This window comes from Brassica napus, chromosome C5, assembly GCF_020379485.1.
Source record: "Brassica napus cultivar Da-Ae chromosome C5, Da-Ae, whole genome shotgun sequence".
Lineage (NCBI taxonomy): Eukaryota > Viridiplantae > Streptophyta > Magnoliopsida > Brassicales > Brassicaceae > Brassica > Brassica napus.
The window spans coordinates 48,260,850-48,332,938 of NC_063448.1; the positions used below are offsets into that span (position 1 = coordinate 48,260,850).

General features: G+C 33.5%; 3 protein-coding genes, 2 long non-coding RNA genes and 2 pseudogenes across 9 annotated transcripts; 2 read left to right on the forward strand and 5 right to left on the reverse strand.

Moving 5' to 3' along the window:
* Positions 1-446: 446 nt before the first annotated feature.
* On the reverse strand, positions 447-2,833 carry LOC106398984 (annotated as a pseudogene).
* Positions 2,834-6,680: 3,847 nt separating this feature from the next.
* Positions 6,681-10,768, forward strand: LOC106400298 (annotated as a pseudogene).
* Positions 10,769-13,822: 3,054 nt separating this feature from the next.
* Positions 13,823-15,338, reverse strand: LOC106399276 (auxin-responsive protein IAA19-like). The gene is made up of 3 exons (XM_013839747.3): positions 14,850-15,338; positions 14,187-14,280; positions 13,823-14,085 (listed from the first exon to the last, which is right to left on the reverse strand). Exons 1-3 carry the CDS (start codon positions 15,247-15,249, stop codon positions 13,995-13,997), a joined length of 585 nt encoding a protein of 194 aa, XP_013695201.1. The 5' UTR covers positions 15,250-15,338; the 3' UTR covers positions 13,823-13,994.
* A 6,384-nt stretch (positions 15,339-21,722) lies between these two features.
* On the forward strand, positions 21,723-37,536 carry LOC106397376. 5 transcript variants are annotated; one of them, XM_048757004.1, is made up of 4 exons: positions 23,170-23,819; positions 36,109-36,587; positions 36,706-36,789; positions 36,867-37,536. In XM_048757004.1, exons 2-4 carry the CDS (start codon positions 36,124-36,126, stop codon positions 36,886-36,888), a joined length of 570 nt encoding a protein of 189 aa, XP_048612961.1. In that variant the 5' UTR covers positions 23,170-23,819; positions 36,109-36,123; the 3' UTR covers positions 36,889-37,536. The 5 variants fall into 5 exon arrangements, 3 of the variants coding, with proteins under 3 accessions (XP_048612961.1, XP_022559498.1, XP_022559497.1); XM_022703777.2 differs by lacking the exon at positions 36,706-36,789 and having other exon boundaries at positions 23,173-23,819; XM_022703776.2 differs by having other exon boundaries at positions 23,188-23,819; positions 36,706-37,536.
* On the reverse strand, positions 25,037-26,970 carry LOC106397377. The gene is made up of 2 exons (XR_001279702.3): positions 25,664-26,970; positions 25,037-25,548 (listed from the first exon to the last, which is right to left on the reverse strand). It is a non-coding gene; the product is annotated as an uncharacterized LOC106397377 (long non-coding RNA).
* A 6,089-nt stretch (positions 37,537-43,625) lies between the features above and the next one.
* On the reverse strand, positions 43,626-45,802 carry LOC106400016. Its single transcript, XR_007323531.1, has 2 exons — positions 44,194-45,802; positions 43,626-44,007 (listed from the first exon to the last, which is right to left on the reverse strand). It is a non-coding gene; the product is annotated as an uncharacterized LOC106400016 (long non-coding RNA).
* Positions 45,803-50,687: 4,885 nt separating this feature from the next.
* On the reverse strand, positions 50,688-51,336 carry LOC106402133. Its single transcript, XM_013842806.3, has one exon. It carries the CDS (start codon positions 51,140-51,142, stop codon positions 50,936-50,938), a length of 207 nt encoding a protein of 68 aa, XP_013698260.1. The 5' UTR covers positions 51,143-51,336; the 3' UTR covers positions 50,688-50,935.
* Positions 51,337-72,089: the final 20,753 nt, after the last annotated feature.

The window sequence follows — 72,089 nt, forward strand, 5'->3', positions numbered from 1 at the left end:
AAATAAAGAATTACGACACATATACAATAAAATTCTAATTAATGATAATATAAAATCTGTTACTTCTAAAACTATACACTATTTATTCTATTTTTTGAATGAAAGTATTTTCTTAAATACACAAAATATTTTGTGACGTTGCAATTATACATGCACACAATATCTGTCTTTTCATACTGATATTACTTTGTTCCCTTTCGTCCATCTTAAATATTGACTACCAGCTTTTTTCCATGTCTGATGAATTCTCCCAAAGACGGTGGTATTATGTTGTAAAATTTATTTATTCCATATTTTGAATTTTCTTATGTCCGGACCGGTCACCTAGTACGTCACTAAAGGTTAAAATATTTTGATATTTTTGTACCCATTATAAAAAAAAGTTTTACCAGAAAAGGGGAAAATGTCACGGATTTATTATTATTTTGTTTATAACAATTTCAAAATCATACCAATTGTATTCTGAGTTAAACTTTGTTTCGTAAGTCTTACAATAAATTTGACCAATAATAATTATAAAACTGTATTTATTATTCATTGAGAAGTGAATACTAAAATAAGTCAATAAAAATATAACTAAAAAAAGGATAATAAAAAAACCACTAAAGACTGCAGTCGTCGTCTTCGTTCTTAATATTTAGGCCGCCAAGTTTTAGATTTTGGATCCCAAACAAAATAACTTATAGAACAGCAATCTGGATCTCTAGCCGTTTCTGGTTCACGATGGAATTTGTTATTCTTCGTCCATTCCAACAACTTGGATTTCTCTTCTTCAGCAAGGACATTGACATAACTTGGATTTTCTCTTCATCCATTCCAACAACCATCTAAACTATTAAAAGGGAAAGAATTTTAAAAAATCTAACTATCTATACTATTAAAAGGGAATGAATTTAAAAAAATCTACCTATGAAAAATTGTTGGACCATTTCAATAGACTTAACTATTTTTTTGGTCTTACCTTATATTTCTCTAACTATACAATAATCAATTACTTTATATTTCTCTAATTAACTATAAAATAATCAATGCTCTTATTTATTACTCAACTTACTATGATACACCAAAAATTTATACATAACTACATTATACTAAGAACACCATTATCCCTAGAAACCATTAGGGTCTCTTAATCAAATTTTTAGTAATAATTATGTGTTGACAACTTTACTCAGGAGACACTTAATTTTTTATCCTCCATTGCAGATAAGTATGAGTTCTTAAAAAAAAACTTTAGAAGTTGAACTTGTGAAGGAAAAAAAAACTAATGGCATGGATGAATGTCTCAGCAGCTCATTCACCTGATTCAGAGTTAAATAAAATCACCACTTCTTATTTCGATAGTTCATGTCTAAAACTCAGAAGAAATAACTTTCTTACTAACAAACCAATGAGGAGGGGAGCAGAGAAACCCAGAGAACATTCTAAGGCACCTTTGGTGTAAGAAGACCAGCAGATAAAAGAGTGGGAGTAGCATCAAGGTCAGTATTGATACAGCGAGGTAGAAGACACCCGATTTCTTCTACAAGCATTAGCATAGACTCATATTTTAAAAGAACAAGAAACTGATGATATATTGTCTTTCTATTGGTTTCAATGTGCTCAACAGATAAAGCATGTGAGAAGATTGCAAATCAAAACTAGCAGCCTCATTTGGCACACATAAGTAACTTTGATTGATCTTACCTTGCCTCCTCTAGGAAACGGTTTGTTTTTTTCCAGTACAGGTATGAGCATCACAGAATTGTCGTAAGAAGTGTTCTTCAATCATATAAAAAATCAAAAACCAAAGAGGATAATTTAGGAGCCATGTACTAATTTAATGAGCAAAGATTTAATATAGAAGACTTCTCAGTAAGGAGTCATATATACCATGAAGACGACTAGCTGCAGGACCTTGACTCACTGGGAAGCATGTATTAGCAAGACTCTGAATGAACAAGAGGCACTCAAAGTAAGTTTTCTTGGAGAATTACTAACGAAGTAGAAGAATAAACATACATGACAAAGAAAGAAACCTCTCAGAGATGACGGTTTTTGGCAGCAGCTGCAGGGTTACACTTGCTCTTAGCCTTCTTGGAACTCAACACAAAATCGCAATGCAATGCACCACACAGATCCGCTAAACACTTTGTACCAGTCTAAAACACATTCAAGTAAAAGTTTTCTAGTATCAGCTCAAGTGCACTCAAGTAAACTCTCATATCAACTCTATTGTATCCCCCATACCGTATTCAAGAGATTAAAATGTCTAGTGGCGAAGTGCTGGTCAAGAAACTTGTCCTCATTGAAACTCTTCCTGCAATAACCACACTTCCACTCGTATACATCCACGTGGACTTTATGCTGTTCTTGATCTCTGTACAGATCTTTATCAGGATGGAGCCTACGTACACTTGTCTGGAATCTGGTATCTCTCCCGTTCCACAAACGGCGTCAAGTACTGCGAAGAACAAAACCCAAACCTTTTACAAATAAGATAGTAATTCAGACATGCTTATCACTACTACTAGTCAACAGAAAATCTAACGGTTATGTTTTTTTTTTCTGAGTTAAAATCAAGAGATAGAGCTTTACCTAGTGGATTCAGATTCTCCTAACACCTATAGAGAACGAAGATTCATTGATGTTAGATCAGGAAAAATTGGAAAATCAGATGAAAGGTGGAACACGCGAGCTTCGTTACAGTACCTTCGTGAGTGATTGATGAAGAAGAAGAAGAGGAAAGAGTAGGAGGAGGAGAATCACGGGACTTGACTCCTTTAGTCTTCCCATCGAACACGAGAAGAGACGCAAGCGACGACGAAAACCATTCGGGGACTTCTTTCTCCATCGAGACGGAACATCGGAGGGAGTGATCATGCCGTCTCACCAAGTCTCGTTGCTGACGAGAGAGAAGAGAGAACAGGAGAAGGTCGAAAGACCAAACCTCTCCTCCACCCAATCTTGTTTCAACAGCTGTCCCATAAAAGACGTTCCTTGGGGAGCCAGACGTGTCTTCTGTGTTTTGTTTTTTTTTTTTTCTTTTTATTCACGATTAACCTAAGATACATGTTCAAAAGATAGCGATAATGATGCTCTAAAATATCATCTTACCAAAACGTGTCTCATGAATCCATAACCAAAATGTGACTGATAAATTTAAATACCAAAACTATATTGTTCTTTGGTGCCACTAACTTTGCAAGTTTCACACTATCATTTATTTTTTGACAAAAGACTTCACTCTATCATTTTTCGTTGATCTAAATGTGTTTTTTCAAATGAATATGTTGACATTTCTGAAATATTTATCTACAAATCTTATACATAATAGCTTCTCCTTGACTAACACTTCTAATAATTTTGACTATATTTTAAAGGAAGTTATTTTGCATACAATTTAACAATATATTCTAAATATATTGTTAGAGGTTATTTTGTAGTTTAACAATATATTCTAAATATATTGTTAGGATTTTTTGATAAGAATATATTATAGATGCGGTTTTGAAAATTTATATTATTAAAAGAAAACCTTTTTAAAAATATATGATAAAAAAATTTGTTGCATCTATATATAACTCTTTATTTTTTTATCCTACCATTAACTACAATAACTATAAATAAAATAAATATTTTACATAAATCCTATTATTATTTCTCATTTTGTATGATACACTTCTCTAATTATTTTTCTTCTTATCATCCAATGTTATTGTTGTTATTCAATAACATCATATATTATGCTCAAAGATGGATATATAATATTTAGATATCAATAATTAAAATGAAAGCATATATCATACATCATATTATACCATGTCATCTAACATTATATAATTCTAAATATTTACAAAATCAAATTTGATAAAAAAACACTTTAGCAAATCATTTGTTAAAACAAAATTATATATATTTAAGTTAAATTAATTGTTATAAAAAAATATCTATAATAAAAATTGTTATTCAATATAATTTTAAAAACTATAAAAAAAATATGCAAATATCTATACTATTGAAAGGGAATCATTCTGAAAAAATCTAATTAAACAAAGTTGTTGCACCTATTCATTACCTATTTATTATTTTTGGTCGTGCCCTTATTTTTCTTTAACTATACAATATTTTAAATAAAATCATTTATTGCTTCTCATTGTTTAGGAAACTGAATATAAATGATATTTTGAATATAAAAATAGACTCTATGAATTCGGTAATAGATCTTTTTTATTTTATCAAATTAACTTTTCGCAGAATTTTTTTATCGTATTCTTTGAATATGAAAATTTCACAAACCAATATTGCATTCTAATATAGTACTACATAATAATAGAAATGTCATTATTGAATTCTATGTTGGTGTATAAAACATAGGTTTCTAAGACAACCTTTATCATAACATATATATTCGTAAAAGTTTGTAAACAAGTGTTTGAGCACGATTTATAACATCTGAAATATTCTTTTTATACAAACTTACATCAATATATAGTCATTCTTTTTTACATATAGATTCAGTAATATTCTAAAAAAATGCATTATTGATAAGTGCTAACCTATTTTACCAGCTACAAACTCATATCATGTAAACCCAATTATTAATAATGAAAATTGATAATGAAATTTAAATAATGTATATACAATGTATATATAATCTTAACTTACTTTTATACAATTTATATATAATCTTACTAGAATTGTAAAATATCCTATATTTATATCAAACCAAATATTTCATATAAAACAACTAATTAAATATAAATTTTAAACACATTAAGTAAATAAAAATCATTAATTTAAAAATATATTAGAAGTTTCATTCATCTCTTAAAATATTATTGAAGATTATTTATTTTTTTCTACCAGGTCAACCAAATGTCCGGTCACACTTGAATGCGGGTTTTTTCAAAGTGTGCATGCTTTAAATTAACGAGTTTTCATTAAATCTAAACTAGCTTATGCACAATTCATCGTGTTTACCGGTTCGAACACGGGTCCAAACTTGATATAAAAGTATTGTTCTCATCTAATTTAAAATAATTTATTTAAAAATAATAAACGCGTTGAGTCTGATCAAACCATATAATTTTTTTTTAAAAAATAATCAAACGATTAAAAATATAATTACATTAACTAACTAAATAAAAATAATAATTTTATTTTTTTGATATAGTACAATTTTGTAACATAATAATGTATAACAAGACTAAAATACTAATTCATATTATATATTTTTACTAACTGAAAAATAACTCGCGCTTTTAAACGCATGTCAAAATCTAGTATTTATGTTAAAAAGAGAAAGAAAATGTCTTGCTGTGTAATATGGTTATCAAGTGGAAAGGGTGACAGCAAAACATTTTATTTAAATAAGTTAAGCAATTGCCATTTATCTAATTTGATTTTTTTTTCACTTGTTTCTGTTTAAAAAACTCTTAATTGTTATTTAATAGGACCTGTTGACGGCGCTTGTGATAATTATAAACAATGGAGCTGTACGTGTAGACCATTAATTAAGGGGGAGCTAGTTAGCACTTAGGGAGTTAATGGGAATATAATTTATGGAGAGTTGATTGATTTTATAAGTAAAAAATTGTTAAATTTGTAAAGAGTTCTAAATAGCCAGAGGCTTCTATATCTCCGATATCGACTTGCTTGATTCGCTTTACTTTTTTTTTTTGATTTGTTTTACTTTCTATTCTTAGTTTGTTTGATTTTCAATTTATTTTAAATCTGACAAAGTTTTTTATTGTTCTTTTGTATGTGTTTAGAAAAGGTAATTGACAGATCTACTTCGGATGGTGGCGACGGGTCTTACCGACTTCAAACGTTGATGGTACTTCATTTGATGGTGATGGAGTTCTTGCTGCAAACTATGGTTATTTCGAAAGGCAGCACGAAATTCTATGGAATGGTAATCTCTTTGATTCTATTATTTCCAATAGAGCAATATAAAGAGTTGTCTCGTTTCGGTGACTCCTACTGGAGTATTAAAAAAGAGAGTGGCAATCGTTCCCAATTCAGTTTGAAACGTGGTGGTTTTGGATTAATATGAAGATTATCTCCCTTGAGATTCAACTATTCCAAAAGCAAATATGGAGCTTTTATATGAAAAATCTTTGGTCATCCACACGCAAAGATAAATTTTTCTGTTAGTTTACTTTGGATCTTTACTGGTGTATCCTTTTTCTATATTTGTTTTGTTAGTTCTCATTGTTTATAATTTTTTGTCTAGAAGGCTTAATAATACAATCAACAAAAAAATATATAAAAATTTCATAAAAATATGAAGATCTCTTTATTATAATTTCTCTCGATACAATACCGAAGGAATCCCTTTACACAACAGAAACAACACTCTTAGGGTCTAACTTAGGCCTGGGCGTTCGGTGGACTGTTCGGTTTCGGTCCGGGTGATTCGGATTTTCGGTGTTATGCTCAGAAGTACCATTCGGGTTTTACTAATTATCGGAACAGATTCGGTTCGGTTCCTTCCGGGTTCGGTTCGGATCGGATGTAACCAGTGTTTAAAATCATCCAAAAATATATGTTTTAAACCTCAAAAGTTGACAATTTTTTTTCAAAATATATAAATTGTTTACAAATCTAATTAAAAATTAGTTAAACTATCTAAATTAACTATAAGGTATTCAAAATAACAATTAAAACAAACTAAAAAATATTTTGAATATTCTAAAATATCTAAATCATCTTAAAATATATAAAAATATTAACATATTTAACTAATTTCGGATATCTTCGGATCCTAGTTCGGATTTCGGTTCGGTTCGGGTTATAACCAAACACCAAAGTACTAAGCTCATAAGTCTTGTTCGGATATTTTTGTAAAACAGTTCGGATTCGGTTTCGGTTTTTCTGGTTCGGGTTTAGGTAGGTACTTCGGGTTGAGGTAAAAACACTCAGGCCTAGTCTAACTGGTAGGGAAAAAATGCAAAGGAATAAAATTAGGAAAATGAAGAGGAAAATTATTTCTTATCAATTTAAGTGAGGAACAAATTTGTTCTATATTCCTCTAGAATAAAAAAAATGAGAAGGAATGAAAAGGAAAACATATTACTTATAAATGGTAAAAAAAATTAGGAATAACAAAGAATGTATTATTCTCATTCATTCTTAGGTCACCGCGAATTTGACCCTTAATTATTTTATAGTAAGGAAAAAGTCCCTTTAGTTAGATAGTTTGCCTGAATATTAATTAATGCTAATATTAAAAGGTCTTTCGGATATTGAAAAATCAGATTATACAAATTAATGGGGAAATGTCTTATAGAAGACCTTCATTATGGTGAAAGTAGAATTGTCAAAAGTGGACTTCATCTCGTCTCGTTCATGTTTTACATATTGAAAAAGCATACAAACAAATATTTTGATACAGTTTACTAAGATTCATTTTAAAATAATACCTAAATACGAATAAACCAAGAATATTAGAAAAAAAAATTGGTATAAAAGAAAAATTTGGATAGTGGCCACGTTTATGCACTGGATGACACTGAAGTATAATACATGGTTCATCGTCGTATCTTCAGCAGTTCGGCTGCACAAGAGGCCATTGGATCGAACCGGATAACTTTGTCAACCCCTAAAGAACAATGTGATTGTACTCCATTGACTTGACTTTTAAATCTCTATATAACACGAAGCGAGTCTTTAAACCTGGACAGAACACAAAAGACAGCCTAAACTCTTAAGATAATGACGATAAGTTCAAAACCCCAATATCTTCCCCTTTCTCTCCCGGTCATTGACTTCTCGGTTCCAAACCTCAAACCGGAAACTCCCGAGTGGGACTCGGTTAGAGCCCAAGTCCGAAAAGCCCTAGAAGACTTCGGATGTTTCGAGGCCTTGTTCGATGGAGCTTCAGTGGAGCTACGTAAGGCTTCGAGGCCTCGCAGGAAGTTTTCGATTTGCCATTGGAGACCAAACTGAGTGCAAAGTCAGAGATTAATCGTAACACTGGATACTCTGGTCAGGCTCTGGGTATGCCTTTATACGAAGGCATGGGCATTGACGGTGTAGAAAATCCTGACGTTGTCAATGACTTGACTCACAAGGTTTGGCCTCGAGGGAACATCACCTTCAGGTTCACTTCTTATATAGTTTAGTATGTTTCCTAAGTTTTGTCACAATTTAACATTTATTTATGGAATTTTTGAAATGGTAAGCATAAATTAATATATAGAGTATGTACATCAAATATATAGAAAACTAAAAGTAAGTGGTTTCCTACGTCGTACTTTAAAACTAAATTGTTTTAATTTTTTATTAGTATAAATTTAAATTTTAAAACCGATTAATCGTCTATGCTGATATATGAATCTAATTCTATTTTAAAATATAACTATACATAAAGTTTTGAATTTTAACCAAAATTATCTAGTTTATGTTTTTATATAAGATAATAAACGATGACAAAAAAATAAATGTACAATTAATTTTGAAAATACTGATATTTATACAAAATTTGTTAACTTTTATTGTAAGTTAAAATAGAAATTTTCTTATACACAAAGATATGAGATTTTCAAGATAATAAATGTGGTGGCAATATATAAGCACTTTTTATAATTTGAATTTAAATAAATTTACAAATTTGGAAACTCAATTAATCTTCTTTGATTATATGATGATTAATGATCTAACTATAATTTTTAATATTTAATTATACATAAATTGAATTTTAATCAAAAGTATCACACTTTATGTTTGTTAAAATTAAATTCTAATTAATTTTGATAAAAGATAAATATTTATAAAATTGTTAACTTTTATACTAAGTTAAAATTTAAATTTTCTTATACTTGTAATTTTATTAATTTTACTATTGTAACATAATTATGTATTTCGATTTAAACTTTTCGGTATGTAACCAGATTATCTATTATCTTATTTTAGGAAGCTTACCAAAAATATATATACATCAAATTTAGCTATTATCTTATTTTAGGAATTTTACCAAAAACAAACAAAAGTTATCACTAAAACTTGTTCATGTCATATCATCTTTTTTGAAAATAAATGCTGTGAGGACATATAAGCAATTTTTTAAAATTACTTCACAAATAATGTTTAGGAAATGTGAATGGCATATTGGCATATAATACAATATTTGTTTAGAAACTAAATAATGTTTTCAGTTTATACTTGTAAGTTAATACATATTTTATATATATATATGTGTGTGTGTGTGTGTGATTTTCTTAAATAATTTAAAACTTGTCAAAAATAGTTGTATCTAATCGATCATAAAAATACTAAAATTTGCGATATATTTCAGCAATACTGTTCATTCGTTTGCGGAGAAGTTAATAGAACTAAACGTGAAGGTGAGGACAATGGTCTTGGAAAGTTTCGGGCTCGAGAAACACGTAGAGAAGCATTTAAACTCCGCGAAGAATCGCTTTCAATTATTTAAATACAAAGGACTTGCCGATAATACAGACGAGTATATAGGTATTGACTCTCATATCGATAGACATTTCCTCACCATACTTTGCCAAAATGACGTAGTAGATGGCTTGGAGATAAAAACCAAAGACGGTGAAGATTGGATCAAAGCTAAGCCATCTCAAGACTCCTCTTTCCTTGTTTTGGTTGGAGCTTCTCTTCATGTAAAACAATGTTTCCTTGAATCTCAAGTTTCATCCGTTATTGTCTTAATTATGTGATCAACATGTATATAACGTATATGAATTGCAGGTACTGTTGAATGGTATGGTACATCCTCCGCTTCACCATGTGGTTATAACCGGGAAAAAAGATCGGTATGTGGCTGGACTGTTCTTGCGTCCTATAGAAGGACTTATCATAAATGCGCCTGAGGAGATTGTCGATGATGAACATCCTCGTCTCTATAAGCCTTTTAATTTTGAGGATTACTTTACGTTTGCCTACAAAGACACCACAAAGAGAGATCTGTCTGCTCTCAAGGCTTACTGTACCCTCTAAAAATTCATTTGATCATTGTGCACTTGTTGATTTACTCTTGAGTGTGTCTGTTGTTACCTTTACTTTGTCATGTTGACTCTTGTGCTTGTAATAAACCCTAATTTTCAAAAATCTATTATTATTTTTTCCATCGGTTACATGAGAAGAAGAAGAAACTTTAACATGATCTCGACCAAAGATTACGAAAAATTGGTATCACCTACTCTAAAAATTAGTCAAGATTTACAAAGTGGTATGGTCTAGTCGTATTTGGGACTCACTAGTTTAACCTTGTTTTTTGAGGATCGATTTACATTTTTAAATTTATTGTCTAGCTCTGAGCACCGATAAAGATGTTGGTCTCGTTGTATTTGGGCTTTAGGGATTTTGAGCATTAGGACTTCCATTGAGGTGTTTGCTCATATTCCCCAAACTTGGAGTGAGACACACCAAATTTAAATATGAGATCACAAGACGCTAGTGGCCGCTAGTGGATGTAATGATTTGGTGAAAATGTATGCGAGCTGTAGGTGAGTTGGAATGTGTTTTGGTCTCAATGAGTCCTAATGCAACTTGTTCTCTTATGTAGAGAGGTATTATGCATAAAAAATTTAAAATGTATGGATCGATTGTAGAAAGCCGGATTAACAATGGGATGATACGTATATAGCTGAGAGATTGTCACATTGCCGTAGAGTGGCTTGTTTCTGAAATATATCAAGGTCACGGAGGAGAAATGAAATCCACTTGATTTTTAGACTCTTATAACTGACCAAGAAATCAGATTGGATCCAAGTAGCAAGTATAAATCAGTGGTAAAATAACGCATTTCCTTACAGTGAGTTAAATCATTGTCGCAGTACGCTTCAAATAATCAGATGGACATACTAGTTTGGCCCCAAACAAAAGATAAAATTGGGAGGGATGGGCTGATTTTTTGCTGTTTCTGGTATGCAGTGCACATGGCATTACCAATCAAAAACACAGATAGGTCATAGTTGTAACAAACCATATGGGTTCGTCTCAGAATTTAAATATCATAAGTTCCTATAAGTCTTGAGTATTTAGTTACGTTCTACAGAAAGACAAGAAAGAAAGAAAGGGAAAAGGTCGACATGTCGGTGTTGGTATAAGACCATCCACGATGGGGGCGTTGAAACTTGTTTTCAACAGTTGAAATCTTTGCAACGAGAGTGTTGATAAATTGAGTTAATCTACGTGGTTTCAACATCTGTTCCGTTGCAAAGTTTCAATAGCTGAAAAAAAAAATTGTGGGCCGACGCTGTCATATGTCGCGTTGTGAGTGGATTGATTGGCTGTACAGATTGTTTTGATTTTTATCCTCACCCAATAATTCAAACGTATTTTTTAATATAATGAAACTTTTTTTCTTATCTATAAATAGAGATCACTCTCATTTCATTTGGATACAGAAAAATGTCATTTTTCCTTATAATCAAATATTTTAGTTTTTTAAACCTTTTTTGTTAATAAAATTTTTATTAATATTGATTTGGTATTATTTAGAAATAAGCTAAGTATAATAATTTAAAATAAATATTATTAAAATTTATTTTGTTTTAGTTTTTAAATTAATTATTAATATGTAATTGGTATGTTTTAAGAAATAAAAATACGAATTAAAAGTTGTAGGGTATGGTGTTGAATTTTTAAAACAAAATCATTAGACTAGATACAATGGTGTGTTGAATTTATAAATTCAACAGTTGATATATTGCAATGGGATGTTTAATGAAGTGTTGAAAGTGAGTTGGCATTCAACTCGTTTAAAAAATTAAACGGTGTTGAATTTTGCTGGAGAGGAGAGAGATTGTAACATGAGCTTCTCCTATTAGTCGAGAGACAAAAGTGTGGGTCATGACTTTTTTTTTAATTGGTTGTGTTAAACATTTTTTCTCCTTCTATATTTATTTGATTCAATTATTATATATTAAATTATGTATTTAAAAAAAATTATATCAAAATTTATCATTTTTCATACTCTATAAATAGAGACTTGTTTCATTAGATTTGGACACAGAAAAAAAAATCATCTTTAACCTCTCATAACTCTCGTTTCTATATTTTTTTATCTTCTTTGAAAAAATGGATCTCAACCAAAACATTTCTAATAATATCCAAAATCCTTCGAACAACACTTTTAACTATTTTAATTTAATTTAAACTAATAATTATTATTAATATGTAATTACAAAATAAAAGATGTAAAACAAAACAAAAAAAATGGAAAATAAAAATTGTAGGGTAGGGTGTTGAATTTTATTTTAAACAAACCATTGTAGAGTATAAAAAATGAATGGGTGTTGAATTATTAGTTGGAAGAGAGAGAAACTGATGTAGAAGAAATAGAAGATGATGTGGAGTGTGTTGTATGTTGAATCTATTGTATATAGTCTTATAGAGGTTTAAAATGAACTGTGTGTTTGATAAATGACGTGGAAGAGAGATAAGATGATGTGAAATATTAAAAGAAGAAAATGAAGGTGTTGAAAATGAAGAGGATGTTGAAACCATCTATAATATTATTTGAAAAATATCTTTCCTATGTGGCGGCGCCCTCACGTTAACTCTCACGGTGGTTTATTACATTGATACCCTTAATGAATTAAGTTTATTACATAATTGCCATTATTTATATTTTATATTTATTTTGTTTCTATTAATGCATTCCTATTATAACCAAATTGTTACCAAAAAGGAATTTCATATAAAAGGTAATATCTATAAATATTTCTATTTTATTTTCATTTTTATTAATAAAACCATATTGTGATGGTTTATTACTAATTGAGTTTATTATTATAACTGTCGTTATTAATATTTTATTTTATATTCTTTTTAGTAATGTATTCCTTTTATAACTAAATTGTTATCAAAAAAGGAATTTCATATAAAAGATAATATATATAAATATTTTCGTTTTTTATTTTATTTTTTATTAATAAAACCATATTTTTTATGGAAAATGCAATATTTTTACTATTAAAATGCAAAATTTTAATATATTTCAAATATATTCTTTCTTAATAAAAAGGAAACTATGTGATATACATTTCATAATTATACATTTTTTATTTCTACAAAAATATCAGCACAATTTTATGCAATTTGTTTTACATCATAAAGTCTTAATCCTAATACTATTTAAATGCTTCAAAAATCATAAATAAGCAACTGATCCTCATATATCTACATAAAATATTTCTTATTCATAAAAAAATGTGGTTCCTTGGTAAGAAAACAATTTCTATGACTTCCATCTAAAATTTTTGTTCGTCTTTAGATATATGCATCTAAAATAAAAATATACATGATGACGTGTTTGAAAAACAAAATCTTAAAGAAAGTGTGTCTATTAAGATGGTTTTGATCGCTGATGAGATAATTTAAAAAAAAAACTCATATCTTTCAACTTCTACTAATCCTACAATTATAAAAATCAAAATTGAAGAAGAGTACCGTAAAAACTAATGAATTGGTTAAGAAATTCGAGAAATAATTGGTAAACTTTTAATCCAAAATAATTAACACATTTAAAATCAATTTTTACACTAGATTTTAGAAATAAATATTATAGCCAAATTGAATCTATTGCACAAAAACTCATAACACTGCAACTAAATAATTTATAAATAAACTGTAATTAAAATAACATGAAAATACACAAACAAATACAACTAAAACTAATAAAAATTACCCAAAATTATCACACTTTGGTTTATTAAAAAAGTTTATGCCCGCACGTAGGCGCGGATGAGTCACCTGGTATATATATCAAGAAAACCGAAATAATGGAAACTGAAACGTAACATAAGTTTCCTACATATATATATGGATCTGAATAACAGTGAATTTTAAACAGAATAGTGTCTTAACTCCACAATCAAGAAACTTGTATATATATATATATAGCTGTCTTTCTGAATATAATTATACAAACCATAACATATATAACATGAATAGGAAAAATGTTCTAGAGAATCTTGATACTTATTAAGGATAAATAATTAATCAGGTACTTGCTTCTTGTTCAAGTCATCAGATCACTCGTCTACTCCTCTAGGCTGCAGACCAAACCCGGTAGCATCCGATCTTTTCATAATCCTCAACCTCTTGCATGACTCTATGAACATTCTGCAAAAATCAAAATACCCGAAGTCATGTAATTTTAAACTGTGACATATAAAAGTTTATAATGAGATATAATTTAAGTCAAAAGATATGAACATATATACCCCCATGGTACATCTCCAGCGAGCATCCAATCCCCATCTTTATCTTCGTATATGGTAACGTATTCGCAGTTATCACCATCTTTCAAGGCCACTCCTGCACACACACACACACACACACACACACACACACATATTTATATGTAAATTTCAATTGCGTGTCCAATTTTCTGGTGTAAGATCTCTAGTTTGAGATTGCTTTTAAGTTTTAACCCAAAACTTAAGTAAAATGTAAATGAATAGTAGATTCTAGTTTTCTGCAAGGTTTTCAGATGATATATATGTAACGGGTTTGGAGTTAAAATGACTCAGATCATCAAAAGCTGAAAATTCACCAATCAGAGATTTCTAGGACCATTTTTTCTAGGACCATTCTCAGCTTAATATGAAACTCTCGTGATATAGTCGTATAGAAGAGTTCAACAACATTGGTAACACAACGTATTAATTAACCTAGTTATTATAGTTTTTTGGTTAAAAAGGATTTAACCTAGTTAAAAGATGAAATTAACCTAGTTATAAGAGTTTCATTCCCACATTACGTATGAAAACACTTTAGTTCCTAATCCGATCTCTCATAATAAAATTTTGTTTCCTTCCAGTTCGACATAATCTAACCACTCTACTTTAAGTCTTTAAGTGAAAAAGAGATATTAATTTACTAACCAATGCCACGGACACCAAAGAGCTTATCGAGAGCAAATGCTAAATCATCATAGCCTTGGCTCGAACCAAGATCTATCTTCCTTAAGTAAGGCACACCATCCATGCTCACTTTCACGTACCCTAACCCCACTTTTGTCGTCCAAGCTTCCTTACAGCTGTTCTTCCTCCGGTAAGAACAAACCGGCGGCCATCCCACCACCTCACTTTTCGCCGCGGGTGACTCATTAATTTTTTCCACGTCACCACCTGAAACGACACCACTTTCATCACTGTTACTTCCAGAAGACGTCATGATCATCTCCGTGAAGCCTCTCTTCTTCATCATCTTCTCCGTCACATCTCTCCCCGGAAGACCCAATCTCAGCTCAGTTATCTCATGCTCAACTCCACCTTTCTCCATGTTTTACCTTTTCTTTAATTATTTGTCAAAATATAACTATGATATACGAGAACTTTCTTCTCATACACACTTCTCTTGTTGTAGTAATGGCATACTACCGAGTCGTGCTTTATATGTTGCTTCGTTGGTTCACACGATCAAACCGATAGAAACCAATCAGAGATCAACAGGTGGTGTCCTTTGATATCTAAAGTCTTCTTTTTCAGTTTGTGTGGGGAGACAAAGTGGGGCAAAGACAGGTCAACTGAGGATGCGGTGGTCGGTCACATGAGAGACATAAGCTTGGTGTTGTTTTCTAATTTTCTACAAAATTAATTAAGACCGGCATTACAAAGTGGTTAAAGGGAACAGATCCTACGGTTGTGAAATTTTCTTGTGATTTTTCTCTGACCGTTGGATGATTGGAATACGAATCTCCTTCTGCTAAGTGCTAACATCCCATGTGTGTTCCTTTTGTAAAGATTCTCGTTCTAACTAGTAAATCACAACTACAGTATAGTTTTAAAAATAAGTTAGTTTAGTTTATATTGGAATCATAAAGTTTAGTCTATTTGTCCACATTTCTAATAAAAGCATAGAAATATTAAATTTAATCCTACCATTTTGGGATATGTTCGTAATACTTATAACTATAATTAAGGTATTTCAGCAATGATTTTTATTGGGTCACCGCGCGCATAAATCTCACATGGGGAGAGCATATACACCAAATATACTTTCTATGGACAGTAGCAAATATAGTACGCGTTTAGTATGTGTTTTCAGACTAAACTTGAGTAAAACTGAATCTATTGAATCACATCAGTTCATTTTAGTGTTGGATAAGCTTCAAAATTGTTACTTAGGAAACAAGTTATTCAAAAAGGAAATTTGAATAACTAAAGCCTAATAGGTTTAGGATTAAGTTAAGATTCTTAGATCATATTGTAATAGGATAAAGCTAAGTTTTCTATTGCATATATAAATAGATCCAATGTAAGAGAGATCTTAAAAGAGTTAAGAGAAGAAAGATTAATAAAACAAAGCAACTGTTTTATTATACAAAGAGACTTACACAAACACATACGTTTTTTTTTTCTGTTTGACTTTATTTGGTATCAGAGCAACTAGGTTAGTTAAAGAATCCAAAGTCAAGACACAGCTACAATGGGTGACGTTAAAATTCCGACGAAATCAAACGTTCCATCCACTATTGTTTGTCCGATGCTGTCTTCATCAAATTATACTGTATGGGTGAAGAGGATGAAAGTATTGCTAAAGGTTCATAAAGTTTGGGAGACAATCGATCCTGGATCAACCAATGAAGAGAAGAATGATCTCGCAACAGCACTTTTGTTTCAGTCAGTACCTGAAAGTTTCATTCTGCAGGCTGGAGAAGATGACTCCCCTAAAGAAATTTGGGAAGCTATTGCATCCAGAAACGTTGGAGCTGAACGCGTAAAAGAAGCACGCCTGCAAACTCTAATGAACGATTTTGAACGCTTAAGAATGCAAGATTCTGAATCTGTTGATAGCTTCTCCGGGAAGTTAACTGAGATCGCCGCAAAGTCAGCCGCACTAGGTCAAGTATTTGACCAACCTAAACTTGTGAAGAAGTTCTTGAATTGCTTACCAAGATCAAAGTTTATTCACATGACAGCATCTATTGAGCAAATTCTTGACTTAAATAAGACAAGTTATGAAGATATAGTTGGTAGACTTAAAGCTTTCGAAGAAAGGATTCAAGATGAAGTTACACATGAGCCTCAAAACAATCTCCTCTACGCAAGTTCTGAAGGAAAAGCAGGAAACAGAGGGAGAGGCAGAGGTCGTGGACAAGGAAACAGAGGAAGAGGCAGAGGAAGAAGTAACACACACGAAAAAGGAAAAGATAAGCGAGATTACTCGCAGATCGTGTGTTTTAGTTGCAAAAGGAAAGGTCACTTTGCGTCTGTATGTCCTGAGAAGAAACAAGATGATCACGAGCTCAACAAAGCCGATACAGAGGAAGCTGATGCTGCTTTATATCTTCATGAAACTGTCTTCCTTAATGAAGAAAATGTGATGCCAAAGAAGTACGAAGCCAACAAGAAAGAAGAAGGGGTTTGGTACTTAGATAATGGTGCTAGTAATCACATGACAGGAGAGGTCTCGTACTTTGCGGAGCTGAATCAAAACATCAAAGGAAAGGTTAAGTTTGGCGATGGATCATATGTAGATATTAATGGGAAGGGTACAATTTTGTTTGAAGCAAAGACAGGAGAACAAAAGCTTCTAAATGATATCTACTATATTCCAGAGTTAAAGAGCAATATACTCAGTCTAGGGCAAGCCACCGAGCAAGGTTGCGACGTCAGAATGAAAGACAATTATCTGACGTTAAGAGATCCTAATGGGAAGTTACTGATAAAAGTCTTAAGAGCTCCTAACCGATTATATAAAATCTCTCTTAAGATAGGCAAGCCGGCCTGTTTTCTTGCAAAAGTTGATGAAGAAGCTTGGAGATGGCACGCAAGGCTTGGGCATATTAGCTTCAGAACCATAGGATCAATGGCTACACAAGATATGGTTCGTGGACTTCCAGAAATTCAAGAAGAAAAAGAGATTTGTGAGTCTTGCTTGGTCGGAAAGCAAACCCGACATATGTTTCCAAAGGCAACGACCTACAGATCATCACAAGCTTTGGAACTCCTACATGCTGATCTTTGTGGTCCTATCTCACCATCAACACCTTCACTTAACAAATATATTTTTGTTATAATCGATGACTGTACCAGATACATGTGGTCGATCTTGTTAAAGGATAAAAGTGAGGCGTTTGAGAAGTTTAAAGAATTTAAGAAACTTGTTGAGAAGGACGTTAACAAAGAGATTCAGACACTTCGAACGGACAGAGGTGGAGAGTTCACATCAAGAGAGTTTCAGGATTTCTGTAATAAAAGTGGCATTAAACGTCATCTTACCGCTCCATACACACCACAGCAGAACGGTGTGGTTGGAAGGAGGAATCGCACATTAATGGAGATGTCTCGTAGTCTTCTAAAAGCTATGAATGTTCCAAATTATATGTGGGGTGAGGCTGTACGTCACGCTACTTATCTGATCAACCGTGTTCCTACAAGGGCACTAAAGAATCAGACACCATATGAGAGTCTAAAGAAAAGAAAGCCGAGCATCGGTCACCTAAAGGTATTTGGTTGCATTGCTCACGCAAAGATAGACGCTACTCTCGTGAGAAAACTTGACGATAGATCACAGACCCTAGTTCATCTCGGAACTGAACCAGGATCCAAGGCTTATAGACTGTATAATCCTACAACAAGACGTGTAGTTGTAAGCCGCGACGTGATCTTTAACGAGAAGGCTTGCTGGAAGTGGAAGGGAGATGAAAAAGAAAAGACTCACGAGCCTGGTATGTTCCAACTATCGTGGGGAACAACAATGGATGTTGGTCATGGTCCTTTCAGCATCACACCGCAGCAAGAAGAAGTTACTGAAGTGGCTACGGATGGAGTTGCAGACACAAGTAATTCAGCAACTATAGATGATCATGATCAAGTAGAAGTAAACGCAGGGTCCGAAGAAACAGAGATCCCTGAACCTAGAAGATCAACACGGCTAACTTCTCGTCCAAGCTATCTAGATGATTATCTTCTTATGGCTAATCTAGAGTGTGAGATGCTCCTTCTATCACTCTGCGATGAACCTCGAAGCTACCAAGAAGCTAGAAAAAACAAGCGATGGAGAGTAGCATGCTCAGATGAGATTGAGTCAATCAACAAGAATGAAACATGGGTTTTGATTGATAAGCCACCTGGAGTAAAAGTTATTGGTCTTCGTTGGGTCTTTAAGATTAAACGTGATGCAGATGGCAAGATAATCAAGTTCAAAGCAAGATTAGTAGCTAAGGGATATGTTCAAGAACTTGGTATTGACTTCGATGAGGTGTTTGCCCCTGTAGCACGCATAGAGACAATCAGACTTCTGATCGGTTTAGCAGCTGCAAGAGGATGGGAAATTCACCATTTAGATGTCAAAACAGCTTTTCTTCATGGAGAGCTCAACGAAGATGTATATGTATCACAACCCGAAGGGTTTGAGAAAAAGGATGAAGAGCACAAAGTCTACAAACTCTCTAAAGCATTATATGGCCTACGACAAGCTCCAAGGGCGTGGAATACAAAACTAGACCAGATTCTAAAAGGTTTGAACTTCAAGAAGTGTTCTAAAGAAAGTTCAGTCTATCGTAAAGAAGAAGAAGAGCAGCTCCTGATCGTGGCCATCTACGTAGACGATTTATTCATCACAGGAAACTCACTAAGCTCGATCATGGAGTTTAAAACTTCAATGTCAAAGAAGTTTGAGATGTCAGATCTTGGAAAGTTAAACTATTACCTCGGCATTGAAGTAAGACAAGGCGCAGATGGAATAGAAATCAAACAAGAAGCATACGCACGGCGTATACTAGAAGAAGCAAGGATGGACGTCTGTAACTCAACAGAAATACCTATGGAATTTGGTTTGAAGCTGTCCAAAGCAACAGAGGAGGCCGAGTTCGATGCAACAGTCTATAGAAGAAGGATCGGAAGTTTAAGGTATCTCATGCATACGAGACCGGATCTTGCATTTTCTGTTGGCATACTCAGCAGATACATGCACTCTCCTCGTGTATCGCATGGAAACGCGCTGAAGCAAGTGTTAAAATACCTACAAGGAACTATGGGGTATGGTCTAAAGTTCAAGAAAGATGGACCACAAATCCTCACCGGCTTTAGCGACAGTAGTCATAACACAGATCCTGATGATGGCAAGAGCACCACCGGACACTTGTTCTGTTTCGGATCAACTCCTATAACGTGGTGTTCTCAAAAGCAAGAAACTGTGGCTCTCTCGTCCTGTGAAGCCGAGTTTATGGCTGCAACTGAAGCAGCGAAACAAGCCATCTGGCTTCAAGACTTGATGAGCGAGATTACAGGGAAGAAGGTCGCAAAAACACTGATCCGAGTGGACAACAAGTCTGCTATTGCCTTAACCAAGAATCCAGTCTTTCACCGACGAAGCAAACACATTCATAAGAAGTATCACTTTATACGAGAATGTGTTGAAAGAGGTCTGATTGACGTTGAATATGTTCCTGGAAAAGATCAACTTGCGGACATATTGACTAAAGCTTTAGCGAAGATCTAGTTCAAGGAAATGAGGGTTCGAATTCAAGTTCTCAATTTAAGCAAAGAAGATATGAAGCTTAAGAGGGAGAATGTTGAATAAGCTTCAAAATTGTTACTTAGGAAACAAGTTATTCAAAAAGGAAATTTGAATAACTAAAGCCTAATAGGTTTAGGATTAAGTTAAGATTCTTAGATCATATTGTAATAGGATAAAGCTAAGTTTTCTATTGCATATATAAATAGATCCAATGTAAGAGAGATCTTAAAAGAGTTAAGAGAAGAAAGATTAATAAAACAAAGCAACTGTTTTATTATACAAAGAGACTTACACAAACACATACGTTTTTTTTCTGTTTGACTTTATTTAGTACATATTTCAAACATCTATTGGAAATCTTGTTTGTCGTCTGCATGAAAAATTCTAAGACGGCGACCATGTGTATTAAGTTTGAGTTCTTCATGCAATACGCATTAATTTCTAAAGTTTGTCGCAAACCAATGACTTTGAGCGGAGTAAACTAGGAGTAGTTTAGAAATGAGTTCAAACTTAATAGCCCCGCATTGGTTGGGTTGTTGCTAACTATCTTTAGCTCACCATACCAATAAAACACAAGAAGTAATGATGGAGTTTAGAGATGTAGGGACACGAGCATAGAAAAGAATTGATCGACCGTGTGTATGTGTGTGGGCTCGCCCTTGTCTAGAAACTTTGATTGATTGATGAACATCAACAGGTTGGGCCACGTGAAATTATATGAAATACAACCACATAAAGAGAGAGATGAGTCAATATTCCCATATTTCTAGTTTGTCTAGTTTAATTTTAATATTTCCAATGACTAACAAACGACATTTGTATCATCAAGTTATTTTTATAGATTCAGCATTGAGTATCCAAGTTCTATCATTCAGCGGCGAACATGCCACTTCCTAAAGAAATTTTCTGCAAAGCTGACCACACTGGAGCACTCAAATCGGACTCCAATTGACGCATAAGAAAAATTTCACACAGCAAAATCTAACTTATGTAGCGAGTTCACACAATTGCCCATATATTATGAGAAAATAACAAGTTACACAGCGCAGCCAAACATGCGATTTTGTAGGCATCAATGTGATATATGATGCTTTATCCCCCCCCCCCCCCCCCAACACCACCGCTTGCAATCTGGAAGTTTGTCATTCAACTTGGAGTATATAATTAAAAAAATGCTATTAATATTGAAAAATTGAAGTATATAAGTATAATGTGCTTCTACTCGAGTTTTGATCAGTGGCGGAGCTAGACCTAAGTTTCATGAGGGTCATAATTCAATTATGATAGACAAAAAAATACATCTACTAGAGTTAAACCTATGACATATGGCATCTACTAGAGTTAAACCTATGACATATGGGTCAAAGAGAGGTAGTTTAACCAATTCACCACAGCAACAACATTATTAATGCACGTATAAACAGTTATTTATAGGTTTCACATGGGTCAATTGACCACCCTCTCTCCAATTGATTGGAAAACTTTTATATTGATTGTGACCTGTCTCATGTTTCTTATACGCTAGGTCATTCTCCACGATTAATATTATGTTGCTTATGTTTTCGGTTAGTTAGACCATCTCCAACCCACCTTTATTTTTATCTCTGTATTTTCTCTTAAAATAGAAAAACTCTATTATAGAGGTGAAAATGCTTCAATGTATGCCTCTACAATAGAGCTTCTCTATATATAGAGAAAAATATAGAGATATGATATTTCAAACTCTAAATATAGATGCAAAAAATAAATTTTCTCTATATTTTCCTCTAAAATAGAGGAACTCTATTATAAAGGCATACATTGGAGCATTTTTACCTCTATAATAGAAATTTCTATTTTAGAGGATAATATAGAGGTGTACATTGAAAATGCTCTTAAGTATAATATTACAAGCCTCACGAGTCATAATTATGTTCTAAAACTCTTATACATTCATAGCGTATCTTCCAACAAAATAAATGAGAGAGGTGTAGTTTTGATTAAATGGACGACAAAAAATAGAAAATAAACTGCAAGTATGTTCCCACGTCGATTAGCAGCGTAACCTAAATTATGAAACCGCAAACGCTTTTTTATTGTCAGTATTTTTAATACTTCAGTTCATATAAAGCAGACAAAATATAAATTGCTTGTCTACATTCAGGATCAGGAGATATTTGGTTGGAAAGCATGAAGGGGGATTAAAAAACATTACCATAATAAATTTTCAGGAAATAATTTAAGTAAGATATGACAGAACAAATTAAAGGCAGGTATATATATACTAGTAGTGCTAATGTTGATATATTTATTCAGTTTCATCAGACATTAAATAAAATTATCAAAACTTTGGAACTATATTAGTAAGCTTTAGGCAATTTCATTTGCAGTCTCTCAAAAAAGTCTGTATAATTGATATATATATATATTTTTTTTTAAAGAGGAAAGAGATTGAAAATCGGTTCTCATACAGAAAGACCTAAACATAATTGAGATATTTTCTCAACTCTTTATTGATCCAACTTTTTTACTTTAAAATTTTAATTAGAAACTAAAACATTTGTGTGAGATACACGCTCAAGTCTATCAGTGATGCTTTTAAAATTTCATTAAAAATATAAAACTTTAGTTTTCCATGAAAAGAGTTAAAAAGAAGAATTACTAATAAAAAGACTTCATCTTCAAAAAAAATCTCATTCTTACAGTCTCAATAAAAATGAAGTAAATTCTTGAAAAATATAAAATATAAAATGATCAGAAAACCTTTTTAAAATATAAACATTGTTCGACAAATGGGCAACATGCTATAAAAGGAAAGCACGGGTGTTTAGCGGACGGTTTAGCCTCTATAATCGAGCAGATATTTAATTAACTCAAATCTTATATTTTTTATACGAATAGTCGTCGGATACTAAGGAAGAAAAATATGTACTGCTAAGATATGTTCGAAAATTTCCATGCATATTAGAGCATGATTAATCCGGAGTTCTAAGGATGGGGTTCTTAACGGAAGTTAAGAAACTGTTTCTTAACTTTTAACTAAAAAAACTAAGAACTGGTTCTTAAATAAGGAACAGTTTAGACCATCATCATCGCAGTTTCTTAGATAAGTTTTTAAAGAAAATAAGACAATTAATTAAATGGAAACAAAATTAAAAGCTTATAATCGATCCTTAGTTAATAATTTTTGTTACCGATCATAGAAGAGTTTCTTATAACACGTGTCAGCTTCTAGGGTTTTTGTTTTTTTCTTCTTTCTTTTCTTTTCTTCCTCTCCTCTTCTCTCATCTTCTCTCGTGTTCTCCGTCGAGGAGAAACGTCGATGGTGTTGGAGCTCCGTCTTGGAGGAAGAGCGGCGCCGTCTCATTTCGTCACGCTTCGCCTCGTTTCATCACGCTTCGCCTCAGGTTGGTGTTGATCTCCAAAACAGTGTGAATCGATTTCGATTTCGTTTTTAAGATTGTTTATACGGCTTTGACTCTTGAGTTTCTACTTTTTGATGTGACTGGGATGGTAGTCAGATTTTAGCTTCCCCGAGGTCTTTGTTAGAGATTGGATAGGAATTGCAATTTCGATTTCTGATTTTGGGAATTGGGAGATGGATTTGATCCGATTGTTATAGATGTAGATGAGAGCCGTGCAATGGTTTTGAATTGATTTTGTGGGAAGCTTGATGTGTAATTGAAGATATTTCTTTCAAATTATTGGCACCTCTTTAGGATATTTGGTCTGATTAGCGCTTCTTGTAGGCCGTCTCCGAACCTTGCTTTTTTTGTTTGGTTTGTCTAATTTCTCATTCCTTGCCTTGTCTCATGGATTCCGTTAGTCGGGGTACCGGGTTTCTAAGGAATGAATGTATGATACATTCTGCTTTGTGGCTTCAACAAGATACTTTGTATGTTTTCCTAGGAATTTTTTTCAAAACCAGAAGGATAAGTCAAACATTGCCTTTCCTTCTCTTTCTCTTTTGCATTTAGTTGGGGTAAGGATAGATACTTCAGACCATATGCTTTAATCCTTTCCATGAATTGACTGGATTTGAGATACAAGTCTTTAGTTTGCCTGATGACTGCTTGATATCTAAATCTTTAAAACAATAATAGTATTCAGTATTTTATCGTAGGCTGTTCTGAGAGGGGATTTGATGCTCTTTCCTAATTATTTTCTATTTGTACTCTCAGCTTAAGTAAGTTTTTATCCGTGTATTGCAGGCATTTGACATAGCTTTCCTTCAAAGTTCATTGTCAATTGTATCATTTGTTTCTATGCTTTTGGAATTGAAAGTACTTATTTATTGATGCAAAGTCTTTCTGTTGGATCAGTTGTATGTGCCAATGTTTTTGTATGTGCCAACCTTTTTTTTTTTTAAGAAACCTAAATTAAGAAACTCCCATTGGAGCAAGAAAATTAGGTGATTCTTAACTAAAGTCCTTAGCTAAAATTTAATAGTTAAATAGTCATTAAAGTATACTTAAGAAACTTTACGAGTTTCTAGGGATAATCATGCTCTTAGTTAAAAGTTAAGAAACAGTTTATTAATTTCCGCTAAGAACTTCACTCTAAGAACCCCGGTTAATTAATTATGGTCTTAGTATCTTACTAAAGCGTGTTTAAACAGAAAAAAAACAATTAACGGCGTAGGATGTATAAAATGTATTTAATTACATAACTGTTCTATCTTTACGTATAGACATTGAGAAGACCATATATAATATATGTGAACTTGACGTATTAGTCTTCTATAGCAGAAAATACGATTCAAAGTACTCTTGATTTTCATCGAACCCGATACGAATTAAGTACAGCTCCTGATACGAATTAAGTACGCTAAGAACTTCACTCTAAGAACTCCGGTTAATTAATTATGGTCTTAGTATCTTACTAAAGCGTGTTTAAACAGAAAAAAAAACAATTAACGGCGTAGGATGTATAAAATGTATTTAATTACATAACTGTTCTATCTTTACGTATAGACATTGAGAAGACCATATATAATATATGTGAACTTGACGTATTAGTCTTCTATAGCAGAAAATACGATTCAAAGTACTCTTGATTTTCATCGAACCCGATACGAATTAAGTAACGCAGCTCCTGATTCAAAAGCTTTATCGAGCCATTCCTTTGTCGTGTAAGCTAAAGCAAAAAAAAAGTATGCAGATTAAAGACTTCTATTGTATACCCACACAAAAAAAGTGAATGGTCGTTAAATCAATGTTTACATATTTAGTTGTTAAAAGATGTTACTCACCTCGCCGTTTGTTAGCAGTTTCCCACCAGATTTTGAACACACTGAACAATAGAAACACGGTCATCAATACAAAATACAAGAGTGTATTAGCCATTAATTAGCTAAAGATATGTCTTGCCGAAACCGTAAAGACTAGATGTGAAGAGAAGACTTCATCTATATAGGCATCTTTCACTAATTACAACATTATTATTGATGATGTCGACCGTGTCAAAACTAATTTGGTCCTTACATTTGCCCCTCAAGACACGATAGAAAGACTTACTTTTATAATTTTTTACAGACTTGCTAAGGTCCCACGTTGGAAAAATATTTAGTTTTTCGTCCAGTGGACCCAGTTTCTCTTCTACCAATAGCGTTTTCTTTGTCGGCCTGCCAATGGCGGTAGAGAGAGGCATCGATATACGTAGAAAGATATACGTAGAGCATGATTAACGCTAGGGGAAGAGAGGGGGGGGGGGGCGTGGGTTCTTAGATTTTTTTTTTTTTTTTTTTTTTTCGATTTGAAAAATATATATATTAAAAACGAACTAATCGCGGGTCGCCACGTGTCATTGGGGCCCGCAAACAGTACAAAAGCTCTACCAAATTCGCCTCTTGCAAAAGAGAAAAAAAGGGTGAATTTTAGTTTTTTGTGGAACCCACAGCTCATAAAACCCTTTAAAAGCCAGGGTTAAATGTGTTCCGAAGATTAATGCGAAATTATTTTAGCATACTGATAGTTAACTGATTGCTACTGTCACTCATATGAATGACGTTAAATGAAACTGGTCTCCTTAGATAAATTTACATTCGAATTGACGTTGTATAATCAGAAGTGAATAGATTTTTCTTTAAAAAAACTGAAACTGTTATTCTTTTTACTTATCTCTTTTAATTACTTGGGGGCGTGGGTTCTTAGATTTTTTTCTTTTTCTTTTTTTTTTCGATTTGAAAAATATATATATTAAAAACGAACTAATCGCGGGTCGCCACGTGTCATTGGGGCCCGCAAATAGTACAAAAGCTCTACCAAATTCGCCTCTTGCAAAAGAGAAAAAAAGGGTGAATTTTAGTTTTTTGTGGAACCCACAGCTCATAAAACCCTTTAAAAGCCAGGGTTAAATGTGTTCCGAAGATTAATGCGAAATTATTTTAGCATACTGATAGTTAACTGATTGCTACTGTCACTCATATGAATGACGTTAAATGAAACTGGTCTCCTTAGATAAATTTACATTCGAATTGACGTTGTATAATCAGAAGTGAATAGATTTTTCTTTAAAAAAACTGAAACTGTTATTCTTTTTACTTATCTCTTTTAATTACTTGGAGTATATAAATAAATATAAATAACTAATACTTGAAGCAAATAAATAAATAAAATGTAGTATATCGTAAAAGTAGAAGATGCATATTATTGGTGTTAAAGACTAAAAAGGTAGAATACTAGGAGGTTAGGTCGTCTCGGTGAAAATTTTCTGTCGGACACGATTTTCAAAGTAAGCAGCAAGCAAATGTCTAGCGGGTAATAGCTTGAAAGTGACCACTCACTTTCTTGCCCTGAACGGAAAGTATCTACTGGTCTTTCCTCTTCCCTATCTTGGAAGTCCTATTTATTTTCCAAAAGAAGGTTCCTCCAAAAACCATCTTCCCATCACAACTCGGTGCCTCCGCAAAGTTTTTGAAGCTTGATCCATTTTGCCTTGCATTATTGTGGCTCTTGTTCATCAGTTTGAGATCCCCGCTTCACAAGTGTTTTGCTGGACAAGTTACTGCATCCTCTCAACACCAACAGCCCCTAAATCTCCAATTGCTCGCTCCTCTCTTTCAAGTTGCTTGCTAGGAGTCGACTAGTGTACTTCTCCGGAAAGATAACCTGTATGTTTCGAGACCAGTGAGTACTGGAATATGACTCAAAGATACACTGAAGCAGAAAAAGGAAAAAAACACATGGACGAACCTCAAGAAAAAGACATCAAGAGAATCAAGGCTCCTAGCCTCGACAATTCAGTGTTTATTCGTGAGAATAGGCTCACTCTCATAGGAAGGTTAACCAACCCCCAAGAGCAGAGAATCTCAGTACTCATCCCTTCACTCCCACGCAAATGAAACCTACTAGGGAGAGCAGTAGGCTCAGATCTGGGAAACAATTGTTTCCAGTTCCGTTTTGAAAGGGAAGATGACTTAAGAAGAGTGTTGGATAACAGACCGTATCACTTTGCGTGGGTTCTTAGATTTTTTTTTTTTTTTCTTTTTTTTTTCGATTTGAAAAATATATATATATATTAAAAACGAACTAATCGCGGGTCGCCACGTGTCATTGGGGCCCGCAAACAGTACAAAAGCTCTACCAAATTCGCCTCTTGCAAAAGAGAAAAAAAGGGTGAATTTTAGTTTTTTGTGGAACCCACAGCTCATAAAACCCTTTAAAAGCCAGGGTTAAATGTGTTCCGAAGATTAATGCGAAATTATTTTAGCATACTGATAGTTAACTGATTGCTACTGTCACTCATATGAATGACGTTAAATGAAACTGGTCTCCTTAGATAAATTTACATTCGAATTGACGTTGTATAATCAGAAGTGAATAGATTTTTCTTTAAAAAAACTGAAACTGTTATTCTTTTTACTTATCTCTTTTAATTACTTGGAGTATATAAATAAATATAAATAACTAATACTTGAAGCAAATAAATAAATAAAATGTAGTATATCGTAAAAGTAGAAGATGCATATTATTGGTGTTAAAGACTAAAAAGGTAGAATACTAGGAGGTTAGGTCGTCTCGGTGAAAATTTTCTGCCGGACACGATTTTCAAAGTAAGCAGCAAGCAAATGTCTAGCGGGTAATAGCTTGAAAGTGACCACTCACTTTCTTGCCCTGAACGGAAAGTATCTACTGGTCTTTCCTCTTCCTTATCTTGGAAGTCCTATTTATTTTCCAAAAGAAGGTTCCTCCAAAAACCATCTTCCCATCACAACTCGGTGCCTCTGCAAAGTTTTTGAAGCTTGATCCATTTTGCCTTGCATTATTGTGGCTCTTGTTCATCAGTTTGAGATCCCCGCTTCACAAGTGTTTTGCTGGACAAGTTACTGCATCCTCTCAACACCAACAGCCCCTAAATCTCCAATTGCTCGCTCCTCTCTTTCAAGTTGCTTGCTAGGAGTCGACTAGTGTACTTCTCCGGAAAGATAACCTGTATGTTTCGAGACCAGTGAGTACTGGAATATGACTCAAAGATACACTGAAGCAGAAAAAGGAAAAAAACACATGGACGAACCTCAAGAAAAAGACATCAAGAGAATCAAGGCTCCTAGCCTCGACAATTCAGTGTTTATTCGTGAGAATAGGCTCACTCTCATAGGAAGGTTAACCAACCCCCAAGAGCAGAGAATCTCAGTACTCATCCCTTCACTCCCACGCAAATGAAACCTACTAGGGAGAGCAGTAGGCTTAGATCTGGGAAACAATTGTTTCCAGTTCCGTTTTGAAAGGGAAGATGACTTAAGAAGAGTGTTGGATAACAGACCGTATCACTTTGCGTATTGGATGGTAATAATCCAAAGGTGCGAGCCGGTCATCTCCGCGTCGTTCCCGTCGCTCATTCCGTTCTGGATAAAGATCAAAGGTTTACCCCTTCACTTCTGGCATGATGATATGATATGTAGAATTGGCCAGGAGCTGGGTACTCTAGATAACCAAGAGCTAACAAAGACAACAGCTAGATTCAGAGTGCTGGTTGATAGGCTCAAACCTTTGGTTAAGGAATCAATTGTGGAATTTGACTCAGGGGAAGAAAGCCCCATTACCTTGGAATATGAGAAGCTGGAGATGCATTGCTCCTTCTGCTTCTCTTTACTACACGCGAGGAAGAAGTGCCCTTTAAGACTGGAGGAGAAGGCGCATGAACCCTTGACCTCTCATAGAGGAGTTTCAGAAGGTAGAAATGAGCATCTCACAACAAGATCTTCCTATGTGGCTCTCCCAGATAGAGCTCCAAGTTTCAGAGAACAGTCAGCTACATGCCGATACTCAGAATTAGATGAGACCCTCACTGACCAAAGAGACTGAGGCTCATCACACGTTCCAGGAGAGAGTTGATAGACATGAAAATATCTTTGGAGAACGTTTTAGCACGAGACAGACTTGAAATCCTCCTCCAGCAAAAGCTCCATCTGCTCCAGACAACTCTAAAGCTTCCTGGAATGGCAACCCAGATCAGGAAAGACCTCATATCTATGGTTCTCCATCCTATGCCAGGAGAAGAGAAAATCTGAATCGTACCTCACAAAATGGTAGAGATCTCTTTCTTCAGAGAAGTCTCGGCCAGTGGAGACCTAAGCAAGTCACAATTTCAGAGACAGCCCCCAAGCCTCCACACGTGCAAGCAGGACCACCGTCTCATGAACTTACGGTGGTGGCTCAGGTTCAACAACCATCTGGTGATGTACGTGCAGTAACCCGTGAAGCGGTTATGGAAGATTCACATGAAGTTACGAGACAATACTTGAGCTGCGCTGATCCGGTTGAAGCAGCAGTTAGAAAACATAGAGTTTTATATAGTGATGCATATGGCCTTATGGAATAAACTGCGTCAGCTATTCTAGCGGCAGCAGCAGTTCAACCCCCCCCCCCCCCCCGGGCTTTGCAAAGTATCACTTGCGAAAGTAACCCAGCTACACAGCCCCCTCTGTAGGACCTCGCATTTAATGTCATCTTGTCTCCCAACCCGCCGACTATTCTCAGTCCTCAGCAGAGAGAAGAGGAAAGTGAGGGTCTGGTCCCCTGCGCCAGCGACGATGCTCATCCTGTTGACAACACCCCACTCAGAAGTAGGTGCAAAAAAGATAAAGTCTATTATTGTTAGTCCTGAAGGAGAGCAACCATAACCACATCAAGTACTAAAGAGCCCACTAGTCCAACAAAAGGATAATAAAATACTACAGGATTTTCAAAACAGAGTCAGCAGGAGAGTGTCTCGTACCTCGAGTAGAAGATCCCCGAGGGAGAACCCCAACATACTTAGAGGTGCGAGCTCAAAGAAGGGAAGCTTTCTCAATTCAAAAACTCCCCAAAGACAGGAGCTGGCCCATCTGCCCTACATCAAACCAAAATGTAGAAAAGATCAATTTCAGTAAATACAGTGGCAGATAACTCAAATAACGCCTCAAACCCACCTATACAGCTGATCCCAGCGGTGAGTAGGAAAAAGTCAAATTTTCGGGTTCTTCCTCACCTGGCTCCTTAGGCTTCCTGAGCTGGAACTGTTGTGGGTTGGGGAATCCCATAACAGTCCAGCGGTTGCAAAAGATGCAAAGGAAGAATAATCATGATGTCATCTTTCTCTTGGAGACTAAAAACCCCAGTGAGATGGTGTTGAATGAACTTCAGTGGTTGCAATCGAACAACTACTTTGTGGTTGAACCTCACAGTCCAGGAGGAGGAGGACTCTTCTTGTCTTGGAAAAAAGACATCCAAGTAGTTATCAACTCATCATCACACAACTTTATTGACACGACGATTACATACAAAGGGAATTCCTTCCACACAACCTTTGGCAAAAGGAAGAGCCAAACAGTACTAAACGACAACAGATATGGAGGACTCTGTCTAATCTACATCTAGCTACAGAAGATCCTTGGTTCCTAACAGAGGATTTCAATGAGATTATGGACAATAGTGAAAAATGCGGAGGCTCCGTTAGAGCAGAAGGAACCTTTTGTGTGTTTAGGTCCTTTCTATCACAGAATGACCTTTTCGATCTAAAGTTTACAAGAAGCTTCCTTTCTTGGAGGGGTAAAAGGCATTCGCACCTGGTTCTTTGTCGGCTAGACAGAGCGATGTGCAACAGCGCATGGATGGACATGTTTCCCTCCTGCCGAAGCCAGTATGTCAAATTTGAGGGCTCTGACCATAGACCGCTCATATCCTACTTGGACACATCACGAAAGAAAAGTCAAAAGATCTTCAGGTTCGATAGACAACTAAATGATAATATAGAAGTGAAGAACCTTATTAAGGAGGTCTGGAGTAGTTCATCTCACCTTACCGTAGAGGCAAGACTTTCTTTGTGCCGACATGCAATCTGCAAATGGTCAAAAGCATTCCACGAGAACAGTCAGAAAAGATTAGAGGAGACTAGAGAACTACTGGATTTAGCGATGGCGAATCTCATACCTGACGAGCCTCTGATCCATGAGCTCAATGTGAAACTGCTCCATCTATACAAAGAAGATGAGAGCTTCTGGAAACAGAGGAGTCGCCAACTATGGCTCTCTCTAGGAGAATCAAACACTGGATACTTCCATGCATTGGCAAAAGGAAGATCAGCAAAGAATAGATTCTCTGTAATAGAGAACAACGGTGGAGTCCCTGTGTATGAAGAAGATCAGATTTTGGAAGTTATATATGCTTTCTATACGGATCTCTTCCGCTCCTCAAGCTCAGACAGTAGGCAAACAGTGTGTGATGCTCTTGCACCCTGCATTACGAACGCACAAAATGAGGAGTTGATCGTGATCCCTCAAGAAAAATAGATCACAGAGGCAACCATTGCGATCAATGGAGATAAAGCCCCAGGTCCTGGTGGTTTTTCAGCTAGCTTCTTCCAGTCTAATTGGGATGTGGTAGGACCGGCAGTTATAAAGGAGATCCAGCAGTTCTTCATTTTAGGGTACCTCGCACCGACAATAAACATAGCTCATGTTAGACTTATTCTCAAGAGTCTCGGTGCTAAACGGGTAGAGGACTACAGACCTATTGCTTTATGCAACATCTACTATAAGATTATCTCGAAACTTCTATCACTCAGACTACAGTCTGTCTTAGAGTGCATTATATCAGAGAATTAGTCGGCTTTCATTCCAGGAAGAGCTATTGGAGACAATGTTCTAATTACTCATGAGATGCTACACTTCCTGAAGACATCTAAAGCTGAAAAACACTGCACTATAGTCGTTAAGACTGATATGTCTAAAGCCTATGACATAATTGAATGGCGTTTTATCTCAAACGTACTAGAGCGACTAGGATTTCATACAACTTGGACTCAATGGATCATGCAATGTATATCTACGGTATCCTATTCTTATCTGATTAATGATTTTGTCTATGAAGAAGTGAGACCTTACCGAGTGATAAGGCAAGGCGACCCCATCTCTCCCTACATATTTATAATTTGTAGCGAGGTTCTTTCGGGCTTGTGTAAGAAGGCAGGAAGAGAGGGCAGTCTGCAAGGAGTTAGAGTGGCTCGTGGCAGTCCGCGTATTAACCATTTGCTTTTCGCAGATGACACTATGTTTTTCTGTGAGGCTTCCCAGTCTAGCTGCAACACACTTCTCTCGATCCTCCAAGTATACGAGAATGCCTCAGGTAAAATGATCAACAGAGAGAAGTCCTCCATTACTTTCTCGTGCAAGACATCACCTGAAAAAGAGAGGAGGCTAAATCAATTCTAGGTATCAACAGAGAAAGAGGTTTGGGGAAGTATCTAGGTTTACCAGAACATTTTGGCAGGAGGAAGAGAGACTTATTTACCTCCATTGTAGACAGAATCCGGCAGAAAGCTGTAAGTTGGTCGGCAGAATGGTTGTCAAGAGCAGGAAAGCTCACTATGCTCAAACCTGTTCTTAGTGCAATCCCAACGTACTCCATGTCGTGTTTCCTCCTACCTGTCAGCATGTGCAAAAGAATCCAATCAGTTTTAACAAGGTTCTGGTGGGATGACTCCGAGGGAAACAAGAAGATAAGCTGGATTGCTTGGGATCAAATGATAAAACCTAAAGCTCTAGGCGGTTTAGGACTCAGAGACATACATAAGTTCAACCAGGCACTCCTAGCTAAAGTAGCTTGGTATTACTACCCCTCAATGTTTACTAGCACGGGTGCTCCTAGGGAAATACTGCCACAAGAAAAGCTTTTTGGAAGCTGATGCACCGCAAAGTATCTCACACGGCTGGCGAATTATCCTACATGGGAGAGACCTATTGGTTGAGAATCTAGGAAAATATATAGGGAATGGGCAATGCACTAAACTATGGAAGGACTCTTGTATTTCCTTGGATGAGAATCTAAAACCTATAGGACCTATTAGGGAAGAGGCGTTTGACCTAACGGTGGCTGACATCTTGACATTTGACCTTAAATGGAATAGAGAAAGAATTGAAGAGCTCTTACCAGCGTTTTTTCCCCAGATCCTAAGAATTCAACCAAGCGACAAAGGGGCAGAGGACTCGTTTCTTTGGAGAGCTACAAAATCTGGCATTTACACCGCTAAATCAGGTTACTTTGCTGCTTCTGTACCTACACAAGACTCATTGTCAGTACCACAAGATGAGTTCAGTTGGATTAAGGACGTTTGGTCATCGAAGTCCTCACCAAAAATGAAGATTTTTCTTTGGTCAATCCTTCAGAATGCACTGCCTCTTGGAGTCAACCTGTTGAGCAGAAGAGGAATATCAGTGGGAGATTGCATCAGATGTTAAGAGAGGGGAACAGTAACACATTGTTTCTTTACCTGCCCCTTTGCGGCGCAAGTATGGAACTCTGTCCCTCTCCACCAAGCAGTTCACATGGCTGCGGACACACCCTTTAATGAGATAATGTCCAGGTTCATGAAAGTGACTTGCCTCCCTCCCTCAGGCATCACCCATGACATTCTCTCATGAGTTCTTTGGAGTATTCTTTGGAGTATTTGGACGGCTCGCAACACGCTCATGTTTGAAAGAAGATATGTATCACCTACAGAAACAACAACTAAAGGTCTGACACTAGCTTTGGAATGGTCCCAATCGCAAGGAAAAAGCAAGAAAGTAACGGTCTTACCTACAGTCTCTCAATCGACAATCAGACAGACAGCACCGAAAACGTCTTGTGTCAGATCGATCAGTTGTAAAACCGGCGCAGCTTGGGACAAAGTCACGAAGACATCATGTGATGCGCCTCAGATCGAGCATCGACCTCTTCAAATCGTAGACCCGGGCCAGGATGATGCGACCATGGCTGAGACAACTGATTCTTCAACAAAGGAAAAACCAGGAGGGCTTAATGGCGAGTATACTGATCTAAAACCAGCTGTTGAGACAGAGGACAAACTGAAACAGAGTATGCATGAACTGGAACCAGCTGAAGAGAGTATGCATGAGCTGAAACCAGCTGAAGTAAGAGTAGATGAGCTGGATGAGCTGAGTTAAGTGACACTAGCTTGGAGATGAAAGAGTTAAGTGACACTGAAGATTGATCTTGTTTAGTTGCTGGGCGAAATGGATCTTCTGCAGCCCAAGAAAAAATTCATAATAAATTCAATTTGGGTCGGTTTTACACCAAATTCGACCAGGCTTTTGATGATGGTCTCCTGCCCATTTGCATCAAGAAATATCAACAAAAGAAGTCAAAGTCGTGATCATCCAAGAGGCATTCAACAACACACTTATTTCTAGTCAAAAGTCTTAGTTTTTGTTTATGTTTTCTAAGTTTCTAGTTTTCTACAAAACTCTTAAATCTTTTTTTGACTCATTGTACTATAAATATGTAAACTCTTCCATGAATAAAATGAGTCTAAGTTTGAGTTATATTTTGTTTCTTCTTTTCTCTGAGTGAGAGAGAGAGAGTGCTTTAGCTAGTTCATTGGTGTGACCGGCTTGTTGATTTGGTGGTCAGCCAATTCATCTTTGTGTTTTGTTTGGTGGTTAACCAACACATTCATTCTTTCTTAGGTGGTTAACCTTAGATCGTGGGTATATCAAGAGCCATTTCGCATCTCTTGACGATCCTTTCAATCCATTTCAGTTCCAGAAGTGTCATTTGCCTTCTCGGATCATATCCAACACCCAGCTAAAGTGATCCTCCAATTCAGGACGTATCAAGTGGTATCAGAGCCACTATGGCTGGTTTGTTTTCATTTCATCTTTTCATCTTCTCATCTCTTCACAAATTTCTTTTATTATTTCTTGTTGGATCCAGGTTGTACCTTTACTCCCTTGTGATCGCCTTTAAAAAAATGATAAAAAAAAGAGTAAAGTTTTGGCTTGAATAACTTCTGAAGAGAAATGCAGGGGGAGTGGCGGAAGAGAAACCCTGCTGGCTGAAGAGAAACCCAACCTTAGGACAGTTAAGGCGGATCCATATAAAATCTCTTCATCTTTCTATCTCTTTTTTTTACCCATAAAAGGTTGTTTGGTTTTTGATTGCTAATTTTTGACTGCCTATCATCCTTTGAACCAGTGGAAATAACTCTGAGTGATCACCTAAAAATCGAGAGCTAAACACTTTGAGAGTTTGAGGATTTTTATTTGCTAACTCTTTTGTTAAGTTTTTCATGATGTTTGGACTTCACAACAAATCAAATCAGGCTTCAAAACTACAACAAGATGTTTATTATCCTTTTAAAACCGTGCTGGAAAAAAAGCAATTGATTTTTGGAGATAAGAAACATTTTACTTCTAATGGGTTTGATTTTGTGCAGAAACAAAGAAACCAAATGAAGAGGCAAAACATGTTCGGTGATGATGAGAAGAGGGTCAGAAATGGTGATCGTCCCTTCACCAAAGCCAAGAGAAGCAATTGTGATGTGCTTGATCGGAACAAGCTTCAGACTTATGTCAGTTTGGAGAAGATGTTGCATAAGGCAATTTTTGCTATTCAACAACTCAAAAAGAAGGGAAACCCCAACACTTCTTCTGCACCAAAACAACAATGTAAGTTTTCTTCTCTTTCAAATTCCTATTTGAAAACTAATGTGTTTTCTTTTGATAAAAGCAAAGCTGTGAAACCCACAAGCAAAGCTCATTCTACCAGGTGCTTCAAATGTCATAGGATCGGTCATTATGCTAACAAGTGCCAAAACCATAAACCGTTTGTGACTTTGGAGAATGAGAACGTTGAAACGGAGCCCGAAAATGAAGGTCTATTGCCAATTTTCGATGACTATCCACATGATGGCAGGTAGTTTTGAATTGATTTTTCAGTTTGCAAAGAATTCTAAAAAGGTTTTGAACAAGAATGAATTTTCTGGTCCTTTGAATGCTTTTGATATTGGCGCATATGACCTTGGTCTTGGAAGCTTTGTGTCAATAAAGGAAGGGTCAGATGAAGAACAAAACCGTGGTCATCAAGCAAACCAAGACAGATTTTCTTCCATTCAAAAGTCGGACCAAACTCAAGGTGAGCAATGTTCTGATTATGATTCTTTTGCTTATAACTCTTTTCCTTTTAATGTTCCAGATTTGAGGACAAATCTTTTTGAAGAGGAGGAAATGATGCGCCTCGGATCGAGCATCGACCTCCTCGGATCGTAGACCCGGGCCAGGATGATGCGACCATGGCTGAGACAGCTGATTCTTCAACAAAGGACAAACCAGGAGGGCTTAATGGCGAGTATACTGATCTAAAACCAGCTGGTGAGACAGAGGACGAGCTGAAACAGAGTGTGCATGAACTGGAACCAGCTGAAGAGAGTGTTCATGAGCTGAAACCAGCTGAAGTGAGAGTAGATGAGCTGGATGAGCTGAGTGAGTTAAGTGACACTAGCTTGGAGCTGAATGAGTTAAGTGACACTGAAGATAGAGCTGGTTTAGTTGCTGAAATGAGCATTTTTCAGCCCAAGGAAAAATTCATAACAAATTCAATTTGGGTCGGTTTTACACCAAATTCGACCAGGCCTTTGCTGATGGTCTCCTGCCCATTTGCATCAAGAAATATCAACAAAAGGAGTCAAAGTCGTGATCATCCGAGAGGCATTCAACAAAAAACTTATTTTTAGTCAAAAGTCTTAGTCTTTGTTTATGTTTTCTAAGTTTCTAGTTTTCTACAAAACTCTTAAGTCTTTCTTTGACTCATTGTACTATAAATATGTAAACTCTTCCATGAATAAAATGAATCTAAGTTTGAGTTATATTTTGTTTCTTCTTTTCTCTGAATGAGAGAGAAAGTTCTTTAGCTAGTTCATTGGTGTGAACCGGCTTGTTGATTTGTTGGTCAGTCAATTCATCTTTGTGTGTTGTTTGATGGTTAGCCAACACATTCATTCTTTCTTAGGTGGTTAGCCTTAGACCATGGGTATATCAAGAGCCATTACGCATCTCTTGACTATCCTTTCAATCCATTTCAGTTCCAGAAATGTCATTTGCCTTCTCGGATCTTATCCAACACCCAGCTAAAGTGATCCTCCAATTCAGGACGTATCAGCAGGCTTCGGCTGGATTCTCGAAGGACCCTCACTGACTGACCCAATCCATGGATCCACGAGTCAAAGCTTCATCGGATCACCCCTTATTGCGGAAGCCCTTGCGCTACGATCGGCTCTCTGCATGGCGCAAACTCGGATGATTTCATCCCTTAGAGTTTTCTCCAACAACAAAACGCTCATTAGAGCAATCTCCAGCAAGCATCAGTCCAAAAAAATCATCGGTGTTGTCCATGACATTCGAGTGATCTCCTCTGATTTCGCTTCGATTTCTTTTACGCACTTTTCTAGAACGGCTTAGCAAAAGCGGCTCTTCGAGCCCATCTTCTGTATTGACTTGGTTTGGGCCATCTTTGGACCTAAACGATTTGGTTTTTTTAATATATTTTCTGTGACAAAAAAAAGACTGAAAAGGTAAAAAGTGTACAAACTTTCGACAGATAAGGCCGGAAGGAAAAGAAGAAATAGTCCAAAATGCAACCAATTCCTTAAAAATGTGTGTTGGGTTTCTTTTCTCCTTATTTTCATTAGGATCTATAAAAACAATAAACCACAAAACCATTAAATAGTTTTTTTTATCACAAATTATTCAATAGTCTTTTTCTCATCAAGAATATGCAATATGTTGGGTTTGAACGAAAATATTGACACTATGATGCCACCAGCCCAAAATCATTATGGTACATGTTATGTCTTGGTCAACTATTCAATAGCTTACAAAGCCTTGCTACATTATTCAATAGTCACTTAAATTTTTGAATGCTAGAAATTTTAATATGGTTAGGATGATGAAAAAGAATACTGCTTCTATTCAGTCAGTTAGAAAACAAACACAATTTTAGTTATGTGATATATGAATTCAAGCATGATCCTTACATTTGGCAATAAATGAGTATTGGTTTCATATGATGGTTGGTGTGAAACGTCCTAAACTAGATTTTGATCCGCGCTTTGAAAGCGCAGAATAATATTTGGTTTAAAATTACTTTATGTAATAAAAGTATAAATTATATATCTAATAGGTCTTTTTAGAATTATATATATAATTTATGTTTAAATTTGTGTGTATAATATATTTTAGTTATTTTTTAAGAACTAAATTTTTGGAAATTTTGAATCATTATCACTGATAATTTATTTATTTTAACCGTTTATTTAATGTTGTGATTTTATTTTAAATGATTTAAAATAAAATGAGATAATTCACTTTTATTGTCACACATTGATCAATGTTTTAATTTTATTATAAAAAAATTGATGTTACGATGTTTGTTTATAGTGACTCGTATTTATAAATACTTTGTATGTTTGATTTGGAGTAATAATGTAAATAATTTTACCAAATTGAACTGAACAAATGGGCTAATGTAAATATTTTGAACAAATTAATGGGTTGCTTTTTGAAATATTTATTTAACAACTTAATGAGGCTCTTAAAGAAGTTAAAGTACAAATCGATGCCAACAAAAAAAATTTTGAAACAATCACTATTAAAGAAAAAAACTGAAAAACTTGAAAAAATCACATACTTGGACCGTCATCTTCAAGATGTCCGAAGTAGCTTTAGTAGAGTGGGAGAGTAATCGAGTAGTTTATTCAGAAATTTGTACAAATCAAAAGACTCCAACTTCTTTCTTTCCCCTTGCACTAAACGGTTTCAACGATGCTAATAATTAGTATTTGCAATATTTAGTCAATTATGAGAAATATATATTGGATTATTTCCTTATCCCATAAAATTTGAATATTTTTCTTTAATAGTTTAATAAATTTTGTATTAATTACGGTTCAAATCAACTACCATAATTTAATAGTGTAGATTTGAAAAATATACTTAGATACATAAATAGTTAATTGTAGATTCGCAAAGAGATATTCGTTGCTATATTTTAGTGATACTAGGGACTTTTCCCGGGCTACGCCCGGGTATTCGTATAAGTTTTTTGCTATCATCCTAAGATAATTAATTTATAGGCAGATCACATTTGATATTTATCATTCGTAATAAGAGAAGACAGAGACAATTACCAATCTTCCTGAAATGATTATTGGAAAACATGTCTCTGAATCTTTTAAGAGCTTCATTTGGAGCAGCTGCTATACGCCTATATCACTTGCTTGAGTGGAGAATTTCTTCAGCTCTTGATAGAAAGAACAACAACGGCAATTAGGTTTGAAACGGAAAGTAAATATTAGGTAGCAACTAGACATGAGTGAACAACTGGAATCTCAAAACTTTAGCAAGGGGAAGAGAAGATAATACCTACATGTGGAGAATCAGCAGTGATCCTGAAGCTGCTCAAAACATTCTGAAATGGTAACAGATTGACTGAGATTCCATAAGAGAGAAATGCAATCAGAAAATAAGATTCAATTCTGGAACATACAAACAATTTGGAATCAAAGAAACATTGGAGGACCCTCATCTATGAGTTCACTACTCTAAAATACTTGTGCAAGGAACAAAAAAGGAAGATGATATACCATAGTTGGAGACAAAGAGTCATATCCTCAAGGTACATTGTCTTGGACTGAAAATCAATCCCAGTCGTTGCCTGCAAAACGAAGACCAGTCAACAAATTTTAAAGAGGTCTACTAACCAAATCTATTGGCTAAATTCTGAATAGCATTATCTATTCCAATTTTCCTTAATAACTTATTATCGCATATATGTTTGTTTCTTCTTCTTCTTACATGGGCTACCTGAGCAGAATCATCAGACTCAAGATGGAGAAGTAATTGCAACAACACAAATGAGCATATTGTAAGCATCCATACTTGTTTGCTTCTTTGGTAAAACAAAAAAAAATCTACTGACAAAGAATTCAAACCTGTTTCTTAGTGAATAAAGGAAGAAATCCAAATATAGTAGATGCCGAGTTGAGAGCCTGTAGAAATCTTATAAGCAGTTACATCCTGCATAAGGAGTACGTAAATTTTCTGCATCACAAAATTCATAGTAGACCTGAGATATAATACTAAAAACAACATCCAGTATTGAGAAAGAAGAAAAGAGCTACAAAATGATAAATACATATGCTTTTCTTAACACATTAAATACATATGTTTACAATATCAAATCATCACCTTTGACAGTGAGTAGACTTCAGGAACACTTTCTATAATCCTTTTGAGAATGACTCCATGAATCTTGTTGGTGCCTATAAAAGGTATATGACTGCAAAATCTTTCATATAATAGTTTCGTTAATTAAACTTTGTCCTGCTCTTGCTTGTACTGCCTGATAGACAATGTTTAAAAATGTCCAAAAATTGTGAGCTTAGACGCTGCAACTTCTTCGCCAAGTATCACCTGAGCACATCACATATAAATCAAGTAAGTTCATAAGCTGCTTCAGTCACATCATGATTATCCTCTACATCTCGGCTCTCGAAAGTATTGTGTGTGTGCATATATACCTTCTTCTTCAATTGATAAACGAAAGCTGCCATCATCACCACCTCCGACCATCTCACTTTTCCATCAGATCTCATCTGCTGCAGACATAACCGTGCCGTCTGAGATCCTTCGCCACTGCCATGTGATTTATTTACTAATATGGTTCATGATATGATATTTACCTTAATAATATGTGAGGACGATAACCATGTTCTTCTCCAGTATCTTATTCTTTTTGCTTATGTGTTCCTTCCCAATCTAATTCTCCTCTGTTGGTGTCGCTTGTCTTTGTTGTAGTATATGAAACTTCTTTTTGAAATCTCTGAGACGTAGTTGTTCATAGAATAGAGGAGCTGATTTGAGGGAAATTCTTGAAAGAATTTGAAGGAGCTCAAAGAACTGAAGAACTGAATTAAGGGACAAATAAATGGTTGAAAGAATTAGAAGAGATTAATAGAAGATGTTTGATAACTTTGCGAAACAGTCAATGAAACTGACATCAAGAGAATCGAGAACGTCAAAGGTCCTAAAGTAGTGTTCTCACCTAAAATTATTTTGTGTTTTTTGACAAATATAAACTAAATAATATGGGAGCTTTTCTTATTTTGATTGGTTAGGACACAAAATTGATTGGTCAAGAGGGGTTGTGGTCATGGAGATTTGCAGGGATAAACGGAGAAGACGAACTGTGTGAACCAAATCGATCGAGCGACCACTCCGTTCTATGAAAGGTGTAAGAAACGGATATTTAGGAGTTCAAAATTGGGTCTTTTCCGAAATATATCATGAGCCCATATGAAAAACCCAGAATTTATTAATCTTGATTTAAGCTAGCCCAAAATTTATAATTTCGATTTAGGCTGAGCTGACATGGCATGTTTGAGTCTTTCTATTGACTGATTTTTCGTGCCTACGTGGACAGGCTAAATGATTATCTTATTCTCCTTTTAGTATAGTGTATATATATATATATAGATTTAGATTATGTAATTATTAAAATTTGAAATATTTGACCCGCGTTTCTTTTTTCTTCTCCTTTAATATTGCTTTCATTAGTATATAAGTAGCGAGATATATAAAAAAAATATAGCGTAATTAGTGTTAGCAGTTTCTTTATTATTTTAATGAAATTGTTAAATTTAAATTTTTAAAAAAAACTTAATCACGTAACCTTCAAATAACAAGTAAGCAAAAGACTTTGACCATCTTGTTAAGTTCCTCAGAGCTCGGTAGAAACACTAAGAGCATCTCCAATGTAATACTCCATTTTTTTCCTCCAAAATGGAGTAAAAGTAAAAATAGAGTAAAAATGCTCCAACCGTACTCCATTTCTCATTTCATGATTGAGTGATGAACAAACCAAAAATAGATTACTCCATTTATGAAGTAAACTCTATTATGGAGTGAGATTTGGAGTTGGGTTGGAGTAATCCTTACTCTATTTCACTTTTACTCCATTTTAGAGGAAAAAATGGAATGGGGTTGGAGATGCTCTAGCCGTACAAAAACTTCAGTTTGTGCCATAGAGGCATTTTAGCCCATGTTCTCTTTAAAGTGATATGTTTCCAACAAACACCAATGCATACAATTCCTTAAGAGAAAAGTTTTAAGACTATGAATGTTGAGATTTATTAAGCCCATATCCAACTCTATATTATCTGATTAGTACGATATTGTCCACTTTGGGCCTTAGAGGCTGGCCCGCATGAATTTACTTTTGGTTTCCTTCCCAAAAGACCTCGTACTATTAGAGTTGGACAGCTCTTTATATATTAGACTCTCTTTGTCTAATTCTCCAATGTGGGACTTAGTTTGTTATATCACATTCTCCCCTTCAAACTAAGGATCACATTCATCTCATGTCCCACAACTGACTTCCAGGATCTTTTAACTTGATCTCTGCCACACACACCTCTCAATCCTAACTCGATGGGTCCCGTTCCTACTCGAAAGGTATTTTGGTCTTCTTGCAGATTTCTCGTCAACCTGGCTCTGATACCAATTGTTGGGATTTATTAAGCCCATGTCCAACTCTATATTATCTGATTAGTACGATATTGTCCACTTTGGGCCTTAGAGGCTGGCCCGCATGGATTTACTTTTGGTTTCCTTCCCAAAAGGTCTCGTACTATTAGAGTTGGACAGCTCTTTATATATTAGACTCTCTTTGTCTAATTCTCCAATGTGGGACTTAGTTTGTTATATCACAATGAATACATTTTCTTGGATCACCAAAGTCACGTGCACTGGACGATCACATGGCTATTATATTTGCTTGTTTCTTCATATGCCACACGAAACTCATCACCATGTAAAACATCAAGCTTGCTTGCGATCTAACATACGAAAAAAGAATAAAATAATTGTACGTAAATCTAAGCTATCATCAAAGAAGATATAAAACAGAGGAAGTATTCGTAGGCTATTCCGAATGGGTTGTGCTTCTTCTTCCACATGTCTATCACTTCCCACATGGTCGGAAACCAGAAAACCAAAGACATCGCAACATTCCAGAGTAAAGAACATGGATACTTGATAAAAGAAGAGCTAGAACACATGTACAAATGTTATAAGAATGATGCAGAGCAAAACTTTCACAGCCTGAGGTGTGAGAATCAGAATAGACAATCGGCTTGCACACAACTCCACGAAGACGACCTGCAATACATGAGACACGTAATTAGAGAGAGAGAAACACATTACCAAAAGAGTTCACTGTAATGGAGAAGAACATCTTGTTTCATGTAGCTGACTAAAGCTTCAACTTCTCGACATGATTCCTATAAAACAAAACAAAAATATAAAACTTTTATCAACCTGACCATATCTTTCTCAATTACTCGAATTATAATTAAAACAAAGATTGAAACAAGTATCAAATCAATGTCCTTGCTGTGATTCTGACGTAAAGCTCGAAACTTGATGCAATAGCAGTCACAAAGTTTTGATTTTTAAAAGATGATAACCTCTGAAAAATAAACAGTGCCAGTCAAATACACATCACAAGATCCGCCTTCAGCTTTGGAATCACACGTTAGAACCATAACACGTTTTGCATATTCGTCAGGCAGCTCCAGTTTCATCCTCTCCAATGCCGATATCATCCTCACCAGCACCAATACTCTGAATCGCATCTCACCTTACTTAAATCACCATATTTCAAATCAAAATCAAATCTAGTCATGTCCGTTCCCAATCCATTTTGTCCGCATTCTAAACCGATTAAACGAAGTCCATGAAGAACCCTTAACTTTGAGAGAACCAAAATATCTGGTGCCATGAACCCCCGTGAAACTCAAAGCTTTGTGAGGAATAAAAGGAATTACTAAAATATATTGCATTTAATTAAAATCATAGTTTAAAAATAATCCAATGGCAAAATCTTGTAAATATTGTTGAAACAGGAAGACACCTAAAAAAAAGGTCTTATATTTTAACAGTATCGATGAAAAAACTTTTTTGAACATTAATTGAAAAATCTTGACAAAGTACAGAAAAAAAATTACACGGGGCTTCAGTTTCGTGTATCAGCTCAAGCTATTGTTGATTGATAACATTGTAAAAATATTGAAGTCCAGAACATCTACACTAAGGGCATCATTATTGGTGTCTCTTAGGTTGAGGCCCTTAAGCATAAGGTCCCTTAACTTTTAACTAAAAACGTTAAGGGACTTCTCTCAAATCCCTTATTTAAGGGCCGTTCCTTAGCTTTTTTAGTTAAAAGGTAAGGGACCCTACGCTTAAGGACCCAGCCTAAGGGACACCAATAATGATGCCCTAAGGTCAATAGATTAAGTATAACAGTAGTATTAAGCAAGATCACCTAACTTAATTAATTTCCGATAGGGCGGACTTCCATTAATTTGTTTGATCGTTAATCTTGCACAAATGCGAAATAGCTACACTGAAAATAGCGCGCTCCAAACAAATTGTTATGGTTGGTAAAAATAATTAAATTTAACAAATTACAGGTGAAAATCAAATATATTTGAAATTTGTTATAAAAGTAATCGAAAAATCTATTTTTATTCATAACATAGAGGTTCCTTATATATGAGATTACACCGTCATAGATAAATGGAAAGATTATAAATCATAATCTTTTGGTTATGAGACATCCACAATCTGGTTCATAACACTCCCCCTTGGATGCCATAACCATTTAGAGCTTGTAATGTGCTTTAATGTTGCCTCATTAAAACCTTACCAGGAAAACTCAATTGGGACAAAACCATGGTGAAGGAAAAAGAGTACAACACACATTACTCCCCCTGATTTGGACATTACTGAAGGTCCCTTGGACCTCTCCAAATTTCTGCAATCCGTGGGTGATGAAGATTTTGGGCAGAATATGTTTTGTCCTCAAACATGATAGTTGGTTCTTCTTTACCATCGGCCATGCCACAATCTGATCGAACATATTGAGTCATCGACTTCAAATACACACACACGAAATCTTGGATGATGTTGCTGTGATATGCGTGTACCACCATGTGTAAAACATAACCTGTCTGAAAACAAATAGACAAAACCAAATAACCCCTCTTTGGGCTGGTTAGTATAAAATAAACCAAAATCAAAGGCTTCTTCGTCGTCCTTCTTATGGACCAATCAGATCAGTGTCTAAAACAAGATTTCTGCATCGTCCATCTCAGGACTAAATGAACTTCTTTATCGTCCACCTTTGGACTGAATGGATCATTGTCCAAAACAAGTGATCTCACGCCCATGTACTAGATTATGGGTGAGACTGGTCCATATTAAATCTCTTGAGTACCCTTTTCTGTATATACTATTTGATGCACAAGGATTTCATTGTTAATGTACTCAAGCTGTAATCCCAAACAAAATTTTGTTTTCCAAGATCTTTCATCTCAAACTCTTTCTTGAGATATTCAATTGTTTGTGAAATTGTATCCAGAGGTTCCTAGGATATTCAAATCATATACTTTGATGATTATCAATATTGCTCTCGAGAACTTGCTGTACTTTCAGCTCAATACCCTCTAGTACTTTCATTATCCAGTGGACCATATAAATATGTAGTTACTACATCAACTTGCTGCAAGTCTAATTTTCTCTCTTATGTAGCCAGACTTATGAGAAATCTAAAAGTAGTTGCATCCACCACATGGGAGTATGTCTCCTCATAATCTATTATTGGTCTTTGTGAGAATTCTTATGCAACATCAGCTTTATATCTCACGATTTCTATTCCTCACAAGACCCATTTATATCCACTGGTTTTAACATCATATGGCGTCTTAATCATATGGCCAAATACGTCTTTCTTCCTTAAACTATTTAACCCCACGTTTCCATTCAATCCAATCTGTTCTACGAGTGTGCACTCTTATATTGACGTGGGTTCATGATCCTCTCTTATATTCATAAATTCAAGTGTTACCTTGTATGCAAATAAATCATTTTATGTCGACATTCCTTATTGGTTTCATTATGTTCCAAACATGATATAATCGATTGAGATTCATTATTATCAGGACCTTTAATACTTTGCAGCTTGGCGTCCCAAGCTACATTGTTTGGTACATGTACCTTAGAGCCGGCCGGCCTTATCTCCATGTCTGGGATGATTTCCTTAGTAACCTCGGATTTTGATTTTGATTATCATTCTCTGAACCTTTCTTTTGTTTCCGAGGATTCTTATCTTTTGAAACCTATTGGTCTACCACGTTTCATACGTTGTCTAGACTTTGTATCAACTTGACTGTGTCTCTTCTTGGACATCAAATTCGTTGGTGCTTTACAAGCTGGTTTATATATGACTTAGTCATTCTTTTTCGGGTCAGCAAATGTGTCTGGCATTTGATTAGGTAGCTTTGTAAATGTATAATCTTTGGACGTCTATTTCACATTCTTTAGTCTGAGGATCTTGCCAAGACATTGATGGTTGATTCCATTCTATTTCTTTTACCATTCTTTTACCAGCTTTATTATTTTTCTCCTCCTGGTCTTAAAATAATCCATGTACCTGGCCTCAAATATAATCACCCATAGTTGGCTCAAAGTACTTTATTATTGTGGGAGAATCATATCCAACATATATCCACATCCTCCTTTTGAGGTCCCATCTTAGTTCTCTGTGGTGGATCAATTAGTACATAGACAGCACATCCAAATGTCTTATGATGGGGTATGTCTGGCTCTTGACCCGTTAATAATTGTGAGAGGGGATATCTATGCTCACTAAATGGCCTGATGCTTATTAACTTAGGTGCATGTAAATTTCTTGTGGCCCAAGCTGTGAATGGAAGTTTTGACCTCATAAGTTATGGTCTATCAGTCAGCTATTTGCGTTTTAAAAGATTTCGGCCAAGCCGTTCTTGGCATGGACATGTATCACAAAATTGTCCACACTTACCCCCATGGACATACCATAATCATTTAAACGCTTGGGACATGTATTCACCAGTATTATCTAGACATATAGTCTTTATTATGAAAAAGTGACTCGTAGCCGTTTTACTGGTGATGGCCTAATGAGTTTTCCTTGTGTACATGCTACACACGTGAGATTCTTTGGGATAACTCTTCTTATCTTTTAATGTGTGTCTTTTGAATATCAATTTTCGCATCATGTTTGGACCAGGATGGCCAATCCGGTCGTGCCATAAAATGTATATTTTCGCAGGCTTTTAGCCTCTACCATACTGATTTATTCATAGTCTAGGTCAGTAGAGAATGCAGGTATAGTCTTTATGACTTATTATGGCCTTGAGCGATTTTATACATATATCTAAAGAAACTCTTTGTTTCCTTCGCCCATTGTTTCAATATGGAAACTATTCATTCTTATATCTTTAAAACTCAATAGGCTGCTCTTGCTCTTAGAGCTGGGTGAATATAAGGCATCACTGATTTCCAGATGCATACCCTTAGGCAATAATATATTAGCCTAGCCATAGTCTTCTTTCAGACTGGCGATACCTGCTTTAGTACTTATATTGGCATTTTTCAGTGTACTCATATAGAAAAATCTTTCGTTCATTTAATCTAAGCAGACAATGTAATAGAAATAAATTCAAGGAGATTAAAATCAGAGAAAGCATACAAGCAAAGCAATCACACAAGTTTGATGTCGAAATCAGATTATCAACTTGATTCTTTTAGGCAATCATAAGTCTCATATTCCATAAGATCATCTTGATCATGTTCGAAATTATTTTCATCATCTTTATAGACCAAGTGGGTTTCAGGATTCTTCCCTTTCAGACTCTCTTTGATAGAGGTCACAAAAATGTTTGGGAGTCCTTCATATCTTAGCCAAATGGTTCCCCATTTCACATCTATGGCACACTGATTTGGTTGAGCTTTGTGGTTTAAAGGATATACCACGGCCACTGCCTTGACCATGGCTCAAATTGGGTTGATACCCACGGCCTCTGCCATAGTGATTCCCACGGCCAAATGTGTTATAGTGGCCATGGCCACGTCCTTTCCACCCTCCACGGCCATGACCATGTGGTCTATCATTCTGGACGTGGTTACCTTTTCTTTTTTTTCTTCTGCGGCCTTATTGGTATCAGGTAATGGGGTTAATCCAGGAGGTCTCAATTCACTGTTTCTCATCAGTAATCCATTATTTTGCCCAGCTAGCAATAGACTCATCCACAGACTTATAGTCTTGGATTCTGGGATTCCTCCAATCAAATAGGACCTTTGGTAATAGCACTGTTCTTTGGTGATCATATCTCGATTTTTAACTCTGTCCAAAGGTCTAGAGGATTCTCTATAGGCAGATACTGATCTTTGAGACTCTTAATAAGATGATGGCTAATAATTAATATTCTTTGTATTAATCTTTCTCATTTGGCATTATCGCCTTTTGTGATTCATTCACCAAGTCCTTTGACTTTAGGATAAACTCAGTATTCAGTGCTCATTTCAAATAATTATCTCTTGAGAGATTTAGGGCAGCAAAATCCAAGTTGATTTTCGACATCTCAAATCATATATCAATCAATTTTAGATCTCACAAAATATTTAACATACGGCCATAAACAAGACATGCTATCAAGTCAATACATTTCTAATAAGCAAACAAGCCACACGGCCAAAGGTGATATAATGCAATAAGGCCACACGGCCAAAGTGATACATGATGCATAATAAGTCACACAGATTTATCAAGCAAGGGTATCGACCAAACAAACAATTTCTATATGTTTTCATGCGGCCATATGGTTATAATGCAAACCTAGAATACTGATTCTATATGTACAAAAATAGAATTATGGAACCTTAATTTAAAACAATCAGATCATGCAAAGGTGATAATAATCAGATCATGCGCATAATATAAACATGTTGGTCAGAATGATATATGATGCAAACTGGCCATATAGAGAATTGTATATGTGCAAGGGTAATATTAAAACATTCATTCTTAGCAATCGGATTCTATATGTGCAAGGGTAATATTAAAACATTCAATCAAGGTTTAGCAATTAATCAATCAGTTTCAGGTATGAGATTTAGCTAGACTAACAATCAGATTCAACTAGGTTTTATCAAGACTAGCAATTAGGGTTTTATCAATCAATCAGCTTCTAGCAAATAATCTTAAACCTCAGAACAGTTGATTATATCATGAAACTATCAACCTAGTATAATATGAACCTCAAAACATTCAATTTGGATTATGCAATACACGGATTCTATTTTAGGGTTTATCAATTCGAATTAGGGTTTATATTATAACAGATTCTAACATGCAATATTAAACCTCAAATCATTCAATCAAGTTATAAAAATTATCAATCCTAACTCACACGGATTTAAACCTCAAAGAAACATTCAATCAATCAAATAAAACAATCCATGCACACGTAATTTAAGGTTTACAGATTTTAGGGTTTCACTTTGAACATTAGTTCATTCGATTATGGGTTCTTAGAGTTTAGGTATACCTTAAACCTTTGATGGGTTGAATGGACCACCAAGAGAATGAGCTTACGTGGACTGGTACAAACTGGAACCTTACACGGACTGGTCCAAACTGTTTCCTTGCAGTCCGCGAGCTGAGATCGGGTACAAGTTGAGATCAAAAGTGATTAGGGTTTATCGATAGAGAGAGAGAGAGATCGATGGAGATTCAGATAGAGATCTAAAACTTAGCTTAGGTTGAGCTGGTCGGGATCGTTGGTACGTGAGCTGGTACTTGCAGTCAAAGAACTCGTAGATCTGGAACAGTTTGATCACGGACTGGAACAGGCTGATCGTACAATTTGGAATAGTTGAGGCGTACTGAAACTTGCAGAGATCAGTCCACAGATCGATCTTGTTGAGATCAGTGGTCGAATACAGATCAGGGTCATGATCAAAGAGAGGTGATCGATAGAGATTAGGGTTTTAGCAATGGAGAGAGATTTAGGGTTTATGGTCGATATTTTAGCTTAGGGTTTTAGAGATCAATCGTGCTGATAACGTGTTATAAAAGTAATGGAAAAGTCTATCTTTATTCATAACATAGAGGTTCCTTATATAGGAAATTACACCGTCGTAGATAAATGGAAAGATTATAAATCATAATCTTGGTTATGAGCCATCCACGATCTGGTTCATAACAAAATTCTCATTTTTGATACAATATTACCATTATACGACAATATAAGCCCATTGTAAAACCCAGGCCAAACTGGAAAAGAGGGATATAAAAAGGGCTATAAAAATGGTGTAAATAAAATATCAACGGTAGGATTTAAGAACAGAGCCGCAAAAGCTGCAGACGATGGCTCTCCAAGATCTGCAATAAATAGGTATTAGACAAAACCTCGTTGAAGTCTTCATGTCAGCGATTCTTGCACCACGACCGCACCGAGAACACATTCCCGCCGCTGGTTTGCTTGCTTTCATCTTTCTCTTCTGGTCCACCATGAAACAGAAACACACCATTTTCTATCCTTCTTCAAATACAGAAATCAAAGACAGTGAATCTTGTAATCACACCGGTTTGTGATTAATCGGTCCTAAAAAAGTTGTTGGTGTTTCTTGATGATGCAGTTAGGTTGGAGATGTACAAAAAAACGACGTGATATGGCTTTAGTGATGCACACGTGTTTGGTCTAGAAGTTAGTAATTAAGAGTATGCGTCGGGACATTATATTATATAGAGAATTGTATGATATTTTAACGATTTTTTGACAGTACACATACGTACAACCTCCAACTCCTAACCGAATTCATCATTTTATTTTATTAGTAGGGAGTACGCGATTCGCGCAGAATATTATTTTATTGTTGTTACGTATGGTTTTTGAATGATGTAATTATATGGTCATTATTTATTTGTGAAGAGCATGATTTAGTATTTTATTGTGTGATGTAGTATTAGGTTATAGGTTAATATATTATGTGTTTGTCTTTTCAATAACGTGTTGTTGTGTGTATAGTAATATGTTAGACCATCTCCAACTCATCTCTATAATAGAGATCTTTAAAATAGAGGCAAAAATAGAGGTGGTGTTTTTGCTCCAATGTGTTCCTCTATAATAGAGGAATGCTATATTTGCCTCTATAAATAGAGGAAAGCTTTTTTTTCTTCTATATTTAAGGGAAAAAATAGCATTCCTCTATTTATAAAGGTAAATATAGCATTCCTCTATTATAGAGGAACACATTGGAGAAAAAACACTATCTCTATTTTTTCCTCTATTTTAAAAATCTCTATTATAGAGATGGGTTGGAGATGCTCTTAGTGGTGAAATGAGCTTCTGATGTAAAGCATCTTGAATTTCAATAAATTTTCATTTAAGCATTTATTGATTCTAACATTAACGGTTCAAGCGTCAACATTGTATTTAATATTTTCACATTTTTGAACGCTGTTATTTTTGTTAACAACGTCGATGATGCCTCACTGGATTAATTTCTGTTGTTACGTGAAGATGAAGGCACTATACGTCACTGATGAATCAGTGGGATTTTGGCACGTGGCCGTGGGGAAATATAGTTGGAGGTTGAGTATGTTTTTTGTTTGTCTTCCTTACCGGAAATTAATTATGGGTCTTGCGGAAGACATAAATGGGCCTAAATATATTCAATTTGCATTCTTTAAAAGTTGGGCTAGCTTATTGTAAGCCCAAAGTCTTAGTTTTCAGGAGATTTTTCCAAGATTTCACCGAAGATATAATTTCAAGGTTATGAATGGTTACCTCGTTCAAAGTCAAACGGATTGAGCATAATAAAACGACAGAACAAATATGTAATGTGTATGTTTTGTTTTGTAGGCTCTGCCCTACACTATAATAATTAGGAACGTAATTATGTACTTACATGCACGATTGATAAAAATAAAATGATCACTTATACTCTACAGAACATCATAATGCTCTTGAAAAAAAAAAAAAACATCATAATGCTCTTGAAGCAAAATTATCACAACTCACAAGTAGTTATGTACTTATTTGCACGATTAATCAAAACAGATTGGTAACTTATATAGGTATTTGACTATTGGATAATTCTGACGTCAAGACAAGCAAGTGTTAGGTAATAATAATTTATATACAAATGGCAGATAAATGATAAAATAAGTCGAGAGAGAGTAGAGCTACAAGTCAACGACGTGTTAGGTCGCGCTGCGCGCGTCTACCAACTAATCAGGTTGCTACTTCGTTAACTATTTTCTTGACGACTCTCGGGCCGTTCGTTTCTCCAATTCAATGAACCATCTGGATGAAGATGAGAGTTTTGTTCGTTTAGGCATTAAAAGTACAAGTCATCTGGATGGTTCATCCGAATGAATTTTAAAAATTTAGGCTTAATTTTGAAAATCAGCTGGCTGATCCAAATTGAATCATCTGGATGGAGATGAGTTTGTCAAAATGGTATAATGTTTATTATACTCTCATGTAATTAACAAATTACAAACTTAAACCTAATATCATTTTGTCACTCCTGAAAAATGAAAAATGACAAAACCACAAAAACGCATTTTCCCACCAAAACCACAAAACGCATTTTTCCGCCAAAACCACAATACACAATTTTAGCTAAAATCGTAATTTTCTCGTAAAAAATGAACTTTATCGCCAAAGCAGATTTTTCCAGTCAAAATCACAAAAATGCACTTTCACATCAAAACATGTTTCTTCGCAAAAACTGCAAAACACGTTTTTCCGTCAAAACCGCAAAAACGTGTTTTTCCTCCAAAACCGCAAAAACACGTTTTCCCGTCAAAACTGTAAAAACACGAATTCTTACAAAAACGTTTTTCCCGCCAAAATCACAAAATGTATTTTCTCACAAAACCGTAAAAATATGTTCTCCCGCCAAAACCGTAAAATTGCGTTTTTCGGCAAAACTGCGAAAAACACGTTTCCCCGCCAAAACCGCAAAACGTGTTTTCCTGCCAAAACCGTAAAAACACGTTTTCTCGCCAAAACCATAAAACGCATTTTTCCGCCAAAATTGTAAAATTACGTTTTCCCACCAAAACCGCAAAAATGTGGTTTCTCGCCAAAACCATAAAAGCGCATTTTCCTGCCAAAACCGTAAAAGCGCATTTTCCTGCCAAAATCGTAAAAACATGGTTTCTCGCCAAAACCGCAAAAATGTATTTTTCCGCCAAAACTGTAAAATTACGTTTTCCCGCCAAAATCGTGAAAATGCGTTTTCCCACCAAAATCACAAAAACGTATTTTCCGCCAAAATCGCAAAACGTGTTTTCCCGCCAAAACCTTAAAAACGTGTTTTCCCGCCAAAATCACAAAAATATATTTTCCTCTGAAACTGCAAAATTTGAGTCCATGATGCTCTTACCATTGATTTCATCTTTCAAATTTTAGGTTTATAAAATTTTGAGTTTCCACTTTGAATTTCTACTTTGAGTTGTTTAGAAGTTTATTCAAATTTGAGTTTGTATTATGAGTTTTATTAAAAGTTATAGTTGTAGTTTATTTTAATGCAAATTTAAATAAAAATAAATAAATTTATATGAAATAAAAATTTATAAATGTCAAAATGCTAATTTTAAAATAATTTCAGTGTAAATATATTTTAGACTAAATAAAAAAAATTGTATAGTTAAAATTAATATCAAACATATCATTAGATCAAAACAAGGGTATATTTGCAATTTGTTTATTACACTCATATGGATGGAAATGAAAAACAAGAAACGAACATAAAATCCATCCAAATGACTCATCCAGATGGCTCATCTGGATAGAGAAACGAACATCTTCTAAAATCTGGATGGATCATCTAGATGGAGCAGTTGGATGAAGCAGTTGGATGGAGATGACAAATGGAGAAACGAACATGCCCTTTTTAGATTATTTCTAATGTTGTTAAGAGTTTGACGGATATTATTTATTTATTTTACGCTTACAAAGTAACAATATTATAGCGCCGGTACAATATTTTCAGTAATCTCCTACGCTTTGACAAAAAAGATAATAGGGTTTAGTCTCGATTTCAATTTCATATTCTTTTTTATCCTTGAGAAAAATAAAATATTTCTTGATAATGGGATGATCGGGCCGGATTAATGGGTCAGAGTGTTGGGCCCGCTTTGATATCATGACAAGTTTCATGGACTTACAACTTAAAACCAATTACTGGAATGGCCCAATTCCCTTATATATTACTCAAGTCCCTCACATATTTCCAATGCGGGATCTTCTCTCCAACACCCTCCCTCGAGATAATGGTGCGTATAACCGGTAATCTCGCAGAATCCATCATATCCCCTCCGAGACAATGCTTTATTTTCTAGCAATCTCGGCGGAACTGTGCCTTCTATGGGCCATCAGCTAATGGGATGATCGGGCCATTGTACGGGCTGGATTAATGGGTAGGGTGTTGGGCCCGCTCTGATACCATGACAAGTTTCCTGGGCTTCCAATTTAAAACCAATTGGCGATTAGTGAATTGGCCCAAGTCCCTTATATATTACTCAAGTCTCTTACATATTTTCAATGTGAGATCTTCTCTCTAACACCATCCCTCGAGATAATAGTGTGTATAACAATTAATCTCGCAGAATTCATCATACCCCCTCCGAAACAATGTTTTATTTTCTAGCAATCTCGGCGGAACTGAACTTTCTTTGGACCATCAGCTAATGAGATGATCAGGCCATTGTCTGGGCCGGGTTAATAGGTCAGGGTGTTGAACCCGCTCTGATACCATGACAAGTTTTCTGAGATTCCAACTTAAAATCAATTGGCGATTAGTGGATTGGCTCAAGTCTCTTATATATTATTCAAATCTCTTATATATTTCCAACTTGGGATATTGTCTCCAACATAGTACATATCTTAAAGAAATCTGCATGAGATCTAAAATATCACGTTGAACACAAAAAGGTGCGTGTTTTCTTTTGGTCGATGTTAAATGGTGCGATATGAAAACTATAGTTCTGGAAATTGTTATCCCTAAATATAAAAAGAGTATTCTTTTTCGGTCTAGATAATGTTGCACATTATATATACAAAATTACAAAGAAAAGAAATGTCATTGACATTTTGATAAGATTTAAGAAAAGAAGATAGACCAAAAAAAAAAGATTTAAGAAATGAACTTCGCTAGGATACGGGGCAGCCCGCATATGTGAACACAGAACACCGACACTTCGTCAATGGTCGATCTTTTTATTTAAATATTCTTAGTATTTCACCGCACTCCAGGATTAGTCCCAAGTCCCCCCCACACACCGCCGAACTATTTTCTCTTCAGAAAATTAACTTGAATTTCAACTGTTAAAACATTTTAATTATTCGATCTATTCTGGCAACCCGGTTGGCGAAAACAAGAATATGCAAAAGAAAAGAAAAAAGGAGCATCATGCACGTAATATAACTTATTTTAATGAAGCAGTACGTATGATATCTATAGTTTGACGTAAGCCTTTATAATATTAATACGGTAACTTTTTCCAAACTTATTTTCATGGACTCCGTTGGTTTATCCCGCTTGTGCTAGCTTGGCTCAGCTGCTCTATAGCAGTTTGATTACTACGTCTGCGTGCATAATTTGTAATTCATATGAAGATCGCTGAGAGAATTTAAACCTGTTTTCTTAGCCAAATCAACCATACCAGTTTGTCTTGTTAGTTATCACGGTAATCGACAATGATGTAGAGAAACATAAACGTCTCTTGAACTCTCGTTAGCTATCACCTAAATAAACAATGACAAATGTAAATGTAAATGTAAAATGATCGGCTTTGCCTAATGCAGCATCCCATGTTGCTGACGATATATTTAGCTAAAGTTTCAATAGTGGGCACTGATACGTGTGATAATGACAGTACGTACAAAGGTCCATACCGCAATTGTAGTAGATTTCATTGCCCCTTTTTGTTGATTTATATTTGTATTTTTTAAATGAAAAGATAACGCTGTAGCAAGTAGGAATGTAAACTTTAGACTATAGTGTTTGTTATTCAAAAAGAGCATTTAATAAAGCCAGTGGGGTAATGCTTCCCCTTCTGTTTCCCATACTTATATTACGTTTGCTTACTATTCGTCAAACAATTGGACCCCATATTTTAATTTTAATTTTCTCCCTTCTTTTGCATAATATCTTCTCTAAGTGTGAATAATCAGCGGGAAGCATGTCTAAAAGTACTCGCAAAATGATTTTCGTCAAACCATTAATTGGACCCCAATTTTAAAAGTTTAATACCTTCTTTTGCATAATAGTAGTATATGTTATGTGTGAAAAATCAGCGGGAAGCATGTTTAAAAACACTCACCAGTGATTATATATCTACTTTGTATCCTTTTAAGACAATTAGTGCGTCGTTGATAATTACATCAAGATAAAAATATAAACATACTTTTGGATGGGTCTATTTTGAGTTCGGTTCCAACTTACCTTTGGATAGGGTTAGAAAGGATCGAATATTACCATAATTTTCAGTATTTGAGATTTGCTTCGTATTTTACGGATATCTAATTTTTCTATTTGTTCTGCTTCGAAAATACGGATATTCGAAATATTTGCGAATATTTACGGATATTTCATTCACTTTATTCAATACAAATAAATTTAGAAAAAAAAAGTTTATTTTCAAACAATATCTTTTACATAATAAAAAATAAAAAATAAGATTAGTGAAACTATATGTTTCATAAGTGTTTTTTAAAATTAATTAAATTATTTTATAAAACATAAAAAATAGAATAAATTGTAGTTTATAAATATTTTATATTCTTTCTTAATTTAATAATTTTATAAGTATTTTTATTAATAAAATTATATGTTAAAATAATAATTATATAAAGTTATACATTTTAAATTCTACATTTAATTATACATATACATCTATTTTTATTAAAGTTAGAGCAAATCGGATATCCGACTTTAATTTTTTAATATTTATGATTTGTTTCGTTTTGAAAGGATATTAATTTTTAATATTTGATTTACTTCGAAAACTTACAGATATCTGGATTTTTTCGGATTGGATCGAAACGAATGACGAATCAGATCAAAATTAATAGATAAAACTAGAGTTAAACCTGCGCGATATATTTTTATTTTTAAAATAACATTTTAAATATAAAATAAGTTATGGAAATATACATTTTATAAAATTTTAGTGTTTTGTATATAATTTTATTTTGATACTTTTATATTTGGTGAAAAAAATGCTCCATTGAAATTGTAATATTCATATGTCAATATAGGTTTTGTCGTTCGGTATTCCATATGGTTCATTAGGTTTTTGGTTTTTAGATCTAGAGATATAATTACCGTTTAGTTATTTATGAAATTCGTTTTGGTTTCGATTCTTTTTGGTTCTCGGTCTCTATGACATGACCTATGTTAACATACCATTATTTAGTTTAAAATTGTTACATCAAAATAAAAGATTAGCTTTAAACATTTGCTCAAATCTAAATTGTTAATAGTTTATCCAAATTTGTTTTAAAATTTTGTATATCAATGAATTACATTTTGTAGAAATGATTTCGAAAGTTGTTTGACTGTTACCATAAAATTATTATATATTTGTTGTGGCATAATTGTTGTTATGATATCTATGGGATAATTGGTTGTTATGATATTGGAAACAAAAATCTATATAGTTTAAAAAGAGAATATTCACTCAAACTGCTTTTAAACGAAACTCATTTGTTGTTGACTGACCAAAGTTATTTGATGTTTTTATTTGAATTAGAATTGATATTTGTATTGAAAAACAAACCAACTAAACCGATGGTGAATTATCTTGAGATCGTCTTCCACATGGCCTGCTACAAACAAAGAAAAGCTTGAGAAGCTCTAGACAGAAGACAAACAAAAATATAGATGATCAATCCAGATGATTAGATTACAGATGAAATTTAGGTTGTGAACATAGAAAGCTAAATTGTTTCAAAAAAAAAGAAAGAACATAGAAAGCTAAAGGATATGATGTATTCGACAAACCTTATAAGTTTAGGATTGTTTTATGAAATCAATGTAAGGATGATTGATGTTTGTAGGTTAGGTTTAATGAAATCATCATAGAGATGATTATTGTATGCGAAGAAATAACCATGCTCTGTTTTGTAGTTCATGGCCATGCTCTGTTTTGTAGTTCGGGGATGATATATCTAACAGCTGCGTTCATCTTGTTCATGACGTTTGTAATTGGTATGCTAGAAAAATCGATGGTTGTAATGTGGTATGATAGAATAGTTGACTGTATTGTTTGATTATTAAGTTAGATATATTTTCTATATAAGACTGATAGTTACATTTTAATTTAAGTAGTTCGATATGTAAATGTTATAAAATCTTACATATTAAAACAGAAATCACAACTTTGATTCATGTGTAATTTTTTTTTTAAAATGGACCTAATGGCCCTATTCATAGAAAATCATGTTACATTTAATATATAATCTTATCATTTAAATTTTGGGCCTACCAGAAATTTTTATTGGGCTATCAATAATTGAATTTAAACAATAGATGATCCATTGAATTTATAGATAGTATAATTTAATGTTGTAATACTATACCTCTATATGCTAAATATTTAAATATTTGTCGATGTTAACTTTTAAAATTATAAAGATTTTTTTTTTATATAACAAAAATCATATTATCTAACAATGATTAATCTTTACTACCTTAAACCAATGAAAACAAATTTTAAACTATATATTTTATTTTAAAAACTAAACAAAAACTAAATGTTTAATTATTTACTCGATAATATAAATCTATGAAGCGAAAAGTTTAATTTTTAAAAAACTTTCTAAATTTGTGAAATGTTACAATATCTTTTAATATGACAATAAAACAATATTTTACTAATCTTTATATATATAGTTACGATTTTAATAATGAAATAATAATTCTAAAATATATATATAGAAGAAGATACAAATACATGTGAAAGTTTGAAACAATCTATTCAATGAAAAAATATACAGTAAACTTATTATGTTTTAAAAATTGATAGACACATATATATTATAATATATATCAATCTTATATATTAAAACAGAAGTCACAACTTTGATTCATGTGTAATTGTTTTTTAAAATGGACCTAATGGACCTATTCATAGAAAATCATGTTACATTTAATATCTAATCTTATCAATTAAATTTTGGGCATACCAGAAATTTTTATTGGGCTATCAATAATTGAATTTAAACAATAGATGATCCATTAGATTTATAGATAGTATAATTTAATGTTGTAATACTATACCTCTATATGCTAAATATTTAAATATTTGTCGATGTTAACTTTTAAAATTATAAAGATTTTTTTTATATAACAAAAATCATATTATCTAACAATGATTAATCTTTACTACCTTAAACCAATGAAAACAAATTTTAAACTATATAGTTTATTTTAAAAATTAAACAAAAACTAAATGTTTAATTATTTACTCGATAATGTAAATCAATGAAGGAAAAAGTTTAATTTTTCAAAAACTTTCTAAATTTGTGAAATGTTACAATATCTTTGAATATGACAATAAAACAATATTTTACTAATCTTTATATATATAGTTACGATTTTAATAATGAAATAATAATCCAAAAAAATATATATAGAAGAAGATACAAATACATGTGAAAGTTTGAAACAATCTATTCAATGAAAAAAATATATAGTAAACTTATTATGTTTTAAAAATTGATAGACACATATATATTATAATATATACCAATTTAGAATTGAAAACAAAATATTTATATAAAAATAAATGAAAACAAAAATCCGGACGGTTACGCGGATCGAGATCTAGTTGTTATTAGAATGGTCCTCTTATGACTTCTTTGTAGTAGATAAAAAATAGAAATCCAAATTAATAGATTAGATGTCCATCCATACTTTTGGATAATCTTGGTTTTAAACCCTACCTTCGGGTAATTTTGGTTTTGAAACATTTGAAACGAGAATAAAGTTTGTTCAATGTACAAGATTCATTGATGACCCTGTCTGAAACTGAATCAATCCGTCATATCACTGATATTATCATATGATCTTTCCTCGTTTATGTTATTAAATCTTGGTTAATCTTGTTACATATATCCGAATTTTTTGGATTGGATCAAAACTAATGACGAATCAACAATCAAAATTAATAGATAAAATGCACATCCCGACCATTGGGTAATTGGGGTTTTGAACCCTGCCTTCGGTTAATTTTGGTTTTGAAACATTTGAAACGAAAATAAAGTTCGTTCAATGTACAAGATTCGTTGATGACCCGGTCTGAAATTGAATCAATCCATTGTATCAGCGATATTATCATATGATCTTTCCTTGTTTGTGTTATTAAAAGGGCATGTGGAAAAAATATGAACCTAGAGCTTGACCCGCACACCCGTGCGGGTTTTGATTATTTTTAATTTAAAATTGATATTTATTTTTCATAATTAGTATCATATATTTTAGATGTATCACTATATAACTAAATGTATATTGGTTATTTGAATATTTTAGGTTTCTATACATCATAATCGAATCCATACCAAAACAGATAATATGATTACTTTTGATTATTTGATTATTTTTAGGTATTTTTAGTTTGGATACAAAATATATCAACCGACTCGAATAATATGGTTATTTTTTGTACAAATATTTAAAGTTTTAGATACATTAGTTATTTGGATATTGTATTCTAAATTTATTAAATAGATACCTAAATTTATTACTAATAAATAATGAAAAATATAAGTATGTAGTTTCTTAAATAATATTGTATTTTTCTTTATTCAACTGCATAATAATTATTATTAGTGCATATGTCTAATATATTTACAATATTGTATTCTAAATTATTATTACTACATAGCTTTCAAACAACGTATTTAATAAATACCTAAATTTATTACTAATAAATAATGAAAAATATAAGTATGTAATTTTAATAAAATATTGTATTTTTCTCTATTCAACTGCATAATAAGTATTATTACTGCATATGTCTAATATATTTACATACTAATTTATATTTTAATTATATATTATGTAAATAACTCCTTCATGTGGTTTTTGCGTTTTAGATATTACTAATAAATAATGAAAAATATAACTACATAGCTTTCAAACAATATTATATTCTAAATTTATTAAATAGATACCTAAATTTATTACTAATAAATAATGAAAAAAATATAAGTATGTAGTTTTAAAATAATATTGTATTTTTCTCTATTCAACTGCATAATAATTATTATTACTGCATATATCAAATTACATATAGTTACGATATATTTCCACAAAAATTCAAATCATCATCATGATTAAGTGCATGAGACTGAGTGTACTAAAACAACAACATCGTAAATAACCATTACTCATTCTTCAAGTATTTTGGTCTATCTAACGTTTTACATTGTTACACTAGATTTAAATAAAGAGAATGCGTGTGTTTGTCAATATTTTACAATAAAAATTAGGAGTATATTTATTTACAACATAAAAACAATAACAATAATAGAAACTAGACACTGATCCGCGCGCCAGCGCGGGTATGAATTTTCAGTTTTTAATTATTTATTTTATTAAATGATGTATTTGTAATATTCGTTCATATTATATTCATTAAATAAATTTTTTTTTGCATCTTAAACTATCTATTTTTTTACGAATGTGTGATATCATAGAAAAAATATTAAAAAAATGAGTATGGAGTTAATAAGATAATTTTAAAAACAGAAATTTTTCTTTCGTGTGTGATATCATATAAATAATGATCCGCCCAGTTAACAAAAATCATGATTATTTTATGTGTAATTTATTTTTTTTTGACCATTTCCTTAAAACAATATTAAATTTTATATATTTTAATCAGAATATTTTTAATATCTTTACCTTTTTATTTGAAATGCAACTCAATATTTTTTTAACAATTATAACAAAATATTTAAAAAATATTTTTAGAATTTGTTTGAAAAAATATGAAAATTACATTTTAAATTAAATTTATCCTAAAATATGATAAGTTTTGATGTAAACGAAAACTCAAATTATGTCAAAAATAATGATATTCAATGATAATAACAATTTTAATTGATTATTTTTTAAAAAATACATTTACAAAAATATTGTTTGAAAGAAAATTCATTTATCTTTCAAATATAAAATGAAAATATTATAATTAAATATTAAAAAATATAAATAAAAACCATAAATTTAGCAAATGACAACTGAGTTATATTATGCTAAAATTTTCTTTCTAACAATTTATCAAATGACAAATGAGTTATGAGCAAATAATACCATATAATTTTTAAAAACATAGTCATTCTTAAATATTTTTTGAATAAATAATTATTTTTAAATTTAATCAACTGAAAATAATATCCGTACAATTGTGTGAGTCAAATTCTAGTTTTATTGATGCATGTTATATATTAGTGCTTCATGTTTTAGGTAACATTTTAATGATGCACGTTTTTAAAAATCTCCAGTATTAAAATTATGAACGTAAGGATAACTCATGAGTTTTTTTGTAACAGGTACAAAATAATTATACAGAGTATATCTGTATAAACATCGAAGACATCATCATCAAGGGACCCACATGAGACAAGCATGGGACCCACCTGGAGACTTTGAAGCAACACGACAAAGGTCTCCATCAGCCAACCAAGACTTGACACGTAGCAACAAAGTGTCGGCACAATCAGAAGACGACACGTAACAAGCAGAGTGTCGGCACAATCAGAAGACGACACGTGGCAACCAATCAGTACGCAAGCTTCGCCTATAAAAGGAACCCATGAGGAAGAACAAAGCACGGGCAATTTTCGCCAAGCTCTTTCTCACTCTAAAATCGCTCTCCCTTCTCTCTAGAAATTCAGTAAAATTCTAAGTTCTATCAGCAACTTTGTAACCAAAGATTGTAACATCAAGATAAATAAAAGTAAGTATTAATCACAACCTTGTCATCATAAGTTTGTTTTTAATCTAGCAAATAAATAAAATCAAAATAAATTAAGAACTTTTTAAACAAATCAATAAAAACAAAGTAAGTAAAACTGGTATCAGATGCTAAAACGATGCAAACTGGTCTAAAGAATTTGACCATCAAGATAGCTGACTTTAATCTATTTTAAACTCATTAAAACAACCTCACCGTCTAAGTAAAACTCTGTCACTGTAGGTGTTCCAGGCAGCAAGTCCAAAGAAGGCAGTAAGACCGTTGGCAAGCCAGCAGTTGAGTCGAATTAAACGGTTAGTAAATTTTATAAGTTTAAAATCGGATTAAAATCATGGCATCTTCGATTAGAAAATTCTTTAAACCAAAAACCGCGTCGACCTCGGCGTCTTATTCAACTATTAATTCTAGAGAAATAATGACTAAGATAACGACATTTAATCAAGAAATATCAAAGAATCAATTACCGCATATTAACCCTGAGAATATATATCAAATAGGAACGTTTGATTTCAAAACGGCTTATTCAATAAAAGAACATGATCAAACTCTGTCTTTACAAAACAAGTTTGAAGAAATCAAATTATTATCCTCATTAGCTCTGGAAAAATATAAACAAAAAAGATTCAACTACATTCATTTCGGATTAATTCAAGTAGCTATAAAACCATTATCAAGAACAGGAATTGATTCACCCATCCTTATGTTATTAAGAGACAAGACTTTATTAAAATTCGAAGATTCACTCCTTGGAGCAGTCCAATCAAATCTATGCAACGGAGCCGTATATTTTAATTGCGCTCCTAATTTTCAAGTTAGTCTACACGACCCAACTATACTCAACACTCTGACCTTAAATGTTCATTTACCTGAAATTAAATTTCAAAACGAAAGACATGAATATTTATTACTCTATAGAGTATATTTTAAACAATCAATTTCAGAATTCAACCCAAAATGTTTACTACAAGATAATAAAGGTGAAACAACAATTTTGGCCGTTCATAGCAAAGACACTCCAACGGCTACATACACACCTAAACAACTGAACTGGGATGAAATAATTAACTATACCGGATCAATGGAAAATTGAAATTACGCAACCTCCCAGAAACATTGAACAGAAAAATATATCAAAAATAATTGAACAAAGAGACGGAAAAATATTATTACAATTCGGATCTTATAGAGATCCGTTACCACCTAGAATAAGCCCATACCACTCGAGAGCTTCCTTTTCTGAATATCGCACTGGTCAATCCAGTACAAACTCAGAAACATAAAGCGTAAATCAAAATGTTAACCAAGAAGAACCAATTAAATTCAAAGCTCCAATAGCCGAGCCTCATCAAGATATGTATCCAACTTCACCAACTTTATCAGATTTTAAATCAATAAACGTAATAACCAAGCCATACGAAATAAATAAACAATATATAAAAGAAGACTTTTATTCAAAACAAAATGAGGAAAAAAGGAAATGGTATTTTAATACCTTTCCTAAAGAAGAAACTATATTATATCTAGAAAATTGGTACAATTTTATGAAATCTAAAGAAACGGACATTCCATTTTTAAATGGTTTGAAGATTATGCAAACACAAATAAAATAAATTATCCGTTCAAATCAATTAATGTAAATTCAACACTAAGCCAAGTTTGGGAACAAACGGATGGAAACAAAATAAGATCAATCCATCCACCTCTAAAGGATTTAAAAATAAATACTGCAAATAGACAAGTTATTGCAACCCCGTTTAAGACCGGAGCAAATAAAGATGATAAAGATCCAATTCATATGCAAGATATAAAATCTATATATCAGCAAAACAATTATCAAAGCCAGATATTACACACAATATCTAGACAAATAAATGAAATAGATATAAAAATAAATAATAACGAGACCAATAAACAAGATCAACATCCCTTTTCATCCATAACTCCACCAATATTTAAACCAATGAACATGCAAGTAAAATTACCAGACAATCCTATTTTAATGTCAATCGCAGCTAGACTAGACAAATTAGACAGGGGCAAAAATATAAATATTATAGATGAAGGAGACAACGATTCAACTTCAACCATAATAACCGAAGACGAACTAATAATCAATCGAATAAAAAATAATAAATCAACAAAACCATATAATAAGAGACATACTCCACCAGACCTATTATTCGAAGAACACCATAAATATTCCGCAAATATGTATTCCGGAGATGGGATATATGAATGGAATATTGATGGAAGATCAGAATACGAAATAATGAATTTATTACAAGAAATGGGAATGGCCGCTATGGCCTATAAAGCAAAGGGAAATGATGATAAGCAATCATGTGTCCTATTAGTAGTAGGATTCAACGGAGCACTGAGATACTGGTGGGATAACTCACTAGACAGCGTTACCCGAGAATCAATTATCAACCATACTGAAACAAGAACAATAGAAAATACTGAAGGAGAACTAGAACAAGTAGAAACACAAAACGCGGTAGAAGTATTAATTCATACTATAACTATGCACTTTATGGGAAATCCAAAAGAAGAATTAGAAAGTAAAAAAATAATCCTAACCAATTTGAGATGTCCGACATTAGGAGATTTCAAATGGTATAAAGATGTATTTGTAACAAACATATTTCAAAGAAATGACTGTACTCAAGCCTTTTGGAAAGAAAGATTTATAGCAGGATTACCAACATATTTCGCAGAAAGAGTAACAAATAAATTAAAAGAATACTCTGGAGGACAGTCAATCCCCTGGAATTCAATAACTTATGGACAATTATTCGCATTTATCAAAAAAGAAGGATTAGCAATATGTCAAGAACACAAAGATAAAAGGAGAAATGAAAAATTCCAATTTAAAACTAATATGAGATCATTTTGTGAACAATATGGATATAATCAACTCAATCTCCCATCAAGAATTAAAAGGATTAAATATAAAAATAATCAAGGAAAATATAGAAGATATTATAAAAAATATAATAATCAAAATAAATTCAATAAAAAACCTAATGATCAATATTATTCGAAAAATAAAAAATCTTATAAACCAAACGATAAACAAAAAATTGTATGTTGGAATTGTAAAAGGCCAGGACACAAGTCCTCAGAATGCAAAATGAAAAGAAAAATCAACGAAATATTTCAGGACCAACCTCACATTCAAGAAAAATTAATGAAATTATTAATATCAGAATCAGAATCGTCCAACGAATCAAGTAACGAAACCTCATAAAATGAGATAGACAACATAAGCAATTCTTCAGAAGAACCACCAGAGTTATCTGACAACTTATGCAACTGCAAGTTAATTAATGTCATTACAAAGGACAACGAAAAACAATTCTTATTATAAATAATCGATAAAATTGACAACCCTGATATCAAAAGAGATTATTTAATAAAACTGAAAGAAATAATTAGTAGAGAAAGTGAATTACTAACCCCAGATATTTTTAGTTTAAACAAAATATTCGAAAAATATCCAACCCAAAGTTTGTTTAGACAAGTAACAACAGGAGAATTACAAACCGAGGTTAAACAAATAAAAAGTCAAATAAAGGACTTACAAATAATAGTCAACCGACAAGAACTAAGTCAATTCCATATGGATGCAAGACTGGCAATAATAGAAAATAACTACAATAAACCAAACGGCACTAATAATACTGAACCATCCATAAGTAATCAAAATACGTCTTTAGACAAACTAAAGGGAATAGTAATAAGCGAACCAAACGAAGATGACACAAAATATATACAAATGATCAACAAAATAAATTACCAAAAATGGTATACAAAAATAACTTTACATATCGGTAACAACTTCAAAATAAATGTAATAGCTTTAATGGACACATGAGCAGACTATAACTGCATCCGAGAAGGAATTATACCAACTAAATATTATGAAAAAACAACTGAACGTTTAAGTGGAGCTAACGGCACCAACTTAAAGGTTCAATATAAATTACCAAGCGCTAAAATATGTAATCAAGGCTATTGTTTTAAAAATCAATTCATAATGGTTAAAAATTTATCACAAGAATTAATTCTAGGAACTCCATTTTTTACGCAAATATATCCATTTAAAGTAAATGAGATAGGAGTAACAACTAAAATAATGGGAACGAAATTAACGTTCGAATTTTTATCACCTATGAAAACAAAAGAAATATTAAACCTACAACAAAATACAATAGGAAAAACGATCAATTTAATCAAAGATAAAAAAAATCATATTCAATACTTACAAGAAGAAATAACGTACAAAAAAATAGAGGAACGACTCAAAACGCCATACACAATAAGTAAAATAAAAGAAATAGAAAACAACTTGATAAAACAAGTATGCTCTGAGCTACCAAATGCCTTTTGGCAAAGAAAACAACACATGGTAGAACTACCGTATATAAAAGAATTCAACGAAAGAAACATACCAACAAAAGCAAGACCTATCCAGATGAATAAAGATTTATTAGAAACCTGTAAAAAGGAAATAAAAGAATTATTAGATAAAAAATTGATAAGGCCTTCCAAATCCCCTTGGAGTTGCGCAGCTTTTTATGTAAACAACCAAGCAGAAATATAACGTGGAGTACCACGATTAGTAATCAATTATAAACCGCTAAACGATGTACTACAATGGATCAGATATCCAATACCCAATAAAAGAGATTTATTAAAAAGATTATATAATGCAAAAATCTATTCAAAATTCGATATGAAAAGTGGATTCTGACAAATCCAAATTTCAGAAAAAGATAAATATAAAACAGCATTCACTGTACCCTTTGGTCATTACGAATGGAACGTAATGCCATTTGGTCTTAAAAATGCACCAAGTGAATTCCAAAATATAATGAATAACATATTCAATGATTATTCTAAATTCACAATAGTATATATAGATGATGTTCTAGTATATTCAACATCAATAGACCAACACATAAGCCATATCAACACGTTCCTTAATATAATAAAAAAACATGGATTAGTAGTATCTGCTAAGAAAATGTCATTATTCCAAACAAAAATAAGATTTCTAGGACATACTATATACCAAGGAACTATTACACCGATAGCAAGATCAATTGAATTTGCAAATAAATTCCCTGACGAATTAAGGGAAAAAACTCAATTACAAAGATTTTTAGGATGTCTAAACTATTTTTCAGACTTCCTACCAGATTTAAGAAAATCTATTCAACCCTTATTCCAAAGACTGCAAAAGAATCCAAAACCTTGGACTAATCAACATACTTTACTCGTAAAACAAGTAAAAGAAAAGGTCAAAACTCTTCCTTGTTTGACACTTCCAAATCCTGAGGCAGATATGATCGTCGAAACTGACGCATCAGAAATAGGATATGGAGGAATACTCAAGCAAAAATTACCAACAGCTAAAACAGAATCAATAATCCGATTCCATTCAGGAATCTGGTTAGGACCTCAAAAACATTATTCAACTGTTAAAAAAGAAGTCCTCGCAATAGTCAATTGTATATCTAAATTCCAAGACGATTTAATTAATAAAAAATTCTTACTAAGAGTCGATTGCAAATCGGCAAAAGAAATATTACAAAAAGATGTAAAGAATCTCGTATCCAAACAAATCTTCGCAAGATGGCAAGCTATATTATCTGCATTTGACTTTGATATACAATATATCAAAGGTGAAAACAACTCTTTACCCGATTTCTTAACAAGAGAATACTTGCAGGGAAAAACTAATCAAGATGGCTGAACAAAAAAGCAAAAAACCGATGACAGCATTGGATTATGTCAAGAATCAACCGCATTTACAAGGGCGAGTTCTTACACCAAATCCATATTCAGCATTAGCGGAATATCCACCGCTATCTTATGGAAAAGCAGCCGCGGAAGGATCTACCTCAAAAGAGACTGTCCCAACATCCAAAGAGCCCGAAACCCCTACCAAATCAACCTACTATGTCAAACCCCAAAAACAGCACCTGATGACTACCCAATTCACCAAACCCATAACCTTACCCCAACTAAAAGCCTTTGTAAACAGAGCCTTTTACCCAGACTGTCCTTATCCAACCGATAATATAACCAAAAACCACACCTTCTATGAGTTTATCCTAGTAGACTCTAGATCTATCGAAGTAACCCATTACCCAGACCAAAAAGACAAAAATACCATTGCCTACTCAACATGTAAAATCCTCAACATTCACCAATCCAAAGACTTAGGCTTTATCCACCATCACACAACAAAACCCTTTATTACCCCAGGATTTCATATTCAAGGATATACCTATACCGACTATCAAAATGCCTTTTTCAGGGCATTCTTCATCAGACCCTATGACCACTCCTGGTTCTTCAGCTTCGACCAAAATTGTTCAAAAGCGATACCCGGATGGTTTGCAGAATGGTGGTACTGGTTCGGACCATCAGACGCAATTTACCCAACCAACTTACTCAAGACCTCTTTCGAGTTTTACAAGAAGCATATTCCAGATCAACCAATCGGACCCTTAAACAAGATTTACTTTCACATCGATATGGACATTCCCTGGATATGCTCATGGCACTTCCAACTAGCCCTACATCTTCAAGATATGCCCTAGTCTCTTGTCAGAGAATTTAGGGTAAAATGGTGGGAAAAATATAATCAAGACCGATGTAGCTATTCAAACATCCAGAAGTACTTTGACACCATCAAGCAAGCAAAACAAGTTGTCCAATCAGTTTCAAAAACAGTTCCTCTACTCTTACCAAGTCAAATACAACAAACTTCTCAGAAGAAATCAAGTCCTGCTACTTTAACTACATCTTCTTCAAGCCAAAAAAGATCTAAGCAATCAAAGAAAGAAAAACTGGCACAACTCATCGATCAATTGATGGGCTCAAGCTCCGAAGAAGAAGACATTAACAACGATACCAACAACCCGTTCGGCGGACCTCTAGCACAAAACCCTTTCGAAGAATTAAAAAAAAAAAAAAAAAAAAATCTAATAATATGTCCATAGCCTAAATTTTGAATTTTGTTCTAAAAAATATCCTAGTAGACTCTGTAAATTATTTTCTTTTCGACTTTCTATATTTGTAACAGGTACAAAATAATTATACAGAGTATATCTGTATAAACATCGAAGACATCATCATCAAGGGACCCACATGAGATAAGCATGGGACCCACCTGGAGACTTTGAAGCAACACGACAAAGGTCTCCATCAGCCAACCAAGACTTGACACGTAGCAACAAAGTGTCGGCACAATCAGAAGACGACACGTAACAAGCAGAGTGTCGGCACAATCAGAAGACGACACGTGGCAACCAATCAGTACGCAAGCTTCGCCTATAAAAGGAACCCATGAGGAAGAACGAAGCACGGGCAATTTTCGCCAAGCTCTTTCTCACTCTAAAATCGCTCTCCCTTCTCTCTAGAAATTCAGTAAAATTCTAAGTTCTATCAGCAACTTTGTAACCAAAGATTGTAACATCAAGATAAATAAAAGTAAGTATTAATCACAACCTTGTTATCATAAGTTTGTTTTTAATCTAGCAAATAAATAAAATCAAAATAAATTAAGAACTTTGTAAACAAATCAATAAAAAGAAAGTAAGTAAAAATGGTATCAATTATAACAAAATATTTAAAAAATATTTTTAGAATTTGTTTGAAAAATATGAAAATTACATTTTAAATTAAATTTATCCTAAAATATGATAAGTTTTGATGTAAACGAAAACTCAAATTATGTCAAAAATAATGATATTCAATGATAATAACAATTTTAATTGATTATTTTTTAAAAAATACATTTACAAAAATATTGTTTGAAAGAAAATTCATTTATCTTTCAAATATAAAATGAAAATATTATAATTAAATATTAAAAAATATAAATAAAAACCATAAATTTAGCAAATGACAACTGAGTTATATTATGCTAAAATTTTCTTTCTAACAATTTATCAAATGACAAATGAGTTATGAGCAAATAATACCATATAATTTTTAAAAACATAGTCATTCTTAAATATTTTTTGAATAAATAATTATTTTTAAATTTAATCAACTGAAAATAATATCCGTACAATTGTGTGAGTCAAATTCTAGTTTTATTGATGCATGTTATATATTAGTGCTGCATGTTTTAGATAACATTTTAATGATGCACGTTTTTAAAAATCTTCATTATTAAAATTATGAACGTAAGGATAGCTCATGAGTTTTTTTTTTTTGATTAAATGACATTATGTCCAAATTTATTTAATGATATTTCATTAAGGTAACTGAAAAAGACAAACAATAAAATAGGAAGTTTAAATTCATTTAATCATATTTCATTAATGTAACTGAAAAGACAAGTAATAAATTATGCAGTTTTATTTGTTTTAGGATATTTCATAAATGCAACTGAAAAAGACAAGCAAAAAAAAAGAAGTTTAATTAATGAAATAAGAATATTTTCAAATGTGTACT

Excerpts from the sequence above, each read along its gene's own strand:
- LOC106402133 (XM_013842806.3), bottom strand. The coding sequence starts at position 51,142 with ATGGTGTGTTTCTGTTTCATGGTGGACCAGAAGAGAAAGATGAAAGCA.
- LOC106399276 (XM_013839747.3), bottom strand. The coding sequence starts at position 15,249 with ATGGAGAAAGGTGGAGTTGAGCATGAGATAACTGAGCTGAGATTGGGT. Across the intron at positions 14,281-14,849 it reads CTTTGGTGTCCGTGGCATTG|GAGTGGCCTTGAAAGATGGT; the intron begins GTTAGTAAATTA and ends GTGTGTGTGCAG. Across the intron at positions 14,086-14,186 it reads GCTGGAGATGTACCATGGGG|AATGTTCATAGAGTCATGCA; the intron begins GTATATATGTTC and ends TGATTTTTGCAG.
- LOC106397376 (XM_022703776.2), top strand. The coding sequence starts at position 36,124 with ATGAAGAGGCAAAACATGTTCGGTGATGATGAGAAGAGGGTCAGAAAT. Across the intron at positions 36,588-36,705 it reads GACTATCCACATGATGGCAG|CTTTGTGTCAATAAAGGAAG; the intron begins GTAGTTTTGAAT and ends TGGTCTTGGAAG.